This window comes from Nuphar pumila, chromosome 5 (genome assembly GCF_984573655.1).
Source record: "Nuphar pumila chromosome 5, dmNupPumi1.hap1.1, whole genome shotgun sequence".
Classification (NCBI taxonomy): Eukaryota; Viridiplantae; Streptophyta; class Magnoliopsida; order Nymphaeales; family Nymphaeaceae; genus Nuphar; species Nuphar pumila.
The window spans coordinates 104,806,418-104,878,506 of NC_143253.1; the positions used below are offsets into that span (position 1 = coordinate 104,806,418).

At 36.7% G+C, this 72,089-nt stretch overlaps 2 protein-coding genes across 3 annotated transcripts; one reads left to right on the forward strand and one right to left on the reverse strand.

The window, feature by feature from the left end:
- Positions 1–13,757: 13,757 nt before the first annotated feature.
- Positions 13,758–28,994, reverse strand: LOC149837992 (uncharacterized). The gene is made up of 8 exons (XM_090007553.1): positions 28,748–28,994; positions 20,039–20,116; positions 19,791–19,879; positions 19,614–19,688; positions 17,271–17,332; positions 17,119–17,178; positions 15,950–16,147; positions 13,758–14,103 (listed from the first exon to the last, which is right to left on the reverse strand). The coding sequence occupies exons 1-8, from the start codon at positions 28,868–28,870 to the stop codon at positions 14,030–14,032; spliced, it is 759 nt and encodes a 252-aa protein (XP_089863679.1). The 5' UTR covers positions 28,871–28,994; the 3' UTR covers positions 13,758–14,029.
- Positions 28,995–31,296: 2,302 nt separating this feature from the next.
- COG0212 (NagB/RpiA/CoA transferase-like superfamily protein) lies at positions 31,297–41,046 on the forward strand. 2 transcript variants are annotated; one of them, XM_090006306.1, is made up of 6 exons: positions 31,299–31,738; positions 31,985–32,075; positions 39,583–39,809; positions 39,975–40,050; positions 40,336–40,461; positions 40,683–41,046. In XM_090006306.1, exons 1-6 carry the CDS (start codon positions 31,337–31,339, stop codon positions 40,853–40,855), a joined length of 1,095 nt encoding a protein of 364 aa, XP_089862432.1. In that variant the 5' UTR covers positions 31,299–31,336; the 3' UTR covers positions 40,856–41,046. The 2 variants fall into 2 exon arrangements, with proteins under 2 accessions (XP_089862433.1, XP_089862432.1); XM_090006307.1 differs by lacking the exon at positions 40,336–40,461 and having other exon boundaries at positions 31,297–31,738.
- The last annotated feature ends 31,043 nt before the right edge of the window (positions 41,047–72,089 follow it).

Genomic DNA, 72,089 nt, shown 5'->3' on the forward strand with positions numbered 1-72,089 from the left:
TCTCTCTCTCTCTCCTGCGCTGCTCGCCCAGGCCACCTACCTCTCTCCGATGACCACCCCGACCGCCTCCTCCTCCCTGTGTCTGGCAAACACCCCGACGACCCCGAGAAACCCCCCTCTTTGTGTCTCCTCTCGCTTCCTCTGCGACAACCGACGACCCGCATCGGAGCTCTGGTGAGCCACCCCCTCCCTGACACCATCTCTCTTCGACCTCGTTCATCGGCATCCTCTCCGTTGTCGCTCTCCTCTCTATGTCCATCGGCATCTGCCTGACTCACCTCCCTTCTCCTTCTCCCCCGTGTTCTCTCTGTTAGCCGACGACGACATCACTAGCCATTGGTCGGCGTTCGCATGTATTGACCCTCCTCCCCTTCTTCTTTTTTCTTCCTATCACCCATCGGTCGACATTCGCAGGTGTGCTTTTTTCGCCAGGGAGGGGCCGAGCCCCGTCGCAGGTATGATTTTTTTGCCAAGTGTACGGGTTGCACTGGAGGGGCTCAACCCCTCCCCTTTTTTTTGCCAGGGAGGGGCCGAGCCCCCTCCCTATCTCCCTGTCTTACGAGATGTGCTGGAGGGGCTCGACCCCCTCCCCTATTTATTTTTTTTTCTCCAGGAAGGGGCTGAGCCTCCTCCCTGTTATTTTTTTTTTGCCAGGGAGGGGTTATGCCCCCTCCCTGTCTCTCTGTCTTACGGGATGAGAGGGAGTGGCCGAGCCCCCTCCCTTTTTTTTCGCCAGGGAGGGGCCGAGCCCCCTCCCTGTCTTACAAGATGCGATGGAGGGACTCCGACCCTTCCCTGTTTCCTTTTTTGCCAGGGAGGGGTTGAGCCTCCTCCCTGTATTGTTTTATATATTTGTGCTTTGCAGGTACGTTGCTGAGCTAATTGCACGATGCTTAGCGCTAAGCATTACATCGGCTAAAAATATAATGCAAAAAAAAATAAAAAAAAATGAAAAGGCAAAAGCAATTCAAATCGGGTAAATACCCGTGGTGAGTAAGTGATGCAAGCGCATCACATGTTATTTAATTTCTTAGATGCAACACTTTTTTGTTCACACACTCACTTAGTTGTGGATATCTTAGACTGCTTTGATGGAGTTTGGAGATTATGCTGAGCATGATTTTAATGTATGAAAATAGAAGTGTTCTTAGTTTTGGAGTACGGATTCCATGCTAGGCATGATAGTAGTTAGCAGGATATTGGAGTATGTTTATTGCAGGTACATGTTTGATATTGTTTTGATATAAATGATTTGAATGTATTGCAATGTTTGATGTGTCTGTATTCATACTTGCATGAAGTTATTTTCTATTTGATTATGCCTTCCATGTGAAATTGTATCATGAAAATATGCTTCAAATGAATGTATCATTTTATGGAATGTGATTTCATATTTCTAAATATCCTTGTGATGTGTATAAATATGATGTGATGGTGTTACACACGAAAATATTGAGTTCATAAATGCATGAATAATAGTTCATATAATTGCATTTTATGTTAAGCATGTTTGTGGTATAGAGGGAAAAAAAATTTATGCATTAATTGAAACAAAAAATTGCTCACAAACAATTACCAAATAAGAATTAATAGATAAATTAGATATTTTTTCATCATAGCATTATTAAGATTCTCTTTTAGCTGGTGATGATAATATTCGTAACATTATAGGACAAAATGAGTGCAAATCGTGAATGGATGTACCGTAGGATAATTGATAATGAGGTGTCGCATGAATATATGGATGGTATTGACAGTTTTATTGAATTTACAATGGTAAGCGTTAGTATAGTGGATCCCACCGGTCGGATCAGATGCTCATGCACGATGTATAAGAACAATCGATTTGTAGGACCTCATGGCGTTAGACATCACCTATACAAGAAGGGTATTGTTAGTGGTTATCAGAATTGGACGCTTCATGGTGAAGAGTTTTGGAATAATTTTGACGCACGAGTGGATGTGGTGCATGATAATCCATATATGGATTTGATATTTGATGCCGCAGGACCAGAAATGGGTTCTGCTATGGGACATAGTGATGCACCAACTGGGGTAGAGGAAGAAGCAACAAACGATGCAGCTAGCAGATTTTATGACTTACTTAGAGATGCTGATGAGCCGCTATTGAATGGTTGCGAGAGTCACAATATCTTGTCTGCAGTTCTTTAACTACTGAATTTGAAGTCAGAGTATAATTTGAGTCAATCATGTTTTGACCGTCTGTGCTCTATTGTGAAAAGTATGTTGCCCAAAGATGAAAAATTGCTAGAAAATCTCTATCATGTAAAGGTTATGGTCAACGCTCTAGGTATAGGGTATCAAAAGATATATGCTTGTCCAAATCACTGTATGTTATATTTTAAAGATCAAGAAAATAGAAGATCATGTCCATCATGTGGACATCCTCGGTTCAAGCCAAAGACAAGGGAAAATGGTAGCACGAGGTCAAAAGAAGTGTCATACAAGTCACTCCGCTACTTCTCTCTCACCCCTAGATTACAATGACCGTATATATCTTCGAGGACAGTTAAACAAATAATATGCCATGCAATTAAAGTTTGACATGATAAAGACAAGATCACACATCTTGTTGACGCAGAAGCTTGGAGGCACTTTGATCGTACTCATCAGAACTTCACAATGGAAGTGAGAAATGTTAGGCTAGATTTATGTACAGATGAATTTAATCCATCTGGGGGTAGATCAACCCCATACTCGTGTTGGTTGGTATTTGTCACCCCATACAACCTTCCTTCAAGCTTGTGTATGAAGCATCAAAATCTTTTTTTATCTCTATTGATCCCTGGTCTGACTTCTCCGGGCCAACATCTTGATGTATATTTAAGGTCATTGATTGATGAAGTGAAAATATTGTGTGATGACGGTGTTCAAGCGTACGATGCCCACAAAAAACAAAACTTCAATATGAAGGATGTTGTTCTATGGACAATCAGTGACTTCTCTGCATATGGTATGTTATCTGGTTGGAGCACACATGGGAGGTTGGCATGTCCATACTGCATGGATGATACAAAATCTTTTAGATTGATGCATGAAATGAAGTCGTGTTGGTTTGATTATCACCATCGATTTATACCCAGCGACCATCCGTTCTGTCGACAAAGGAATGTGTTTTGAGTAGGCACAACTGAAATGGAAGGTCCACCCAGAAGGTTGTCTGGCATAGAGATTTTAAGAAGATTGTGATACTTTCCATGTGGACTGACAAATGTCCATAGCCCTTCCTTAGATTTGGGAAGGATCACAATTAGACAAAAAAATCTATATTTTGGGAACTACCATATTGGCCGACCTTATTCATACGACATAATTTGGATGTGATGCATGTGGAGAAAAATGTGTTTGATAATGTGTTCAATATGGTAATAAATGTGAAAGGAAAAACGAAGGATAATCCGAAGGCCGATATGGATTTAAAAGTAATATGTAAAAGACCAGAATTAGAACTCAAAGAGTACAATGGCAAAGTACTGAAACCAAAGGCAAGGTACGTGCTTGGACCAAATCTAGTATGTCAATGGTTGAGACAGTTGAGATTTTCAGAGGGATACTTCTCTAACATTGCTCGGGCTGTGAAGATAGACAAGGGACAGTTATATGGGTTGAAGAGCCATGATTATCATGACATTATGCAATGGTTGATACCTCTAGCGCTCCATGATATGTTAGACAAACCTATATAGGGAGTATTGTCCGAGTTGAGTAGATTTTTTAGAACAGTATCTGAGGTAAAGAATCTCGAGGATTCTGTCATCACTACTATTTGTCAGCTAGAGAAGCTTTTTTCGTTAGCATTTTTTTATGTTATGGAACATGTGATCATACATTTGCCATATAAACTAAGGGTTGATGGTCCTGTGTAATATCGATGGATGTACTCATTTGAAAGGTATATGTTTTTTAATATTTTTCTCTTCAATGCTATTGAGAAATTTATTGTAATCCGAGATGTATATTGTTGACAGATGCATGTTTGACCTCAAAAAAAAGGTTCGGAATAAAGCAAGAGTAGAGGACTCTATTTGTGAAGCGTACACTTTAGAAAAGACTTCAAATTTCTCATCTATGTACTTTGAACCTCACATTTCAACACATTACATATGCCCACCTCGTAATGATGATGAAAAACAATTTACTGTAGCTGACAAATTATCGATATTTCAACCACTTGGGTATGCATTTGGCAGTTGCCGGTCAAGACTCTTGAAAGATCAAGAGCATGCCACATCATAAATCTATATCCTTTTTAATTGCTCAGCAATCGACCCATACATCGAGTAAGTATACTTAATATGTAACACTAAGTTCTATATGTGCGTACATTATTCGATAATATAAGTATTTGTTAAGTGCAGACGATTTGATCTGGAGTTACGAAGAAAACTTCTACATCTCACTAATGCAGAAGTACAGAAAGAGCGTGAAAATAAGTTTGTGGCATGGTTGAAAGAGTTGATAAGGATAATGACATACATTCTTTCCGTATAAACAACAATAAGTTACTTAATTGGTCATGATCACAGTCATTGTTTATGCTTGTAGGTCTACCATGGTGATGTTAAAGATCAAGGAATATGTGATTTACAAAGTGGTCCGACCAAAGTTGTACAATGTTATAATGGATACATCGTAAATGGTTATTGATTCCATACAAAAGACTATGGTGTCAACAAGTCAACGATGAATAGTGGTGTGTGCGTCAAGGGTAGCAGTTACGGTGAAAATAAACATGACTACTATGGTGTTCTAGAAAAAATAATGGAGTTGACTTACTTAGGCACAAATAAAAGTGTAACTTTATTCAAGTGTCATTGGTTTGATCCCACAGCAACAAGAGTCAACAAAGCCTCAGGCATTATGGAGGTGAATCATAAATCAAGGTTTAGAATATATGAGTCATTCATAATAGCCTCGCAAGCTCAACAAGTTTACTATACTTCATATCCGAGTACAAGGAAGTCGGATAGAAGTGAATAGTGGGCAGTTCGTAAGGTGAAATCTAAACTATACCCCGAGTATGATCAGTTACAGGAAGACAAGTTAACTGAAGAGAGTGATTACTATCAATCAGATGATATGCATGACTTCTCTTATGGTCACGATGTCACACATGGTCTGCATGTCACATCTTCATTATCTGATGGCACATGTATAGAAGAATGTGATCCAAATGATATACCAAGTGGATGGGCATCCAATGTAAAAGAAGACGAAGAGGACGAAGAGGAGGAGGAAGAAGAAGAAGAATATGAAAGTGAAACAAGTGATGAGGAAGCATACTCGATCTAGTGAAATGCATGTTTGAATGCTATGAAGGATTTGAATGTATTGTCATGTTTGATGAGGTAGTAGTTAGCAGAATATTGGAGTGTGTTTGTTGCAAGTACATGTTTGACATTGATATGCTATGAATGATTTGAATGTATTGCCACGTTTGATGTGATTGTATCCATGCTTCCATGAAGTTATTTTTTATTTGAATATGTATCCATGAAATTGCATATCATGTAACTGATCTAAATAATATTTTTATTTGTTAGAATATGGTTCGTGGAGGTCACAGTTGTCGAGGACCAAGTGAAGGTCGTGGGACATCATTAGGTAAATGTCTTTGTGTTATATTTAAATATAGGCATTCGTTATATTTTTGCTTATATGTTGATATAAACATTGTTACTTGTTAATCGTCTTTATAGGATCCCAGCTCAGTGATAGGCAGACTCAGCCTTCATCTTCACGCAATGCTTCGATAGGTATATCATTTGAATAATTGTATACTTGATTAGTTTAAATATGCATTGTGTGAATTTCTAACTCATTATTCTGTAGGTGATGTTTCTCCTACACATGACCCACCTACATCAGCTACTCATACACATCACGAGACAACGCCGGATGCAGGGTCTTCTCAGTGTGACACACAATGATTCATTCAAATGGTGTATATCGATAGTCGACCGTAAGTATTTTATTGTCACTTGTCTAATATTTATCTTATAAATAGTGTATATCGACAGTCCATTGTTAATGTGTATCAATTCATGTGCAATGCGAGGTTCGAGCAGCAAGAAGTAATACGAGAAATTAGGAAGTCACTATTGCAGCATCTTCCAGGACCGATCGCACAATGGAAAGAGTACCCGACGGAGGTGTTGGACAGATTAATGTCCTCATTCATGGTATGCAATCGTTTATCATAACTAATGTGTTTCATTTTTAATTTTTTGTTATACTCATGTGTGCTAACTTTCTGAAAGTATTTGTAGGTTTCACATTGCTTCATGACTGCGAACGAGGAGAAAGACGCGAGGGTAGTGTGGCAGAAGGTGGTTGCCAATCGATTTGCCGACATGCTACACAATAAGAAGACTGCAGCAAAAAAAGCAGCTGGTGGGATAAATGATCCACTGTAGTGGAAGGGTCATGGGCCTTCTACTATCAGGAGAGATTATTGAGAGGGCATGTGCGACAAGTGGGCGAGCAAAGAATTTTGAAACTGCTTAGCAAAGGCTGCACAAAATCGAGCGAAGATGCTCGATGCCCATCTACACACAGGTGGATCTAAGACTTTTGGGAGCCACCAGAAGAAAATCGTAACTCATCAATATATATATATAGTCAAATTTGTAAGTATTTTTGCATACTTATTAATCAATTTTTTTATCATTTAACATTGTAAGAAGCAGAAAAAGGAGACATTGTGCCTTACAAGGATGTGTTTGTTGAAACATATAAACGTAAGAGCACGGGAGATTTTGTATTAGAGAAGGCGATAGCGACATTGGTATGTACTTATTGTATTAATAAACATCATAATATATAAGTTACTATGAATTATGTTATCATAAACATTATAATTATTAATTATTAATTTATATTCTAATCATTACTTTATAGGAGTCATACAAGCAGCAAATGGTACAACGATATGGTGATGACTCCACTCAGCATTCGCCTTTTGATCCTGCAGCATGGGTGACTGCAACCAGTGAACCCAAAAGAGGTCGTGTGTTTGGGTTTGGGAGTAACTTGAACACCACAACAGTCGTTGCCTCCTGCAACCATGACTCTCAGAGTTCTCCCGCCAGCATCAACTCTCAACGTCTGATTCACCCTACTATGTCTTGGGATGGTGTTTGTCAATGTCTTGAGGACAAAATGCAGTACTTTTTAAATGAAGTCATTCCCAACATTGTCCGTAATGAGTTGTGCAACTTTTTTCAGGACAGGGGAACTTCGTCTGCATTAAACATGAGCTCTGGTGCCTGTCAGGTATAAAGATTCATGTCATTTGTTTCATGTCGTTAGATTTCAAGCTAGTATATGCATGATTGAATACATATATACATGATTGCCTCACTATGATTTTTTTTGACACCTTATAACACATATATGCATGATTGATTCACTATATAATTTTTATGACACCCTTATAACACATATACGCATGATTAAATCACTATGAAAGTTTTTTTACAACCTTACAACACATATATGCATGATTTCATCACTATAAAATTTTCTTAGTACCTTATAACACACATATGCATGATTGAATTACTATGAAAGTTTTTTGACAACCTTAGAACACATACAAGCATGCTTTCATCACTATGACAACCTTAGAACACATATGAGCCTGATATTATTATATATGAAAGTTTTTAATGTCTTATAACACATATATGCATGATTGAATCACTATAAATTTTTTTGACTGCCTTAGAACATGATACGTATGATTGAATCACATATAAAGTTTTTTGACTGCCTTAGAACACATATGAGCATGATTGAATCACTATGAAAGTTTTTTGACTGCCTTATAACATATATGAGCATGATATTAGCATATATGAAAGTTTTTTTACTACCTTATAACACATATATGCATGATTGAATCAATATGAAAGTTGTTTGACAACCTTAGAACACATATATGCATGATTGAATCACTATGAAAGTTTTTTGACAACCTTAGAACACATATATGCATGATTGAATCACTATGAAAGTTTTTTGACAACCTTAGAACACATATAAGCATGCTTTCATCACTATGAAATTGTTTTACTGCCTTATAACACACATATGCATGATTGAATTACTATAAAAATTTTCTTAGAACACATTTATGCATGATTGAATCAATATGAAAGTTTTTTTACTGCTTTAGAACACATGAGCATGATTGAATCACTATGAAAGTTTTTTTACAACATTAGAACACATATAAGCATGATTTCATCACTATGAAAGTTTTTTGACTGCCTTGTAACACATATATGCATGATTGTGATACATAACACATTTATTTGACAGCCTTATAAACCATATATGCATGCGTGAATCACTGTGACATTGTTTGACAACCTTAGAACACATATCTGCATGATTGAATCACTATATTTTTTTTTCAGTCTTAGAACACATATCTGAATTCTATTAATGTCTTTTAGTTTATTGCTAGTTTATGTGTCATTCAGCCATTTACTTTGTTGCATTAGATTAGGTGTTTTGCATATAATTTATTACATTATATTTTGTTTATAAATACTAACATTTTGGTTCTCTTGTAGGATGCTGGAGATGATCAACATAGAGCAGTTGATGGAGGCATGGAGGGAGGGGCAGATCGAGAAAATGAAGCGGATGATGCCCAGAATCTTGGCGAAGATTAGATTCATTTGTTTAATTTGTTTGACGTACTTGTAACTAATTATAACTTGGCAATGACTATATTTGGTTGTTAAAGTTTGTTTAACTTAGAACTTGTGTTAAATTTGTTTCACTTGTATATGTATTTTTTATGTGTACTTTGCTTTTTATAAGCAGGTTATATAAATTGTATAATGAGAAATTTTTCTCGAGTTTCAGAATATTTAAAAAAAAAAATAATTTTTTTAAATTAGCGACGGATATTATCCGTCACTAGTCTGCCGCCAATTTAAAGCAGTCGTTGGTTTGCGACAGAATTTAAGTTGTCGCTAATGGTCATCGCCAAATTAGTGATGGATATGTATCCCTCGTTAAAGAGTAGTGACGAATTAGCGATGGATTAAATTTCATCGCATAACCAAATCAGTCTCTATTTAGCAATGGATTAGCGACGGACATGATCCGCCGCTAATCCGTCGCTACTTAGCGACAGATAAATTCTGCCGCAATTTAGCGACTAGGGTTATGCGACGGACTCTATCTGCCGCTACGCCATCCCTAATCCGTCGTTAAACACGTTAGCGACGGATTAGCGGCGGATAGCGTTCGTCGCTAATATGCATTTTTCTTGTAGTGTGTCCTCTCTACCAAGGACAACAAATTTGAGGAGATGTGATCGATGGTTGAGCATATAAGAAATGCCAATCAATGACTAGGTTAGCCAATAAGTGGAAAAATCCTAAAAATTAGGGTTTTTTTTTTTACGAAATCATGAATCCCCAGATTTGGGGACAATGAAGTGGGTAAGAAGGAAGCACAAAGAAATCGAAGCAAAATAAAAAATTTTATACAAAAACAATAAGGGGAAAAGAGGGCAACCTCAAGGCTTGAACATGAAATGAAACTGTGAAAAAAACCCTAATTTTGTAAGCTGATGGAACTATGGATTTAGAATAGATGAGAGATCACACAAAATCAGGATGCACCTTCAAGAGGTGTACAGAAAATATCATGTGAATCTCCTCAGTTGAATTTTAATCTTTTAGATGAGGTTTGCAAAAAAATTATGAATTTATGTGAATGCCAGGAGGGAGGTCTGTATAAAATATTATTTAAATATCTTTAGTTGGATTTTAATATTTTCGAAGTGGTTCACAAGAATTTTACAAATTTGTGTGAATGCTCGGAGGTGTGTAGAAAATATCTCTTTAGTTGGATTTTAATATTTTGAAAGAGGTTCACAAAAAAATTATGTGAATTTGTGCTAATGTCAAGAGGTTTGCACAAAATATCATATCATGTAAATCTCCTTAGTTGGATTTTAATCTTTCTGAGGAGCTTCACAAGAATTTTGTGAATTTGTATAAATGCCAAGAGATGCACAAAAAATATCATGTGAATCTCTTTAGTTGAATTTCTTCTTTTGGAGGGGGTTCACAAAAAAAGTATGCAAATTTGTGCTAATGCTAGGAGGTCTACACAAAATATCATGTGAATCTCCTTAGTTGGATTTTAATCTTTTCAAAGAAGTTCACAAGAAATTTATGAATGCCAGTAGGTGCATAGAAAATATCATGCAAATCTTTTCAGTTGAATTTTAATCTTTTGAAGGTGATTTGCAAAAAAATTGTGAATTTGTGTGAATATAAGGAGGTTCGCATAAAATATCATGTGAATATCTTCAAAGGAAGTTCGCAAGACATTTGCAAATTTGTGTGAATGTTAGAAGGACAACACAAAATACCATGTGAATCTCCTTACTTGGATTTAACAAAAAATTATCATATTATATGGTAAAAATGATGCATTTTCCAAAATACCTCCATAATTTATCAAAATTTGCTCGATGACCAAAACCACAAATATTCTTACGACCATTTTAACCTTCTCATGCAGGAATTTTCTCTCGATATGCAAATTTTTTCCCAAATATATGCCTAAGTATTGCATCCAAAATTTATGACAGAAGTTGCCATTGATTTTCAACCTAAAAATAAAGTATTCCAGAAAAAACACAAAAAAGAACAAAGAAATTAGACAGAACTATATTTTAAACGACACCTGATTTGTTAAAAAATAATGAATGGGCGCTAAGATACAACCCCGATAGTATTCCTAAAATAAGAGATGAACAGGCGTGATTACACATATCTTGATTATTCTATACTATTTCCTGGCCACTTGCATCAGAAATCTAGGAAAATGATAAAAAAGACAGACAAATCAGGGCATTAACTTTCCAATGACACCATGATCACTTTGTTCTGATGAGTGGTTGAGAAAAAACGTTCTCTTGAAAATAGATTGTTTGGTTGTTCCTGTCAGAAGAGCATATTTTTGTTCTGGTCTTAGAACTAAAAAATAAAAATCCTAGAGGAGTTTTTGGTTCTAACTCAAAACAGTAAAATTATAGGCTTGTATCTCAGCTTTTCAACGATTATAAAAATGAAGGTTTTTGATGTCAGATCAAAAAGATACAGATTTGAGAACAAAGACTATTTTGTAAAAAATATACGAATATGCAAATTTCCTCATATATATACGGATTTCTTCATACATATGCGAAGTTCCTCTTATATACGTGGATTTTCTTATAAATATGTGAATTTTCTCATATATATGCGGATTTCTTCTTGAACATGCAAATTTCCTACTAAACATGTGAATTTCCTCCTAAACATGAGAATCTTCTCTTATTTATGCAAATTTTCTCTTAAACATGTAAAATTTGTATATATATATATAAAGAATTTCGCATGTTTAGAAGAAAATTTGCATATTCGCATATTTTAAGAGAAAATTTGCATGTTTAGGAGAAAATCCGTATATATAGGAAGAACTTCGCACATAATTAGAAAAAAATCTGCATATATATGAGAAAATTTGCATGTTTAGGAGGAAATATGAATATATATAAGGAATTTCGCATATATTTATGAGAAAATATGAATATATATGAAGAAATTCGCATGTTTATGAAGAAATCTATATATATGAGAAAATTCGCATATTTGCATATTTTAGGAGAAAATTAGTATGTTTAAAAGAAAATCCACATATATAGGAAAAACTTCACTTATATTTAAGAAAAAATCCTCATATATAAGATAAACTTCACTTATATTTAAGAGAAAATCCTCATATATAGGAGAAACTTCACATATATTTAGGAAAAAATCTACATGTATATGAGAAAATTTGTATATATATAAGGAAATTCACATGTTTATGAGGAAATCCGCATATATAAGAGAAACTTCGTATATATATGAGGAAATTTGCATATATATACATATATATATATATGAGAAAATTCACATATTTTCTACAAAATAGTCTTTGTTCTCATATATGCATCTCTTTAATATGACGTTAAAAACCTGTATTTTTATAATCATTGAAAAACAGAGTCACATGCCTATAATTTTACGGTTTTGAGTTAGAACTAAAAGCTCTTCTAGGGTTTTTGTATTTTGAGTTCAAAAATAAAAAAAAGATATGCTCTACAAACAGGAGCAACCAAACAGTTTATTTTTCACATAATGTTTTTTCTCAACTACTAATCAGATCAAAGTGTTCTTGATGGAATTAAAAAGCTAATGCCCCTGTCTATCTTTGTCTTTTTCATTTTTTTTTAGATTTTTGATGAAGGTAACTAAAAATAATATAGAATAATCAGGATAGGTGCAACCGTGTTTGTTTATCTCTTATTTTAGAAACGTTGTTAGGATTATATCTCAGTATCCGTTCATTGCTTTCCAATGAATCAGGTGTCGTTGAAAATGCATTTTTGTCTAGTTTCTTTGTTCTTTTATATATTTTTCTAGAATCCTTCAATTTTTGGGTCGAAATTTGGTGACAAAGTTTGTCATTGATCTTGGATGCAATACTTGAGCACATATTTGGAAGGAAGAAATTCACACATGCGAAGGATAAAATGATCATGTTAAATTCAAATATTTAGGATTTTGAATATTAAAAGGATTTAAAAAAATTATAGGGCATTTTAGGAAATGCTTCATTTTTGTCATACAATACGATCATTTTCATAAATTTTAATCTTTTGGAGGTTCACAAAAAATTTACAAATTTGTCTGAATGTCAAAGAGGTTCACAGAAAATATCATGCATATCTCCTTAGTTGAATTTTAATCTTTTAAAAGAGGTTCACAAGAAATTTGCAAATTTGTGTGAATGTTAAGAGCTCCGCACAAAATATTATGTGATTCTCCTTGGATTTTAATCTTTTGGAGGTTCACAAGAAATTTGCAAATTTGTGCGAATGTCAAGTGGTCTGCAGAAAATATCATGCGAAGGGTAATTGGTCTTAAATAAGTCGGGAACCAATGATTTTAGATATGCAGGGAATTTTAACTTATTTCTTGGAATTTGCAAAAAGGCGCTAAGTTTCAAGAATAGTACAATCATTTTCTGTTTTAAAATATCATAAGTTTTCATGTTAGTATCAACTTTTGAAAATATCGCACAATATTTACAAAATATCACCTACATTTGTCACAACAATGCTCGACAAATCATTAAAATCTCCCCCTGCCTAGACAATCCAAACCTATTGTTCCAAGGTTCAAGGATGGATAAATTTGATGTTTAAAAAACACAAATAAGGGTATAATTGGATATTGCTGTCTTTTTCAGATGACCACATTCAAATGGAGAGAATATGACCCAACCCTGTCCATTTTCCAGTACATTGTCAAGCATCTGCCAACAAGCAGAAAGTGGAAGCAAGTAGCACACCCTCCCTACCATAAAAATGTTTACCAAAACCAAATGCACAAGCTAAAATTCAAGTTTATGGGCAGAGGAGCCAACCCCCCGGTATTATGCTCGCACAAGCATGCTAGTCTTTGGAGTTCTGAAGGGATCAGGTGCATTAGTGCTGCTATAACTGCACTGGCAGAGCAGCCAGCTAATGTCAACCATAATCATATACCTAAGAAGTCAAATTAGAACCAAAAATACCAAGCCAGGTTACATCTTTGGTTGCCAATTGCACCACAGAAAGTATTTATCAAGTAATAACTAATGACTGAACTTGAGTTACTATCCTGTGAAGAAAGAACTGAAATTCACGAATAAAAGAATGTGCTGCTCAATTATTCGGTGGAAAAAACAAAGCAGAATTGTACAATTTCCTTGTTAAAGTGACAATTTATCTGCAACCAGTGAGAAAATCCTACCTACAAAAACAAGGCTGCTGTTGGCAAGAAACAGCAACACAAATTACTAGGACAAGAAAAATTTCAAGAAAGCAGAGCAGGCATCCAAATCCCCCGGTCCTAAAACTTTGCAAAAAACTCACAAAATTCATCTCATTACTCATAACTCAGGCAGCTTCTTGGACTGGCCCATCAATCCTGCGTCCCCACTCACGACCCCTTCCCCGTCCACGACCATTTCCTGTAATCAGTTGCATATATTTTCTTATCTTGCTCACACTAGAAAGAACGCAACCAAGTAAACAATTAAAAAAAACATAAAAATATCATCTGAAGTAGAAATGTTAAGCAGAACATGCCATTAGAACAATAAACTAGTCACAGATTGCTACATAAATTTCAATCAAGGTCCCTGAACAACTAATCCAATTGAAATTGGCCACCAAAAAGAAACATGAAACACAAATATATCATTATAGCAAACTGGTTCATAAACTATACAAAGAGATTGCTATCAAGCAGGTCTACCAGGGAGAGTAATGATACTAATATTATGACTTGGATTCAAGGACCTAAAAGGTGCTGAATCTGTTACTTGAAGCGTTCTTGGTATGGTTCAACTGAAAGTGTCATGTTTCCATGCAACTGGTTCACAATAGTGACAGCCACTACCTGCCAATATATAACCATGGACTGTCCTGGCTGAAAGGTATTGTGGAAGGCAGGAGCCGAGGGACTAATAGCCACTCATTGATTCGGCAAATTGCTCACTGTATCTCTGTTTTGAACTGCAAACCATGTTTGGCCGTTTGTAGGCTGTTACTCAGTGTTAATGTGGTTGGGGATCGCGTCTTGTGGTGACGCAGGCCGCCAGACTGGTCCTGCTGATATCCTAACAATGTAAAGGAGGGGGCTTTCTCCCCCAGCTCTGTTATGAAAAAAAAAACATATAACCATGGAACGCCATAGTATCGATATGGTAGTTATTGCACTACTGTCTTGAACAACATATTTTTCTCTAATATTTTATATGGTTATAGCTTCCATAGTACTAATGTATATATACTTAATCTGATAACGCTAAGTGAGATTTTACCATTTTAATGTGACAGATGATGGAAGATGACACATAAAGTGAATAGAAATCATAATACTTCCTAAAAGGAACTAAATTACATGACAATTCAGCCTACTTTGCATAATTTTCCTTGTACAAAGAGAGTTGGAGCCACCAATCAAGTATGCTTTAACATGAGTGATACTACTAGACCTGAAAACTACCTTAAAATGTAGATCAGCAAAATTGGCGCCGACTGGAAAATATTTGACTCATTTGATTTAATAATATAATAAATATGAAAGGTATGTTGCTTTAAAAAAAGGAAAGAAAATACTTGATTACCAAGAATTTGTTCAAAATAAATTAACATGACAACATAATAATGAGTTTGGAATGAGTACAGGAGAGACTGGAGAAAGGGGAGGAACTTGACTATATTCTCTATTACAGACACTGTGACCTTTTGGAACCATGAAAATAAAGGAAACTCCAAATTATATTTGAGAAGGTAACTTGAATTTCTTTTTCACAATCAATCTGACTGATATTTTCTCCCAGATACTTGGCAACCCTTTGCTTCCAACATAAAATTTGAGGGGCTTCCAATTTTAAAATTGTAGGAGAGAAGGTATAGCAAAATGCATTTAAACCAGCCTTTCAAAAAAAATGCATTTAAACCAGTATAAACTCCAACAAATCCTTTCGTCAAATGCATAATAAAGGGTAGAAAGATTAATAAACCAGAGGTACACACAAATTGATGGAAAGAGAGAAAACATTTATGCTTGAAGATTTCTTGAGAAGTTCTTACATGTGCACAATGAAGGCTTACCACTGAAGCAAGCATAATGAAGATACCACAAGAGAACAGTTGACCAACTATTTCACAAAGCCTGATGACTTGGAAAAATAGACAACTAAATGCAGTAAATGTCCTAAGAAGTCACTTAACCAAACAACAAATAAGGATTTGTATCCAAAAGAATCCTAGACATGACATAGTTGATGGTAGAAAAGATGCCCTCACCACGCCCTTGTGATGGCTGTGCTTCTGTTCCATCACTGCCATTGTATCCTGATTCTGGCTGCACATCTCCAGCATCATAGCCTCTTCCATGGACACGGAAATTGTGTCCTCTTCCACGACCACGACCTCTGGTGTACACATGACCACCCATGTCCCAATTTCCACCTTGATTGTATTCACCAGTCCCATTGCCACTACCTGTGAGTTGCATGTCAGTAATGCTTATCTATCAAACTAAGATCTGTATGATGTTGAAATCAACTTAATTCAACCATACAAAGAAAAATTGATTGTAAACTGATATTTTCATTTTCTCAACATTTTTCAGTCATGCCAAGGGAAGAAGAGTGCCCTCAAAACACTGGGAACATATAAAGACCTCTTTGATGAGCAAATGTTTTAGTTCACAAAAATGCACGAATCAAAACCTACTCACTTAGATATGGTTTAGCAATTCTGAGAAATCATAATTAACTAATTAACTGCTTCCTCAAAACATAAATACCCAAATCAACAAAATAAGATAAAAATCCTTATAAACCATTTTCCTAGACAAAGTCACAAAACAATACTCCTTTTAGCCTCAATAACTGGAACATTGAAAAACCTCACATCAAACAATGAAATTAGTACTAAAAAAAACTAGTGATTTAATAGCAGATAAAACTCATTAGTTATCTAAAATCAACCTCAAAAAACTGAACATTGAAACAACTAATCTTCAAAACCCTTGCATCACCATTGAAAGTTTTCTGTCAGTGTTTAAACAAAATAGTGGAAACAATAGCCTTCCAGTGTCAATGATTGGAATATTGATAAAATTTCATATGGAGGAGCGAGGAAAAAGAATAAAACCAAGACTACATTGTTTAGTGGCTGATGCATCATTGGCTACGTGAAAACAATAGTGGGACATGACCTCAGTCGTGAAAAGAAGCAAAAAGAAAAGGGGGCTAGGTAAAACTGCAAACCAAAACATTGAATAAATAAAAGCTGTAGTCTCTGCCCCATTAGTGAATAATTTCTGCAAGTTTTGATATTTCAAAAGGGTTATCATCATCCTCAAAATAGAAAAATACTCTCGAGAAAGCTGGCATGCTACTTCTTTTAGCGTAGCAAACTAACAATGTTTCTCAGGTGTTATTTCTGTGTCAAAATAACCACAATACCTCTTGCTCTACCCCTTCCACGACTGCCATGCCCCCTGCCGCTTGCTCGTGGGGAGACCTCTGAAACCATGGAAATAATCAAGCACATGGATGAGATGTGCATAAATGTGCCTCACATTAATAAGTCATATGAAGCTGGAAGCACATGTTACCTCCTTCGTTATCATATGCCATCAACTGTTTCACCTGGTCAGCCGCTAAGGGTGGTTGGTAGCTGTAGCAATGAATATGTAAGCCAAACAAACAAATGTAGGTATGGAGATGTATGATGAGACTAAAAATCAGATTCACAATACACACACATATGAGAAAGTATTTGGTACCCTCGTGGGTAAGGAACCCCTTAGTTGGAACTCATAGTGGGAAGTTGTTTTGACCAAATCCAACTCCATGGATGTGTCCAATGTGGTCAAAATAGTATGAATCAAATCTTGAATCCTACATTTTCAAGGTAAAAATATGATTTTATGAGGGTTACAATTTTGGTACAATGTAGGCTGTTGATTTTTCAACCCTTGCAAAATCTCACATTGGAGTAACATGATTCAAGCACTAATTTCTACTAACTCAAATATGTAGATCACATTTGGAGGGTCAGATATGTAAAAACCATTAAAAATATTACAGTTTTTCACTAGGGGGCTCCTTGCCCATTAACCCTATATATATATATATATATATATATATATATATATATATATATATATATATATATATATATATATATATATATATATATATATATATATATATAGAGAGAGAGAGAGAGAGAGAGAGAGAGAGAGAGAAGGTGGTAGCTGCTAACTGCCATGCTAACCAGGCTTTCGAAGTTTTTTTCGTGTTTTCCTTAAATCTGACCGTACATATGCGTTCTACATGCTTGATTTTATAGGAATTGACTCTTGGATCATCTGATTCCGATGGCTCGACCCCTCCCCTGAAATCAAAGGGAGCAGGGTGGGGGGCTCGGCCCCCTCCCCTGCCGAAAACAGAGGGAGCAGGGGGGCTCAGCCCCTCCCCTACCGACCCAACAAGAGAGCAAGAGGGGGGGCTCGGCCCCCCTCCCCTGAAATCAAAGGGAGCAGGGTGGGGGGCTCGGCCCCTCCCCTGCCGACCCAACAAGAGGGCGAGAGGGGGGGCTCGGCCCCTCTCCTGCCGAAATCAGAGGGAGTAGGGTGGGCTCGACCCCTCCCCTGCCGACCCAACAAGAGAGCGAGAGGGAGTAGGGGGGGCTCAGCCCCTCCCCTGCCGACCCAACATGAGAGCGAGAGGGAGCAGGGGGGCTTGACCCCTCCATTGCCGACACAAGAAGAGAGAGAGAGAGGAAGCTAGAGGGTACCTGCGACGAGGGAGAGGAGGAGGTGGCGTCGAGAGGACTCAAGCTGAGCTGCGCGGGAGAGGAGAGGAGAGGAGATTAGGGCAAAAAAAAAAATTTGCCCTAATCCTCCTTTTTCATCGATTTTTTTTAACGTTCGAAAAATTGGACCAAAATGACCCTGGGTGCATTGACCGCACCTAGGGTCGTGTTGACCGCACCCACGTCGCGTCGCGTCGACGCGGGTGCGGCACCTGCTTTGCAGAGTCCCTGTGACTTAGATGTCGATCATGTAATCAGCCCATAGAAATCTGTCAATCCCACCAAAAGAAGAGGAACCCCCGAAAAATATTTTTCTCATGGGTGTGCACTACTGGATATCTTTCATCCCACTGTTATAAATGTCAAAACAGAATTTTCTTTTTCAGCCCATGAACTTCTTTGAAATTTCGCATTCTTTATTTGATTGAGATTTTAGCAGAAAAAACTTGCTAAATTTGACAAAATAATTAAGTTAAAAACATAAGAAAATCAAAGTCAATAAAATAGGTAACTCAAATGGATTGTCAATGAATTGAACATATGGAGAAAAAAATCATGATATGTTTGCTTTAAATGGAGAGCTATGACATTGTCAATTTATTGCTATATTGGTTTTTAACGGAGAGCTATGATATTGTCAATTTATTGCTATTTTATAACTGTTTAAAAGTAATAATATATCATTTTCTCATAATAATTTGCAACCATGCTTCATCCTAATTGATATACATGCACATTTGGTGCTTTTTACTTAGCCTATTTGCAGCACATAATCGTTATTATTACGGCTATTATAATTATAATAACACAAACAGAAACAGAAATGACAGTCAAAATATTAAAGAAGAAACTGTGGGGAGGAATCCAAGAAGCAACTTGGATTCCGGCCCACTAAAAAATGTGAAACCCGCTCTCACCCATAGGTCCATTAACAGCCCATATTTTTCCAAGCATATCAAAATCCAAGTCTAGAAAAAACCAAAAAGTCATGTTCTTTAATCTTGTCGCTATTAGAATACAGGCAGGAACCTACAAACCATGGGAGCTACATCATGTCTGGCATGAAAGACCATTTCTTTTCTTCTCTTTTCTCCAGATTAAACCAAAACCACAACCAGAAGATACATTCTTAACTTACCCAGTGGATGATGTATCCAGCTCCTTCTTAGACAAAGTTATTGTGATCATTGACACATGCCGTGTAGTTTGAAGCCTGCATGTTGAAATAGAGACACCCTTGTCACTGCACCCTTCATTATTGATGAATCAGAGATAAAATGATCAGCAATTGATCCAGAATATAGAGTGATCTTACGGAATCAATCCTTCTTCCAATGGTTCCCACATGTCGGTTATGTCATTCGACCCAATTGAGGTGTTTTGGTGAAGGCCAGCTACCCTTCTCTGGATCAAGTAGAAATATACCCAAAGAAAAACAAAAACCTTCAGAATCCAAAAAGCAATGATACAACGCAATAGGAATACATGAACTATTGCAATGAAAGATATGCAGCAAATGAGAAAAACTAAATAGTTCACATGTGCATGCACACACACACACACCTTTATTAACTCTGCAATCATCACGGTCTTGTTGATTGCTCTCCCCATGGCTTTAAGGATAATCTCATTGGACCCTTTCTGTTAAAGGACATGGCCAGATAAACAATTAGAATTAGATCCAACCAGAACACGTCTTCCACAATATTGACTAGTCCCTTCAAAAAATCCATCCCAAGTTAAGGGAGAGAACAATAATCGGTAGGATCCATGCTAAAGGCCAACCAAATGAATGAGAAAAAAAGGAAAAAGAATCCGAAAGAAGAAAAACAAATACTGAACTGATAAAACCAAATGAAAAATAAGAATTATAATTTTGAATATGAACTATAAATAGGATATAATGCATATGAAACCATCTACACATGATCAGATTAACCAATTGTTAAAAATTAAAAAGAAACAATTTCCCTTCTTTTCAGATTAGGAAATGAAGACGATATGCAATTCTTTCAAAGCAGCTTAATCAATCAAAAGAAAAAGATACACATACTACGATAAACGAACTACTAACGGGTACTGGATTACATATTTAGGCAGAGGTTGGAAGTAGTTGGTGTAAAATTGTCTATGAAAAGACAATACGCATACGAGCACAAAAAATATGAAAAAGATGTGCACGAAGGCACTCTCACAACACTTGAACAAATACGCAAAAGCGTAAAAACAATAAACATGCACAATGGCATGTATTTTATAGAAGGAACCGAATGCTTGAGACTCTCAAGCTTAGGAAAAACTAGAGGGGATCACCCCTATTTATACAAGAAGAAGAGGGTGCAAAGGGGCTCCCAAAGGAGTCGTTGGGGAGCCCCCAACGGTCACTTTTGTGACCGTTGGGGACCCCCCAACGACTCTATTGGGGGATCCCCAATGCACCTTTTGTGAAAAGGTGAAAAGAAATAAAAAATAAAAATAAAAAAGGATAAAAAATAAAAAGAAAAGATACAACATATTCCTATTGAAATATGCGCAAAAAGGAAATTTACAATAATACCCTTATCGGGTGAACAAAAAGAAAATAATATATAAATATATATACTTATATATATAGAGATACATATACATATAAATATTATATGTATATGTATCTCTAAGTATATAAGTATATATATTTATATTTACATCAACGATTTTAGGAGGAGATACATTTTAACACCCCCCCTCAAACTTACGGTGTGATAACCGTAAGTTTGCCAAGGAGGAAATGAAATCTGGGCGAACATAGAGCTTTGGTGAAGAAGTCAACAAGCTGATACTCAGACGTTACGTATGGAAGATCAATGACCTTCTTCAAGTATTCTTCTCTGACATAATGACAGTCCATCTCTATATGCTTTGTTCGCTCGTGAAAGGTGTGATTCCTGGCAATATAAATTGCACTTTTATTGTCACAGCACAACTTTGTTGGTTCTCTGATAAACACTCCCATATCTTCCAAAAGACTTTGAATCCATACAATTTCCATGGTGGTAGATGCCATGGCTCTATATTCGGCTTCAGTGGATGACAGGGAGACCTTTTGTTGCTTTTTGCATCGCCATGAGATCAAGGACTCACCTAAGAAAACACAGAAACCAGTGGTGGAGTGACGGTTACTAGGGTTACCTCCCCAATCTGAGTCAGTATAAGCAAGCAATTTCAATTCAGAGGAAGAGGATAGAAATACTCCCTTATTTACCGTTCCCTTCAAATATCTGATGATGCGGAGCACAACACTCATATGAATGGTTGTAGGAGCATGCTGAAACTGACTGGCGATGTGTATAGCATGTGACAAGTCAGGTCGAGTAATGCTAAGATACATTAAAGACCCTACCAACTGCCTGTAAGGAGTAGGATCGGTTAGAGGAACACCGTCGTCAATCTTCATTTTTGCTCCCACAACTTCAGGAGTTTCGCAAACTTTGTCATCAAAAATACCTGACCTGTCAATAATCTCGCAGACAAGTTTAGATTGAGATAGAAAATAACCACGTTGCGAATAGGCAACCTCAATTCCAAGAAAATATGTCAGAAAACCTAAGTCTGACATCTCAAATTTTGAAGTCAAGACGGACTTAATACCCTTGACTCCTTGAACATCATCACCTGTTATTAACATGTCATCAACGTAAAGTAATAAAATTACAATCCCTGCATTAGATTTTCTAGTAAACAAAGCAGTGTCAGTATAACATGATGAAAAACCATTTTCCAACATAACACTGGTAAATCTATCATACCAGGCTTTGGGGGCCTGCTTTAAGCCATAGAGAGCCTTTCGAAGACAAAGAACTTTATCCTTAGGAATTATCATGCCTGGTGGGGCATCCATATATACTTCTTCGTTAAGATCACCATTTAAAAAGGCATTTTTAACATCCATTTGAAAAATGTTCTAATTTTTAATAGATGCAATAGTAATAAGACACCTAACGGTAACCATCCGAGCTACAGGGGCAAAGGTTTCTTCGTAATCAATTTCATACTCTTGCCCATACCCTTTAGCAACTAAGCGAGCTTTATACCTTTCTAAAGAACCATCACTCTTAATTTTAACTTTAAAGACCTATCGACAGCCTATAGTTTTCTTTCCTATAGGTAGAGTTTGAAAATCCCAAGTTCCTGCCCTTTTAAGAGCATTAAGTTCACTTTGCATGGCTTCTTGCCATTCTATACATTTTTTAGCTTCTGCAAAATTTCTTGGTTCGAAATAAGAGTGAATAGCACTAAGACAAGCCCTATATCGGGGTGAAAAAGAATCAAACGATACAAAGCGAGTTGGAGGTCTTCTATTTCTTTCAGATCTTCTATGGTCAAGAGGAGTGGAAAGCTCACTATATTGATCAATAGCACTTCTAAAGGTGTCTTGGTTTCTACGAGAGTAGGTAATAGGCTCACTTGGAACTCTACTTTCTGGATCATTATGTTCACCAATATCTTCATCATTTTCCTCATCATGGTTTAATGATACATCATCATCACTGGATATGTCATCATTACTAGATAACAAGTCAAATAAGGAGTAATCAAAATTTTCTTGTTGAGAAACATTTTTTTCAAAACCACTCTCATTTTCTAAAAAGGTTACATTTCTAGAGACATGTAGCTTATCCTCTCGAAGATCGTAACAATGAAACCCTTTTTGAGTTTCGGAATAACCAAGAAAAGCACAAGGGATAGCCTTGGGTGAAAGCTTGTCATTCTTATCCGTAAGTATGAAACACTTACATCCGAAGACCCTTAACCTATTATAATCAGGTTCAAGCTTATGTAATATCTCAAAAGGAGATATTTTACCTAATAACCTAGATGGTAGACGATTTATTAAATAAACAAAAGCAAGGGCTGCTTCGGCCGAAAAGTTTTTAGGAATATTTTGAGATATAAGAAGAGTCCTAGTGGTCTCAATAATGTGCCTATGTTTTCTTTCAGCCAACCCATTCTGTTGAGGTGTTTTAGGACAAGACCTTTGGTGAATAATACCGTGATCCTCAAGATATACCTTAAATTGATTGGAGAGATATTCTCCCCCAGAGTCACTTCTAAAAATCTTTATGTTGCTATTGAATTGATTCTTAATCATTGAGTGAAAATTTTTAAAACATGAAAACACTTCATGTTTAAACTTAAGAAAATATATCCACGAGTAACGGGAAAAGTCATCCACAAATATTACATAATAAGAAAAACCTCCTTTTGAAACAACAGGTGCGGGTCCCCAAACATCTGAGTGAACAATTTCGAAAGTTTTGGAAGAGAACATAGTTCTTTGCTCAAAAGGTAAGCTGCGCATTTTTCCGAGAATGCAGTCATTACAAGAAAAAGAGCTTTTACATAGGTCTTTTGCAAAATGTAAATATGATAACTTGGTGATATTAGGATGACCAAGTCTTTTGTGCCATACATTTATATCCTTATGTCGGGCAACATTACACAAAACTTTTGGAACTTGAAGAGATTCCATATAGTATAGATCTCCTCTTCTAAAGCCTTCTCCAATCAATTTCCCGGACTGGCGATCCTGTATTAAGCATTTGTCACAAGAGAATTTAATATCACAGCCATGGTCCGTGAGTTGAGAAACAGAGAGGAGGTTTAAGTTAAGTTTAGGTATAAATCTGATTTTTGGAATAGAAAACTCTTGAGTTTCAAAATTACCTATTCCTTTAATTTCAAGAGAGGTTCCATCAGCAGTGGAGACATAAGATGGGGAACGATTTTTCAAATAATCGGAAAGTGACAAAAAGTTTGGGGACATATGAAAAGATGCACCAGAGTCCAAAAGCCAAGAGATTTTACCTGGAGGAGAAGAAGTGGATACGGCCGCACCGGAGGTAGATCCCTTGAGGAGAGGTTGAAGGGCTTCCACTATTTGATTTATAGAAAGGGTCCCACTTGAAGATGCCTCATCCTTCTGTGGTACACCAGTGGTAGCCATAGCTAGAAGTCTCTTCCATTTAGGACATACGGGTTTGATGTGTCCCGGTTCTTTACAAAAATGACAAATAGTTTTGCTATAGTCCCTTCTTCCTCTTTGACCACCATTTTCACCTTGATTTTGGAATTTAAAATGAGGGGGACGATAGGTTTTTACATTGTTTCCGGGTCTTGATACGGCATTGACCTCACTATGTTCTTCAATATTACAAGGGACCGCAAGGACATTTGGTCCTTGTTTACATAAATTCATACGAGTCTCTTCACCACTTAACTTGGTGAGAACATCTTCAAGAGAAGGGGAGTGAAAGAGGAGAGAAGAGATGATCTTATTTGCTCAAATTCGGGCCTTAGCCCATTTAAGAAATTGAAGAACCGATCTTCTTCAAGTTGCTTATGACGGAGCTCAATTGTCTCTCCACTCCATTTTGGTTCAAGCATTGCAAGCTCATCCCAAATAGAGGAAAGATCGGCAAAGTATTCCCTAATCGTCATTTCACCTTGGGAGAGAGAGATAGCCTTCTTTTGAAGGTAATACTTATGAGAGAGATCCCTTGAGGTGTACATTAATCTTGGCATTTAATAATGTTGGCTAATGCCAAGCTTCCGATGCCTTTTTGAATTTAATAATGTTGGCATTAATCTTGGTTTCTACGGATGAGAAAAACCATGAGAGAATCTTGAAATTCTTCATTTCCCATTCATCGTGTTTCTTGGAGTATTCTTCAAGAGCTTTGGTTCTTTCTTCTCCCTCAAGAATCTTGATTTCGCCTTCTTTTACTATTGTAATCTTGGGTTCCGGTTCCGGAATTGTGCCAAAAACATATCCCCATAGGCCTTTCCCTTTTATATGAGCCTCCATATTCCCGGCCCAAACATGATAGTTGGACCCATTTAATTTAAAACCAAGAGCAAAATGGGACTCTTTTTCGCCCATTAGAGAGAAGAGAGATAGAGAAAAAAGCGTACCAACACAATATTTCCAACACCAATTTTGCACAAGATTCTTCTAAAATATTTGAGAAGAAAGATCCACCACTTCAATCTTCAAGGATCGGAAGGCACGTTTTTCGAGGCACTCGAAAAAAAGAGAATCCCACGATCTTCAATAATCAACCTTGCTTTGATACCATGTAAAATTGTCTATGAAAATACAATACGCATACGAGCACAAAAAATATGAAAAAGATGTGCACGAAGGCACTCTCACAACACTTGAACAAATACGCAAAAGCGTAAAAACAATAAACATGCACAATGGCATGTATTTTATAGAAGGAACCGAATGCTTGAGACTCTCAAGCTTAGGAAAAACTAGAGGGGATCACCCCTATTTATACAAGAAGAAGAGGGTGCAAAGGGGCTCCCAAAGGAGTCGTTGGGGAGCCCCCAACGGTCACTTTTGTGACCGTTGGGGACCCCCCAACGACTCTATTGGGGGATCCCCAATGCACCTTTTGTGAAAAGGTGAAAAGAAATAAAAAATAAAAATAAAAAAGGATAAAAAATAAAAAGAAAAGATACAACATATTCCTATTGGAATATGCGCAAAAAGGAAATTTACAATAATACCCTTATCGGGTGAACAAAAAGAAAATAATATATAAATATATATACTTATGTATATAGAGATACATATACATATAAATATTATATGTATATGTATCTCTAAGTATATAAGTATATATATTTATATTTACATCAACGATTTTAGGAGGAGATACATTTTAACAGTTGGCCATAACAAATTTCTGCTGGGACAACTGAAGCATTAAAAGCTGGGGGTACTGGATTACATAACTGTATTCATTCCCAACGATCGTTACAGGAACATAGTTCAACTTTAACACCTGCAAAGGACCCCTCTGGGATGTCTTATGAGAATAACAGGATGGAATTATGATATATGAGTTATCTATGGAGACAAATTAATGCGAGATTTCCATTGTTGAAGAAAGGTGCACTGTTAAATAGGGAGTCAGGCAAAAAGACATAGCAATATAGCATAAATTATGACAGAAGAGTCCTTGTTTTATAGCTCATAAGCAGTTGATACCACAAGGAGGGAAACCAAGTACGAAACTGATGCCATAAATGTCCCCCTCAACTCCAGCATGGATTTGTCTTCATGATCTTGATCCAGACTTATGCAAGATGGAAACATCGCAAGGAATTACACCCTCGTCGAAGGATTCTCTTATTGATGTGGGATGATACCACGAACAGGTTTTAGAAATTATCAAAAACACAAATAAAAGTGTGACAAATTTGAAAATATCAAAATATAAATAAAAAAGAAATCTCAGTTTAAATATAGAAACAAATAACTAAAAATCTAAAAACATTGTTGAGTGCCTGTGAGATCTCTTTGTATGTGGCATAATTATGGATTGTAGATATTCACTACTGTTGGAAATCCCATGCTGTGAGCTTGAACGTATTTTTTATAAATCAATGTCACAGATATCGCTAATATTTTGAGAATGCCATGTGATTATTGCCATGTGATAAAAAAGAAAAGGATTAAATAGGTAAAATCCAGAGAGAGAGAGAGTTAGGGAATTGCTTAGGTAGGGTCAGCTGACAAGAGATTGAACCATGAACACTAACATTCATAGGTAAGCACTTCTTGCTTCAATATTTCTCTTATACACAACATTCCTGCAATGGAAAAATTGCCTGCTATTCCTTACAAATCCATCCAGTATCAAACAAAAATAATGAAACAATGCTAACATAAAAATCAGCGAGGGTTTGCTGAATTTATCAACAAGAGTAGATCAACAATTCAGTAAGTAACTAAACTAATGCAAGAACATTCAGTTGCACAGCTTTTTAGGAGATTAAATCCTAGTTAAAACACTGTGAATTGAAATGCAGACAGAAGCATAGACGAGAACATAAAAATTATTGAGATGGACATGGGCGAAAGCACAAGCATCTCATAGTCTAAGACAAGTAATTCAGGTGCACATTCTAAAAAAACCAACAGAGAGCAGGAAAGAGCCCCTATTCCAGCTAAACAGAAAGAAGGTCGTCAGAAAAGGGGCTGGCCCCTATTTTGGCCGGGCAAAGAGAAAAAGATGACCAGAACTTCAGCTAGCCCGTACTCTGCCATTAAAAACATGATATATATATATATATATATATATATATATATATATATATATATATATATATATATATATATAGAGAGAGAGAGAGAGAGAGAGAGAGAGAGAGAGAGAGAGGTGGGTATTTCCGCGATCAGTTGCAAACCACAGTATGTTGAATTTTTATTTTGAGGCAGTTGTGAGCCAGAGAAAACGTTTCCAGTTCAAATTTTATTCATGGTGGTTGTCTGAGCCCGACTATGTTAAAATTATTTCGCAGTGCTGAAACTCTCTGCAGCTAGGTTGCCCTACGATCCTAGTTTTGAATAAGCTTGATGAGGTGAAAGCTAAGCTGACGTTTTGGAGTAAATCCAAAATGGGCAAGTTTGAGGACAGAATGAATTCTTTGAAGGGTGAGCTTTTTATGGTTCAACAGAGGATGAATTGTCCTAGACCAGCGTGTGAGGACGTTGACTTGGGGGCTTCTCTTAAGCATGACCTAGAGAAGGCTTCAGTCAAGAGGAATCTCACTGGAGGCAGAAATCCCGGGTTCAGTGGCTGCAAGAGGGTGAATTAATTCAAAATATCAGTTTTCATTAACATCTAATTTGAATTTTAGTTTTGGTTAACATCAAATTCAAATTTCAATATTAAGTTTGAGTTCAAAATTGAATTTGAATCCTGAATTTGGGATAGTATTTGAATCAAAATTTTGAATTTAATTTCAAAATTGAATTTACTTTGAGCTTGAATTAAAATTGGATAAAGTTTGAATTTGAATTTCAACTGGAATTCAAAAGCGAAATCCAACTTTGAATTCAAAATTCATTATCGACTCACTTTAAATTTCACTTTGAAACACCCATTATCGCTCGCATGCACACATTATCTAAAATAATGACGAGTTAAATCTTATAAATGGTCGCACCAACAAACACAATCTATAGAAAAATGGGAAATTTCAATTTACATAAATCGACGTTACCCAACCCAATAAAGCATCACAAATTCAGGACCAGAATTTGAATACCAATGGATATTCTACATCAAGGCCTTCCACCAACATGACTTGGACATGATTCAGAAGCACGTTGCATAATGGAAAAAATGAACGGAAACAATTAACGATCAAGGAATACCTATCGGAAGAATCAATACTTGCGATTCTCTAAATAGGAAGAAGGAGAAAAGGGGGTACCTGAAACAGGGTGGTGGCATAAGTGATGTAGTTCCTCACCCTCCCTTGGGTGGTGATCCTTATCTCGTTCTCGTTTATGGGCTTGTCCTCCCTCGGCTGCTCCACCCTTTGGTACCGATCCATCTGCTCCCAACAATTCTCAAACTCGATATAAACAACTAAACAGGCAAATCTAAGTACAACAACAACAAAAATAATGCTCTCTCAATTTCTTCGATTCTCCAGAGCACTAAACCAGCAACACACAGAGAGAGAGAGAGAGAGAGAAGAAGAAGTAGTAGTAGTCAAGATGGATGAAGGAGATCAAGTGTCAAACTTTCTGATAGCGCTAGATCAACGGACGCTCTCTCGCTCTCTCTCGAACGCGCGCGCTGGGAGCCCTCCTTTTCTCTCTAGACCACTAGCGGTTATTCCGCTAAGAGAGAGGTCATCACCAGTCATGAAGACACTGCTAACGGTTGTGGACTGTCCAGGTTAGGAGACTGTGGACTGTCCAGGTCAGGAGACTGTGGCCTGGAGTTCTCCGGTGTAACGGCTTGCCCGGCCTGATTAGCAGGGTTGTCAATGGGTCAGGTTCGACCCAGGCTCAACCCGTAGGGGGTCTTGGTGATAAAAAAAGAGTTCCAATTAGAAACCAGGTCAGAATCAAAAGGATTCGATTATAAAGTGGACCCAGGTATGGTTTGTGAAATTTCAAATCAGACCCAGGTTTGACGCGGGTTCTGATTAAGACCTGTATTTTTTCAATATAAAAAGATTAAAAGTTGTATTTTACCAGGTATAAAGTGGGTCTGGTTCATGTAATCCTTATAGGACCCGAGTATGATCTTTCTTATAGCAGACCCGGTACCCGCACCTCAGAGTCAGATCTTGATTCAGACTACCTGAGTTCAAACCAGATCCAACCCGTTGACACACTTACTGATTAGAGATTGGTTATTTAATCGGGCCGAACCCGGTTAAAGTTGAATTGGGCCTGGGGTACGTGTGAAGCATGAAGCGAGAAGCAAGTGCTTAAGAACAAGTTTTAGATGTGTGAAAGCAACAAATACAAGAAGTACAAAAAGAAGCAAGGGAGGTGGTATCCCACGTGGTAAGCGGGGTCCTGTGTCAAGTAGAAGGCCGACGATGGAATCCCTCTGCCACATGGGGTGGCTATTGTTCTGGTAAGGGTCTGCCTAACCCCAGCTTGCCTTAAAAAAAAAAGTAAGAGAGAACAATAGAAGCAAGTAGAAAACTCATGAAAATGGGTTTTAAATACTTCTGTCAACGATATTCTGTGGATTATCACTCTTCGTTCATACCAATGTTGTCAGTATCGGTATCGGCCCTGTATCGTTAGGCCAACGATTCAGGAAAATCGGTCCAGTACCGGTAAGTGAATTGTTCTGAATCGGCCAAAAAATATTGCATGTCAATCCGAACGTGACACGTGTTAGCCATTAAAAATATTTTAAAAAATAATTTTAAATAATTTTATATTTATTAAAAAACAACCGTATTCAAGGGTGAAGCATATCGATTTTCTGCCAATACCATACGTATCGGCCCATAAGTTCCGATATTGACAATATTGGTTCATACTTCATAAGTGATTTTACCGAGCTGCAGCTATTATACACTCTATGATAGAAGGGATGATAGGATCCTAACTCAATCTAGGTACATTGAGACCTGAATCCAACTCTACAGTGCTTGTACTAGCTCTAACTGCCTTTGCCTACCAGACCTAGTACATGCAAAACCATACTCAAGCCTGGACACGGACAACATAAACCAGACTTGAAAAAATATATATACTTTGTGTACTTGTATATTAAAAAGTGCGAACCTTAATCAAAACTCGCGTCAGAGCCAAGTTTCGCATGAAATTTTGCAAATTCTTTTTTTTTTTTTTCGGCAGAGCTAGGTAAAAAACAAAATATAAATGAAATACATTCAAAATAAAAATTGGATAAAAATAGGATGCTTATTGAGATTTTAGCATATAAAATCTAATATATCAATTATTAAAATAAATGGTCCCAAAACACTAATTTTCTATAAATCGTAAGGTATCGGTCACAAAAATTCTACCCACAATAGTTGACGAGATAAGTCCCTTCTCAGGTGAACCTCCTAGAGAGATTAGCGAGAGCAGATCAGGTGATCTGCCAAATCACTTTTGGAAAAGTGATTTGACATCTTCACTGTTTACAATATGTAAAAAGACCATGAGGTCCTTTGAGATGAATCAGTGGACGGAGAAGATGGCGAATCACTTACTTAAAGTGATTTGACAGATCACCTGATCTGCTCTCTTTGGCCAAGCCAGTAGACTGAAAACTGATCAGGTTATTGGCTCAAGCATATCGAATACATGTTCCAACCAATGGTACATGAACACGTGTCGATTGGCAGCATGTTCAGTCGGATGCCCCCCCCCCCGCAATAACATCTTCCGAGCATGCTTGAGCCGATCACCCGATCTTTCTACGGAGAATGGACCGGGCGGTCCGCTTAAGCCAACGGACCGAACCCAGAAAAGAACCGCAGCAAACAAAAAGGCCCGAGAAAAAAGGCGGGAGCAAATCCCGAAATCCAAGCGGGATGGACGCGTGTCGAGCAAGACTCGCGTGCGTTATCCCAACGGGAGCGAGGAGAACCCCCGCGGCGCGCAAGCATCAGCCGGCCGGAGGGCGTCATTTTCCGGCGAGGCTCCGCCCGGCGGGGCTGATCCATCTCTGCGGGGCGACGGGAGACGGAGTCGAACAGTTCGACGCGACCTCCTTCGAGGCGGAGCGCCTGCGCCTCGACGCCGAGGCGCGGCGGTCGATGGCGGAGGTTTCTTCCCGGGAGGCAGCGGTGGACGGCCAGGATCTAAAGGCATGGAAGTGGAGGATAAGGAAGAGGGTTTGGGACCTAATGGAGAGAGAGAACGTCGCTCGGGACCCTCGGCCCGTCCACCATCGAATCCCGAACTTTGACGGAGCGCCGATGGCTGCGAAAATGGTAAGTTAGGGTCTCTCTCTCTCTCTCTCTCTTTTTTCCTAATTTCTTTCATAAATTTTGTTGCGAGTAATGATCTGGTGACAATGTGATCACCGAAAGGTCAAGTGGTTCGCATAATGCTGCCACTTAGATTTGTCAGTGGGCGTTTGCGGGGTTTTTAGTAGAAGAAATGAGATGATTTCTACGTGGAAGCAGATCTCATAGGGAGATTAATTTGTTAAGGTTTTTAGCGGGTTTGGGTTTCAGATGTCGGAACTGGAGGAATTCAAAGGTGCAGGTTGCGTGAAAGTGAACCCGGATTCGCCTCAGAAACAAGTACGCTTTCTTACGCTTTCAGGTGAGAGTTGAAGGGATGACTCGATGTTGTGTTTTTTCTGAAGAATTACTTGATTACTCGTGGTCATCAGAGATGATGGATGTGTTTGGATTCAAGGAATTTGGTGGAACTGGAGCCCAATTCCACTGAATCCTTTTCGCCATTTTCCAGCTGTGTAGTGGAACTTGGTGGATTTGGATTCTTAATTCCACTGAATTTTCTGAATCCAAACACGCCACCCACGTCATTTGGAAATCTTTTTATGGGCGTAAAGAAACGGTGATCCTGCTAACGGCAACAAAAAGCTGTTAGTATTAGCACATCATCACTAGGTCTGAAGTGCAATGCTTATCACAAGTTTAGGAAAAATGAGCCGAATTTTGCATACATATGCATTTTTCTAGTAGAGCACACTGTGTAGATCCATTTTGTCATAGTTTATTTTGTAACAGTGGTGTGATGCATAAAGTGGTTTGGATTTAAAGTCCATTTGTTGCAACATTTTGATTCTCCGATTTTGTTTTTCTCTGAAAGATCTACTAGTATATTTTCAAGTATGTTAGGCCTAAGTATTGAATATAGCCAATATTTTGAAAATATCACATATCACTATATTTACAGACACTGACAATATCGTGATATTATCCCGATAAAAACACTTTTTTTAAGTTTTGTATTTTTATAATTTTACTTCATATTATTTATATTTTTTTACATTTTGTATTGACCAGAACTTTTCCGACATATAAAGTGAGAGAGAGAGGGTAAGTGTGCACGGAGTGCACTCAAATTTTTATATTTTTATAGATTATGACCATGGTCAAAGAAATCCTAGAGATATGATATACGTGGTTTGTTTAATTAATAACAATCAGATTTTGAATCACGTGATCGGGATGTGCATAAAGGATTTTCAAGGTCTTCAAAAATCAACAAAAAATGTGATTTTCTTTTGAGAAAACACAACCCAAGGTGTGATCCCTAGCGAACAAACCATGTTGAATACATTTGTGGGCTCAGATTGAGTGAATGAGTGAAGGAGAGGTCATATATATACACACACACACACTGTGTGTGTGTGTATATATATAGAGAGAGATAACTGAGACCGTCCAACCAAAGAAGGTCCAAAATCTACAGCTAATTATGATCAAACTGCTCTCCTTCAATGTTTGAGTGTTTCATTTATCAAATCTTAAATATTTGTTCTTTATAATTTATTTAGTAAGAAGTGTACTTTACATGAAGATTTTACAACATTTAGACACATTTTTCACAATGTGAAAAATCAATGTCTCACAATGCATTTAATTTTAAAATGTTATAGTACAAAGTATTGTGGGTCATTAATTTTTAGCACTTAAAAAACATATCTAAATATCAAAAAATCATAACATAAAGCATGTGGCTTACTAACTAAATGATATATATATATATATATATATATATATATATAGAGAGAGAGAGAGAGAGAGAGAGAGGGAGGGAGAATAACACACTCTTGTGTTTTCCTTATTATCTTACATTGGTTTTGCCCAAAGCCAGTAGGGCAGCACTGTCCAAGACAGGTGGTGTCACGGGTTTGGTTTCTAGCCAAGTTGGTTCCAGAGCGATATAAGTCAAAGGATAGATCTTGATTAGTAAAAATCTTAGTTTGGAACTGACCGATCATCTATATTAGGAGTTATCTATCTAGAGAGGCATGTTGTTACATGCGCATCAATGTGTTGAGCAAAAATTAAGTGCTTTATGGCTGTTACAGCACTTGCTAACTTTGTCGGCAAGCTTCAAGAACGAGATTGCATACTTTCCTTTGACTTTCTTAAAAGACAAATCATGGTCGAATTTTTTCCAGCATTATCAGTTAAACTGAGAGAATTATGAACTTTTAGAGATTACAAGAAAATTGATGTGACATTTTCTATCTTGCCAAATAAAACAGGGAATCAATATTATTAAAAATTTTCATTTCATCTCAATATACATATATATATATATATAGAGAGAGAGAGAGTCACTAGAACTACCGTTTGAACTGCAATTGTTGTGGATTTTTTTGTTCTTTTCTCTTAAATCTAACCATATGGATGTGATCTACATACTTGGTTTTATAAGGACCAGCTCTTAAATCATCCGATTATGATGCATAAATAAGATTTTTTAAGGCTTTAAAATCAATGACTCATAATCTTTATAAATATTCAAGCATCCAAAAATTGTATTTTTCATAAAAAATACACAATCCAACAGTTGATTTTTAGCAAATTCACCATGCCAAACACATCTATATGGTTGGATTTACAAAAAAAGTGTTGGAAATGCCCCAGTTCACACGGTAGTTCTCATACTCATATTCTATATATAGAGGAATGGGTAGGTGCCTGATGTTTTTTGTGCCTACCGCATGCCTACCACCAGTGGATAGGGCCTTTCAGGTTGTTATTCAAAAATCTGACCCTGCAGATGTGTTCTGCGTGATCGATTTGCTAGGAAATCACACTTGGATCATGTTTTTTTGAGAAAAAAAATGAATTTTAAGCATTGAATATTTTTTAAAGTTGTAGACTGTTGATTTTTGAATCTTATAAAAACCTAATTTGGTGTTGGAATCGGATGATCTAAAAGTCGATTCCCATAAAATCAAGCATGTAGATCACATCTGTATGGTCAGATTTTAGAAAAAATAGAAACAATCTTTTCAAAGCTTGGTAGGCACGCTATAGGCACAAAAGGCACCTACCTATTACTCTCTCTCTCTCTCTCTATCTATATATATATATATATATATATATATATGGTTGTACATGTATGTCATCTTATTGAATATCACTTGGCTGAATTAAAGCCTCATATTTGAAATTTATAGTAGAAGGTAGTCTACATGAGATATATTTTGATCTTTTGATATGCAATCTAGTGGGTCTCCCCCCAATAGGATTGAATCTTGCACTTCTTGGCTGAGGAAGTGTAACTATTAGCAATCAAGCTATCATCTTTAACCACTTTAGGCAATATACTTAAAATTGGTCTTACATTGCCTTTCAAAATAATGTAAGGCCTTTTAGGCATTTTCTCATTGTTGATAAAGTTTAAAGAAATCTTGAAGGATAATAAAAGTATGGGAAACATGTTGAATCTTAAATCTGGGTAGCTAGTCTTTGTTTTGGCTAAAGTTGTCAGACTAGGGAGCAGAAGCAAAAAAAGATGCAGGACGCATAAGCCGGAAGTGTGGCATTTCAAATTTTAGGAAGCGGGAAGCATGAAACGACCTAGAAGTGAATCGGGAATTGAACCGGAAGCGACATGGGAACCGAACCGGAAGCAAAAAAGAATCAAATGGGAAATGAGATGAGAATCAATGTGGAAGCAAGATGGAATTGGATGGGAAGAGTCATGTTTCTTAACTAACAAAGTTACAAAAATATATAATTTATGTTATCATTGAGAAATTAAGCGTAAAAGTTTAAAAACATTATAACCTTAAAACTGAATCATGTAACTAGTTAACAAGAAACATTTTATTACAAGCATTTAATACATCAACTAATAATATATGTTAAATTTTCATGTAATGACCAACTTAGTACAAAAATTGACATTTCATACAATAAGAAATTAATATTACTAATTCTAACAAATAAAAACAATAAAAAACAATCTCATTAACTATGATTTCTATTAAAACTAAAAAATGGGTTTATTCTTGAAAACCAAGATTTTTTATGTAAAAATTAAGATCTTAAAACCTGAAAACCATGGTTACCAATTTAAGGAAGCATGGGTAAAGCACACAATAATCATGTGAGGAGGCCAAACACAAGAGGAAACAAGGGGGAAGCATGAGAGGAAGTAAGGGGTACACATGAGGGAATCGTCGGAGAAGCTCAAGGGATGTGTTTCAGAAGTTAGGTCTCTTGTGCTTCCAATAGAGATCTTCCTGGGAAGTGTTCTTTCCACTGTTACATAACGCTTTGGGTAACTTTGGGTTAAACTGCTTGCATAAAATCTTTTGTTTATATGGCTACAACATTTCTTCTTTCTAGGTTACTTGCAATCCATATCTCGCCATTTACCATCTTGATCTGGTACAATAAAACATGCTATACCATTCATGCATGCATCTTATTAACAAGCATACTGCTTCCTGCAATATTGGCAATGCTAATGCATATTATACTGTCAAACTGATTCACCAAAAAATTAATTTTTCCAATTATGTTTATTATTTCTTGAGTCCTGATAATTCCCCTGCTGACCCTGCATATCATCATCACCTATGCATTTCACAAGATAACATTGATATTGGTGGATCTCCTATAAGATCTACCTTTGAATAGGAAATAAATTCATAATAATCACATAAATGCCGAATAAGGAATAGAAAAAATGGAAAGGGAATATTACCCAATTTTTTGACGTGTTGTGCCTTAGAGGCCTCCATCTTCCATTCATGTGGGTCTTGTAAAATGCTTTATAGAACATGTACCTTTTAGCTCTTCCATTTCCCTATCAAAAATATTTCAAAAAGGGAAAAAGAAAAAGGGAATCAATGATGAAACTAACAGAGTTGAATATGTAAAAAAGTTCTTTGCAGACTCCTAATCATAATTTATGTTTAGTAAATATGGATGGATCTGTACCTTGGACGAAGCTTTCTTCATCTTCATTTGTGTTTCCTTGTTAGAAGTTAAGCCAACCTTGGTGTTGTTCACAGGCTTAGACTCTTATGCTTTAGCAAGGAGCTTTGTTAGTATTGTGCTAGAGAGAGAGAGAGACCTGTTTGATAGTGCTTGGTCACCATTTCATCTATATATTCAAAACATGTAATATTAACCCTTCAGTAATTACCTTTTCACAATTATGCCATGCTAGTCTCTTTTAGCAAGTCATGTCTCTACAAATTTCAAAATTCAGCATCTGTACAGGTATGACTAGAATGTCATTTTGAGAAAGATTGCAAAGGGCCAATGATTTCCATATATATGCCTTTGTCTTTTTCTGCAAGCAAACTCACATATGCATTCAGGCACACGTTTAATCAGTTCAGAGAAGGTTTCAGTTTTCCAAACCACTTGTCATTTTGGAGGAGAAGGTGAGGCACATTTGGATATTGAGATTATTGAAAAGATGTACATTAAAGAAAAATCAAGTATAAGAACTATATATCGAAAAATTTCCAATTGGAGTTAAGTTTATGAAGAGTGTTCTAAGCCCATTGGCATTGGTTATAAAATATAAGGTTGCACTAGATGACATCCTGTGGTATGAATATTTATTTGTATATATTCCTGATAAATCAAGCAAAAAGTAAAGCAAATGAGAAGTTTGATACTTCTTTTACCCTGCTACAGCAAGTTTCAGCCTTTTAGCTCTATTAAACACAATATCATGTGTGAGAACATAATTACTGGCGGACATAGTGCAAAATAATGGAAATATGCCATTCACATTTTGCACTATGTCACAGGGACTCGGCCAACTGGATGCCGCACCCCCATCGACGCGTGCGGGTGCGGCACCCGGTGCGGTCAACCTGACCCTGGGTGCAGTCATTGTACCCAGGGTCATTTATGTCCAACTTTTGGACTATATATATATATATATATATATATATATATATATATATATATATATATATATTTTTTTTTTTTTTTTTTGCCGCACCCCTGCTCCCGCTCCCGCTCCCATGTGACATAGATTTTGCATGATAAATGGATGCTTCTTTATCTGAAAGTGTGTTTCAAGGAAAAATGTTAATGACTTGGATGTTGTGCAAATTGTTGGGTGCAAAAGAAAAATAAGGCAATAAAATTCATGTCGATGAGATACATATGCTATGATGGTGTGCTCCAAAACAAGAAAAAACATAAAAATAATAAGCTTATTATAAATTTCTAATGTAAAACCTGTAAAACCCAAAACCGAAAAGCATCTGTTTGAGAGGGTATGGACAAGTCTTATAGAGACTTGGAAAAAGGCATGCATAAAAGAGTCATCTCTTCCAGGCTGAAGAATCTTGTAAAAGGTAATGGCAAATAAAGATTTGGTTTGGGAAAAGTTTTGCTATCCATGAATACCAAGTGATTCAGAACTTCTTAAGAAAAAATTAATGGAGAAATAGGTCTCACAAAATATTGATTCCATGTAGCAGGACAAGGCTTTATGATTATTTCACAAATGTTAGTGGTGTGTGCATGGCTATCGGTAGCTTCTATGTATGTTGGGAAGCTCGCTTCTTGGGAAGCCGCTTCGGAAACTAGGAACTAGACACTTCCAAAACTCGGTTCCCTTATCATGGGAGGCACACTTTCAAAGACATCAGATTTTCAACGTGAAAATTGACTTTGCACTAAAAACAATAAATTTACATAATTGATGAGTTGTGCTTCCTATAATAACACCATCATATTTTGATCTATTTTAATTAGAATGAAGAGTAAATCTTAAATGGTAATATATTGTTTATAATTTTTAAAAATGTTATCAAATTTTACAAAACTTCTTAATTCACTTCTTAAATGTTTCTTATTAACTCTCGGCTTCTCCCTTCATGTGTACTTATAAATCCCTCATTCTCACTTCTGCTTCCCATATCGCTTCTCCATTTCCCTCTTTGGCAACCTTGGGTATGTGAATTCACTTGTTGTGTGGATAAGTAGGCAAAAAACTAAGAGTGACACAACCAGGCCTGGATGAACATCCTATAGCTAGAAATAAATCTCTCTTGTATTGACTCACATCCATTAGATGTGGCTTTTCCCCATAGTCTCTGGTACTCTGCACTTTGTGCGCTAGCTTTTTGCTTTTCTTGCAATACAGTTTTCTTTTTTGTCTTAAGATGGGGCAAGAAAGAAGAAAACTACAAGATGCACGGCCACAAAAACTTAGCAAATCGTGATGCAAAAAAACCAAAAATTGCACTGAATTGGAATAAAGAGAGATCAGTTTGTGATTTGGTAGACAAGAAAGATAGTGATTCTTCTTTGTCATGCATTTAGCTCCTAGCAAATTACTTTTATTAATGCAATAAGTGATCATCCTTTTGTTTATTGCGCATCTAAAATCTTGTTTTATCAGTTTTTAGTATGTGGTTATGTAATGGCTCAATGTTTTCATCTCATAGTTGGCCACACTGACTGAATCACTTTTTTGTTCTGTTCTGGATGTATGAAATATAAGCAAAGAGATACTGCTACTAGGCTGTCAGAAACTCACATATTTTGAAGTTATAAATATTTTTGCTAATGAGAGAGCATAGTTCCTGCTTCAGATTTCAAAAGATTTTGCCTTCACCAGAGTTCATAAGCTCTCTACTTATTATTGTTGTTTGGGTTGCACTGTTTTGCAGCTGGTCCCACTGGAAAACCTGAATTTCTAACGAGTGGTTAAAAATCCCTGGATTTTGATCTTACCCAAATCTTAACTCTTTATTGTGCTGCCTTATGGAAACTAGTTTGACAGTGTTTCAATAGTATCTTGAGAATTCACATCCAAATTCTTATTGGTAAATTTTCATGGGAGATTATAGGTGGAAAGAAGTTGTTGACACCTCAGCCACGGTTGAGGACCGGTTTTTTCTCAGTTTTGGAAACTGGAATGCTTGCTCCTGGTGCCATCAATGAAGCTTGTACTTCTGTAGGAGTTGCTAAGTATGGCAGACCAATTGGTTTGGATGAAAAAATAAAGGTAGATTTGATTGTGATTGGATCTGTCGCGGTTGATCCAAAAACAGGAGCACGCCTTGGAAAGGGAGAGGTTTTAAATTTGCTTCATTCTTCTGTTCTACTTTATTATGTTTTACAATTTAGTTTTTCTATTTTTCTTGTTCTTCTGGTGACTGGCACAGTGGTTTTATTCCGTGAACATTTTGAAGCAATTCCACTTGTGCTTCATTTGTGATGAATGTGACATAGAATGCAGGGTTTTGCAGAACTTGAATATGGCATGCTACGTTATATGGGAGCAATAGATGATTCCACCATGGTTGTCACATCTGGTAATGTTAGCCTCTTATAATCATTTTGTAGGGATTTGTTCAGGACTTCAAATATGTTTGAATGGAAAGGATCAGACACCTTTGTTATGCTTTCTGTATGTGAATTGAAAACCTCTGTTCTTGGAATAGCATTAGATTCCAATGCATTTGGAGTTTTGGACTGCATTTTGCCACATGCACTCTTGTCAAATCCTTTCTTTAATTGCTATTTCTCAGTGCAGAATGCCGAGATTGATTATGATGTTCCTATTTCTGCATGGTAGTACTAATGTGTTACATCTACAGTACATGATAAGCAACTGGTCGATGATATTCCGGTCGAAAATCTTCTAGTCCACGATGTTCCAGTTGATATCATCTGCACTCCAACTCGGATCATTTACACCAACACGACCATCCCAAAACCACAAGGTTGGTAACATGGGTTGGAAATATCACCAGTTACCACAGGATTTATTTATGGCCTGGGCTGGGCTCATGCTCATTAGTATGACTCAGTTTGGCCCAAAATCAAGTCAGTTGATTGCCTGCCAGCTTACGTAGCAAGACATAAATTCCTCTGTTAATATTGAACTGTTACTAGTAACTTGTCTGATGGTATTGATCTTTAAGCTGATTGCAAATGTGGGCAGGCATTTATTGGGAAAAACTCTCTCCTGAGAAGCTTGGGCAAATTCGAATACTTCGCGAACTAAAGAGTCGAACTGAACGAGAAACGGGACAGGCACTTCCCTGTGGGCCGTCTGAGAAACTCCCTCCGACAGCTCAAAGGAGTAGAAGGTACCAACCGAGAAGACAAAAGTAGTTAATGTAGAAATTCAAATGGAAACTTTGCTTGGTGGTTGTAAAATGTAAACTCCTCCAATACCTGCGGTTTGTAACTAATGTAATTTTCTGGTTTAAAGTTTGTGTAGAGTTGTTAACTGCATATGTGATCCTCTTGTTTGTCATGATCTTCTGTGAAGCTTAATGAAGAATGATCATATTGGAGATTAATATTCTCTACTCTACCAAGAGGAACTGAACAAATTACAGTTTGTCTGCGCCTTGGAAATTGAGAATTTTAATGGACTGTAAATTTAGAAAATAACTGCCCACAAAGGGCCCCACACACCTTGCTTGGTGAGTTGGCTTATGGCTTTCAAGTTGAAGGAGATCTAGAATTCGATACCCGGGGTGTGCGTCCTTTGCCACAACACCAAAATCAAATGAAAAAATATCCCTGATGGGCAGGGGGGAGAGCACTGCGTAGAGTTTTATACAGAGGTCACAGACTCGGGCTCAGGATCAGCCTACCACCCTCTCGCCCGGTAATGCGGCGACCAAAACATGTCCGTGGTTTCTTCACGTTAAATTGGGAAGGATATGCAGAATTAGGGGTGTAACCTGATCGGGTCTCATCAGACTCAATTCTGAATCAAGTCTAAAGACCCAAACCCGACCAAATCTAATATTTCAGGTTTGGGTATGGCTAGAAACTGTGGAACCATATGGATTACTGGGTTTGGGTATAACTGGGTCGGATCTTTAGTAGACCAATTTTGATTCAGGTTAGAGTCTGGGTATGACTAGGGGTCTCAACACATTGGGTTTGGTCCGGATCCAGGTGGAACCAGACTTTGACCAGATTTTTGGGTATGTTTTTGGGTCTGGACCTGGGTCTAATCGGGTCTACTATAAGAGAAATCGTACCCAGACCTGATAAGAACTATATGAACCAAACCCGGACCATACCCGGTAAAATAAATTTTTTTATCATTTTTACATTGAAAATTATGGTTCTTAATCGGAACTCGGGTCGGGCCTGGGTCTGGTATAAAATTTCACAAACTATAACCAGGTTTATGTATTAATCAGACCTTCAGGTCCGGACCTGAGTCTTAATCGGGTCTTCTCATTTGTCACCATACCCCAACCGTATAGGGTTTGGCACCCCTAGGTATGACTAAAAAAAGTAGACCCATATAGGTTAACGCATTCGGGTTTCAGCATGGGCCTTGATATGGTCGGTATTCTAAACCTAATTACCTGCTAATAAAAAATATATAAATTAATAAAATCAATTGTTAAGAAGATTATATGCTAACAAAATAGAAGCTTAATAACTATTCTAAATAATGTCAAAATCTGTATACAAATAATATATCCATGCCAACCGAACATTTTAAGTTTAAACAAAAAAAAAAACTAATGATATATCATATTCAAAATGTATCAAATTCATTGAGTTTTCCGGTATTATTCTGGGATTCACTTCAATTTGACAATTGCCATGATAAAAGGACATTAGGAAGTATATGAAAAAATGAATTAAAGTTTAGATTACTAAAATACAATGCATATTAATTCTAAGTTTATTAACAACTTTAAATGTTTAATTGATTATATAATATTTACCAATTACAATTTTCAGATGGATCGGGTATGAAGCGGGTTTGGGTACAAATCAGTTCAAATATATAGTCGGGTTGGGTAGGGGTCAATTCAGGTTCCAGTGTATAATCAGTTTGGGTACAAAGCGGGTTCAGGTACATAATCAGCCCAGGTTCGGGTCAGTTTGGTTTTAAAATATGAAAAACCATTTGGGTCTGGTTACATAGCCGGGTCAAGTCCATTCGGGTTTGGGTCTTCATTTACAATACCCAAGACCGGACCTGTTTTCACTATGGGTCTATATTTTGGACCTGACCCAAACCCATGAGTCTGCCAATATGGGTTCAGGTATAATCGGTTTGGGTCATCAGATCGGATCGGGTATACCTGACCCAGTTACACCCCTATGGAGAATTTCTTCCAGAGTATGAATGGGTTGGATACAAAATTACCTTTGACCCAAGACCTATGCATATATTTGGATGATCGAATAATAGGATCTGCTTGCGTATTTAAGTGGTAAGGTCCAAACTCATACAAAGATTTGGTGAGTTTAATATGGTTCCAATTTTTCCAAACTTGATTTGATTTTTTTACTTAGAAACGTAGCCTTTGAGTCTAATTTGTTGGTTTTTAATACTACCATGTCACAATCTGGAATGGGTCATAGTCCTTGATCATGAATAATTTTTATGCATAAATTCATACATTTTTATGCATGATCACGTGTGATAATCATTTAAAAATGTTTGTTTGCGAAGGTTTTCAAAGATTTTTATCAAATTACAATTTGAGCAATTTGAACCTTTTTGTAAAAATAATTAAGTTTTTGGAAAACACTTTCAGAAAATGGAGTTGTTTGAAATATTTAAAAAATATATAGACTCTTTTTGAAAACTCTTCCCAAATCCTAATTAAGAAACTATAAATAGGAGGTTTTGAGGAAGAGGGGCGTCTCCCACCTTGAGATTCATGCCCCCTTCTCTCTCTCCTCTCGTTCTCTTTTTCTTCTCGCTTCTCTTTCTCTCCTCCGACTCTCCCAGCTGGCTTCTTCTTCTTTCTTCTACTTCTTTTCTTCTTCTCTTTCTCTTTCTCTCCTCTACCCTTTCACCTCCTTGGCGTCTTTTTCTTCTTTCATCAAGGGGTGCAGCATGAGAGCACATATGGTGGAGAGGCCGCTCTTTTCTTCTCAACTTGTCCATCGGAAGCAGATAGTCAAGGTACGCCTCTTCTCCCCCTTTCGTTACTTTTTCTGCACTTTAAGTATTTTCCGTTACCTTTTAGAAATTGCATGTAGGGTAGCATGATATATTTTCTGTTTTGTTTTTTAGAATAGATTAATATTACATTTGTTGCATCGTATGCATAGGTACCGGTAGCTCTATTATTCTTAGGAATATAGAAGCTTCGTGCACGCTGCTGCCATATTACGTGCGTGAAAGAAAAAGCAGATCTGTCATCGCTGACAGATCTGATCGTTCTTTTAGTGTTGACGGTGAACTAGCCGCATCAGGTCCAGATCATACCAGTTTCAGGGCCGATCAATTTAGTATTGAGATGATTTAGGCTGAGCAGTGTAAAGAATATATTTTTAGACGCAGGCTGATTTATCTTCAAAGCAATCTGATCATAACGATACTGCGGATCAGTCTGATCCTGGAATCATGCATATCAGCGTGAAAATTCTTTTTGTTTTTTAATCGTGTATCTTTTGATCTCTCAGATCAACGCGTGCAGTAAAACACGCCGTGACTGGCAGAATACGTGTTTTAGTTGTTCACGCAGACTTATTTTTTTCAAGTTATGAAAAGTTTTTTATTTGATCCAAATTGATTTGCAAGAGACGGATCGGTAGTACTTGACCCACACATCGCGACTGTGCAGATTTGGTCTGCATTATTCTTTTGATTAGTGGGCACGTGTTCATCAACCCAGATTAGGACATATATAGATTTGTTGCTGGGTATTGCACAGGAGCATCAGATCACGTACGTGAACCTGATTGCCTTGTAAATCACGCTGACTTGCTATTCTCTCTTGTTGATTCATTGAAGCATTCTGCCATGACCCGCAGATCAGCGTGATCTACAGTTGTGTTTGCTGGACTATTGTACTGCAATCAAGCCTGCTACAAAAATAAATAAATGTTTACCTGATCAGTACACCGATTGATGCTATGATTAGAACTAGTATTACTAGATTCATGTGATTGGCGGCAACACGCATTAGGATGATATGATGTCAATTTCCTAAGTTAAATTTCTTAGCTAGTTTGGTATTGCCTTTTTAATTAGTTAGTTTGATTTTTACCTTTCTCATAGTTAGTTAGAGCAAATTTATTTATTCATATGATAGGTAATGAGTTAGCTAGTTGCTTTTGATTCGGTTAAGGTTAAGTTATGAATTTAATATTGCATAATCAATTAGTTAGGGGCTTTAATGCTTTTTGGAATTAGTGGCAAATAGTTAGTTGGGTTGTTTTGAGTTCTTCCTGTAGTTAGTTGATTAAATATTTTTTTAGTTTGGTTCATAATTAGTTAATTAGTTAGATACATTTTTTTGTGCTTGTAGTGGTTAACTCATTTCAGTTTATTGATAACTAACCCTCGTGTTTTAGAAAATTGTTTTCTTTATTTTTCTTGTTTTGTGTTTTGTTTTGTGTTTCATCTTTTGTGTTGTAAGGAAACAGTTAGACGTGCAATAAGCCCTCCAAAGTACTTCGGAAGAGCCCTCTAAGGTCTCTAAAAGGTTCCTTCAAAAGGCCCCTTAGAACCTCGCAGGGAGCCCTCAATAAAAAGAAAAAATGAACATAAGTTAATATTCAAGCAAAAAGGAAGGGATAAGAATCTCGAGCATTGAAGACCTTTTATTTTCTTTTAGATTAGGATTTATTTTATCAATTTAATTTGGGTTTATAATAAAGCACTTTATTTTTATTTGTTTAAGCCCTTTGTAGGGGCACCACTGTCATTTATTTAATTAATTAATTTTTATTTTCAAAGCAATAAAGAGTAGTTTAGCTTTTCGGTGGAATACAAAGTATTTTTTTCGTTCTCTGAGTTTGACACGGACTTCACCACTAGTGTGAACCATTTTTTATTATTTGATGCACGATTTTCACAAACGTTTTTATTGAAAATATATTTTTAAAATGCTTTATTGAAAAAGGTTGCATCAAATATTTGGCGTCGTTGCTGGGGAGCAGTGATTAAAATATGAGTATTCACTTTATTAACAATGTGCGTTTTCGTTTACTTAGGTTGCTAGTTTCCTTTATGTTCTTTGTTTAGGATTGCTAGTTTCTTTTCTTGCATGTTATTTAGGATTGTTAGTTTCTTTCAGTACTTAGGAGTTAGAACTACATTGCTTGTGAGCCCTAGAGACTAGCTTACTGTTCATGCACGGCCCACCAATTAGGCTACCCTTAAGAGGTGACTGTGTATCATTGGTACCATGCTCATAGTTTACTTTTCACAAAATATATGTGGGTGCAAGTGTGTGGTGGTTGTTATTGCTTTCTTGCTTTATTTTATTTTACCTGCTTTGTTGTTTGTTGTGGTTTAGCCGCTTTGCATGTTAGGTAGATAGAAAATCAACCCTTAGGATGGTTGTTGCATCGGTCTACCCTCAAGTGCATGCAAGAGCGACGCTCGCTTGACCCCAAGCTTGTTGAGACTTTAGAGGACCCCGAGTCCCTTATTAGGAGAGTCTGCAGTCCCGACCCCATGACTGTGGATCAGTAATTGACCCATCCTCTCAGGGAGTACTTCATTCTTAATGTTTACACTCCCGCCTCCTGCATCATGAGACCTAATATAGAAGTAAATCATTTTGAGATCAAGGTCAGTGTCATTCAAATGCTACAATCCTTTTATGGCCTAAACAACGAATACCCCTACCACCATCTCGATGAGTTTCTCGAGATCTACTCTACAATACAGATCAATAATTTAGAGAATGACGCATTAAGGTTGACATTGTTTTCTTTTTTCCTCAAAGACAAATCCAAGCATTGGTTGAAGGCCTTAGATACGGTTCAGATTAGCACTTGAGAACATATGCAAAGAGAGTTCCTCAAGAAATACTTTTCGATTGGTAAGACGAATCAATATCGAAAAGTCATCACCAACTTTTCACAAATTAAGGGAGAACAGTTTCATGAGACGTGTGAAAGAATGAAAGATCTTATCTAAAAGTGTCCCCACCACCAGGTGCCTCGTTGGCAACTGATACAATATTTTTATGACGGGTTGACTGAGAAGAACCGTCAAATGGTTGATGTTTCCTGTGGGAGCACTTTCATGCTGAAGAGTGAGGATGAGGCGTGGGCCCTATTTGAGACCTTGAGTGAGAATTTGATGCACCACGTTTCTGCCTCACAATCTGAGAGGGCTACACCTGCCCCTGTTGAAGCCAAGAAGGTTGGTATCTTTGAGTTAAGGACGAACCTTGAGTTGCATAACAAGGTCGACCTGCTGACCCAAAAATTGAATCAACTATTATTGAATCCCTCCTCAGCCATACAGGTGTGTGCGTTGTGTGCTAGCCCAGCACACCATGTCTTTTACTGTCCCGTGGTGCCACAGTACCTTGAGTTTGTCCAGGAGAAAGCTTAGATGGTGCAAGGTTTCGCCAAGCCCGCACCAAACCCATTTTCCAATACCTATAATTTGGGTTGGCATAACCATCCCAATTTCTCGTGAAGAAATCTACAAGTCCAACCTCCCATCCCTTCCTAGAACCAACCCAGGAAAGGCGGTTATACACCTAGTTTTCAGAAATCTAGCTACCCCCTAGCCCAGCCTTCCTATAATCAGCCTCCGGCCGAGGAGCCTGCTTCAAGCCAGTCCTTCAAGGACAAGATGTTGCGGGTTTTCTCAGACCTCAAGGTGAACTTGAGTTCCCACATGCATTCCATTGCAAAACTTAAGACGCAGATGGGATAACTCATCGAGGCACTTAACAGGCGAAGCGAGGGGGTTTTACCTAGTCAGTCGTTGGTTAACCCTAGGGGTAAGGAGCTGATGCATGACCTGCACATGACATATGCCCATTAAGATCATGCTCAAGCGATTATAACCCTTAGGAGCGGGAAGCAATATAGAGCGAGGGAGGCTGTAGAAGAAAGCGAGAGACCTAGTAAAAAGTAGTCAGTCCCTACTGACATACCTCAAGAAAGAGAAAGGGTTCCCCTATCTGATCCTTCCAAGTCATATATCCCCAAAGCCCCCTTTCTTGAGGAGTTAGAGAGACCGAAGTCGTTCGGCGAATAGGGAGTGAACATGCAAGAGATGCTTGAGATATTCAAGCACGTTCAGATAAACCTCCTCTTGCTAGATGTCATCCAGCAAGTCCCTGCATACGCAAAGTTTCTGAAGGAGTTTTGTACGCAGAAAATGAAGTTGAGGCCCCATGTGCTGAAGAAGATCTATCTTACTGAGCAGGTGAGTGCAGTGCTACAACACCAAACCTCAAGGACCTAGAGACTCATATTATTTCGCATGTCATAGGAGGCATCACTGTTGCGTGCTTTGCTTGACCTTTGGGTAAGTGTGGATATCTTTCTAGGTTTCTTTTATGATAAATTCAGACTAAAGGAGATGAAGCTGACCCCTATGACTCTGTAGCTGGTAGACAGATTGATCAAGGTCCCACGAGGGATTCTTGAGGATGTTCTGGTCAAGGTGAAAGACTTTTATTTCCCTATTGACTTTATCATCTTGGATATGGAGGGAGTGGATGATATGAGGCAGACCCCCATCATTCTAGGTTGCCCCTTGCTGGCCACTGCCAATGCGTGCATTAATTGCCGCACAGGCATAATGGATGTTTCATTCGACAATAGGAGCATGAGGTTGAATATTTTTAATGCCACGATGAGGCTTCTTTCAAGGTTGATCTCATTCAGGACCTCATAGAAGATGAGCATGTTTGGACGTTGAGTGATCCACCTCAGGAGAAGGTTGATGGATCACTCAAGGGAGATTGCCTTGGATTGACTGATAGACGGTCAGGTGAGTTGAATTGGACCTGGCACTTTGAATCACTCCTTGAGTTGGCAGAGACGCCTGTCCGACTTTCCATTGAGAGTCTGCCTGAACTTGAATTGAAGCCCTTACCGGCTTCGCTTAAGTATGCCTTTTTAGGCAAGGATCAGACTCTCCCTGTCATTATTTCTGTAGACCTGACTGACACTCAGAAGTGTCAGCTTCTGCAAGTCCTGCATGAGCATAAGAAGGCGATTGGATGGTCAGTTGCAGATCTGAAGGGGAAAGATTCCTCCTTTTGCATGCATCAGATTATCATGGATGAGGATGTCAAGCCCTCAAGAGAGATGTAGAGGAGGTTGAATCCCCACATGGAGGTGGTGAAGAAGGAAATAGTCAAGTGGTTGAACGCATGGATCCTTTATCCCATCTTCGATAGTCAATGGGTGAGCCTCACTCAGGTTGTTCCCAAGAAGTTCGGGCTTACCGTTATGGTCAATGAGAAAGGAGAAAGTGTCATCGTGAGGACTACTACGGGGTGACGAGTGTGCATTGATTACAGGAAATTGAACAGTGCAACTAGGAAAGATCACTTTCCATTGTTGTTCATCGATCAGATTTTAGAGAGACTCGCAGACCAACATTATTTTTGCTTCCTAGATGGTTATTTAGGATACAATCAGGTGGTCGTTCACTCTGAGGACCAGGAGAAAACGATGTTCACCTGTCTATATGGTACCTTTGCATTTAGGAGAATGTCGTTTGGGTTGTGCAATGCCCCAACAATATTTCAGCGGTGCATGATGACAATCTTTTCTCACATGGTGGATGTCGTCCTTGAGATTTTCATGGACAACTTTCCGGTCTATGGCTCTTCATTTGATGATTGTCTCCAAAAGTTATCGAGAGTGCTGAAGCGTTGTATGGAGACAAATCTTGTGCTTAGCTAGGAGTAGAGTCATTTTATGGTTTAGTAGGGGATTGTTCTTAGACATATTGTGTCTAAGAAAGGGATTGAGGTCGATAAGGACAAAGTGGAGTAGATTGCTAGATTATCTCCACCAGCCTCTGTACGACATGTGTGATCATTCCTAGGGCATGTAGGTTTCTATCGGCGATTCATCAAGAATTTTAGCAAAATCTCAAGGGTGTTATATAACCTACTGTTGAAAGACCAGCCGTTTGTTTTTTATGATGTCTGTCTGAAGGCATTTGTGTCTCTGAAGGAGGCCCTGACTGCAACAGCTATTCTTCGATTTCCCGATTGGTCAGTGCCTTTAGAGATCATGTGCAACGCTTCTGCTTACGCGGTTGGAGCCATTCTTGGCTAAAAGATCGAATGATGATCTCATGTCATTTATTACGCCAGCAGGACCTTCTTCAATGCGTAGATGAATTATATGACCACAAAGAAGGAACTGTTAGCTGTGATTTTTATGCTTGAGAAGTTCCATTTATATTTGTTGGGCTCCAAAGTCATCATTTACTTCGATCATGTTGGCTTGTGGTATTTAATGAGTAAAAAGGATGCTAAACCGTGCCTCATATGTTAGATTCTTCTGCTACAAGAATTTGATCTCGGGATTCGAGATAAGAGTGGACGCGAGAATCTTATAGCAGTTCATCTATCCAGACTGACCGTGGAGACATCCATTGATCAGGGACAAATTGATGATTCCTTCTCGGATGAGCAACTTCTTCATGTTAAGCATCTGCCCTGTTCGCGCATATCATCAACTTCTTGGTGACTGAAGAGTTCCCTACGCATTGAAATAGGAATGAGAGAGATCGCTTCTTGTCACAGGTGAAACATTATTTCTGGGAGGATCCTGAGTTGTTTCGATTATGCTCGGATCAGATGATTTGGAGGTGCATCCTTGAGGAGGAGTACGGTTTTATCCTTTCTTTTTGTCATTCTATGGCCCGTGGAGGCCACTTTTCCAGTCGAAAGACTGCGGTGAAGGTCCTCCGATCTGAATTTTGGTGACTGACGTTACATAGAGATGCTCATAATTTTTGTAGGAAATGCTTACGTTGTCAGCAAACATGGTGCATTTCCCAGCATGATATGATGCCCTTCTTCCCATTCTTATTGTGGAGATCTTTGATGTTTGGGGCATTGATTTCATGGGTCCCTTCTTGCCATCGTTCAGTTTTATTTACATTTTAGTGACAGTCGATTATGTGTCCAAGTGGGTTGAGGCCGTGGCCACCCGGACTAATGATCATAAAGAGGTGCTTCAATTTATCAAGCATAATATCTTTAGTAGGTTCGGTGTTTCGAGAATGATGATTAGCAATGGAGGTACGCACTTTTAGAATGTGCAGGTTGCTTCCTTACTCAGAAAATACTATGTACATCATCGGATTGCCACACCATACCGTCCACAGATGAGTGGCTAGGTCGTGGTCTCCAACAGGAAGATCAAGAGGATTTTTAAAAAGATAGTTCTGCCAGACCGCAAGGACTGGTCCCAGCACCTTGATGATGCTTTATGGGCATATAGGATTACTTTCAAGACTCTGATTGGCATATCCCCTTACCGATCTATTTTTGAAAAGACATGTCATCTTCCTATTGAATTGGAGCATAGGGCGTATTGGGCTATCAAAAAGTTTAATTTTGATATGGCCCAAGTTGGCGTAGAGAGAAAATTGCAGATGAGTGAGCTTGAGGAATTGCAAAATGAGGCTTACGAGAGTGCCAAGATCTACAAGGCTCGAACGAAGCATTTTCATGATCAGCATATTTTGAGAAAACAGTTTGAGCCTGGTCAGAGGATTTGGCCTTATAATTCACGACTTTAACTTTTTTCAGGGAAGCTGAAGTCCAGATGGGATGGCCCGTTCATAGTCCACAAAGTTTTTCCACATGGAGCTATTGATATTTTGGACCCTTGAACGGGCAACATTTTTTAAGGTCAATGGGCAACGACTGAAGCCCTATATTTCTGATGTCGTGGTTAGGCAGGACATCAAGGTCATTGACCTCATTGATGAGTGAGGCAGTACACAAGGTTTATATGTTGTATTTTTAGGAATTAGAGTTTTTGTTCCTTTATAGTTGTCTTAGGATACGTTTGTTTATTTCTTTGTTCATGAGCGTGGTTGTGAGATCATATATGCATTATATTTTATGCATATCTTTTATGAGTTTTATACATTGAGACAGGTGGAATCTCTGCAGAGCCAATTTAGGGCAACATCAAGTATGATTCCACAGAGTGGAGCAAGTGACTTCAACTACTTTCCTCCTATATTTTATGTTTCTATGCATTCACTCAGTTTTATGTAAGCATGGGGGAGTGCCACTAAGGACAATGTCATTCAAGCATGGGAGAGGGTGTAGTTTGTACACCCAATTTTTTTTTGTCTTTGTACTAACACTTTTGATGACAACTCATAAAAATTAGGCTTTTAAGGAATGAGCCTGTTCTTATATAAATGCTTTACATAACCTAATATTTTTAGAGAATTTTTAAGCTCCACGATTTTTTTTTCTAACACTGATATAGAAAAATATTGTTATTTATGTGGATTTCAAAGAAATGATTATAGATGCATGTTAGAGTTTATTTTGAATCATAAGTATGATTATGCATAGTTTTATTTTTTAAAACTAAACAAATGAAAAACATTGAAAGAAGATCTTAAAAAGTAAAAAATAGAGCATACGTTTAGTTGTTTGATGTATTTGTATTCTCCAGTAGTTGGGCTCAGACACAAGTTGAAGTGTTTGATTCTCATATCAAAAAGAAAAATAAAGAAAGACATTTCTTTATCTAAGTTAATATCTGTGGCCTATTTTGTTTGAGCAAGTAGAGCCTGAGGGGTGTTTATACCTGGTGCTCTAAAGTCATCTGTCTCGAGAGTCACCAGCCCGAAAGCCCATTACATGAACTTTATAGAGAGCCTAATAGATGTCAATATTGCACATAAAAGATAAGCAGAATATACGTAAAACTATGAAAATTGAAGGTCTAGTGACTTGAGCAATTAAGTCTGAGGGGTACTTAGTATCTAGTACCCTAAGGTCGTCTGGCCTGGGAGTCACTGACCCAAAGCTCATTACACGGGTCACAAAAACTGGAAATTTGAAATAGTGCTCACCAAAAAAAATTAAAAAAATATAGAAATTTTAAAAAATTAAAAAGAAAAGAAAAGAAAGAGCATAAAAGAAAAACTTCACTGCTTAGGAATAAGTATTGAGAAAACCTGTGAAAAAAATGTATAAGGATAAATAAATAATGACATGTACATATTTAATTTTTTGAGAATAAAGCATAAACAACTATGATATTTAGAAAAGTAGAAGAAAAGGTTTTACTCTGTGGTGGCATGTAAAAGTCTCAAATTATATTGTGAAAGTGTAAAGACATGAAATATTTGTGAAAACAAACTCTTTAACTACCTAATGTTTTTTGAAATTATAATATTTATGCATACATGACATAGATGTTTGTGGGTAGCATCACTGCAAACCCTCACGAGACCTTACTCGTCCACTAGGGTAACCTAGGGGTTTAAAGGGCTTGTTGCATATGCTAAATGTAACCGTGATTCCTACGAAAGTGAGTTAGGTTTTTGTTTTCTTTAGTGTGCATTTGTTTTGTTAGGCCAGTTTGCTCGAGGATTAGCATATAATAAGCATAAAGAAATTTGATCATGCATAATTTTTATGCATAAATTCATATATTTTCATGTATAATCATGTGCGATAATTGTTTAAAAATGCTTGTTTGCGAATGTTTTCAAAGATGTTTATCAAATTACAATTTGAGCAATTTGAGCTCTTTTAAGTTTTTTTATGAAATTAACTAAGTTTTTGAAAAACACTTTTAGAAAATAGAGTTGTCTGAAATATTTGAAAAATATATGGACTCTTTTAAAACTCTTCCAAAAACCTAATTAAGAAACTATAAATAGGAGGTTTTGAGGAAGAGAGGCATCTCCCACCATGAGATTCACGCCCCCTCTGTCTCTCTCTCTTTCCTCTCGTTCTCCTTTTTTTCTCTCTTCTCTTTCTCTCCTCCCTCTCTCCCAGTTGGCTTCTTCTTCTTTTTCTTTCTTCTACTTTTTTTATTCTTCTTTTTCTCTCCTCTACCCTTTCACCTTGCCGGCGTCTTTTTCTTCTTTCATCAAGGGGTGCAGCGACGAGCACATATCGTGGAGAGGCTGCTCTTTTCTTCTCAACTTGTCCATCGGAAGCAGATGGTCAAGGTACGCCTCTTCTGTTGAGAAACTCGTTTTTGATGTCACATAATATGATACACTGTCTTATTTGATTTTGTATGATATGATAATATGTTCTCTTGAAATAATGTTATATTATGACTGAATATGTTTTGCCTTAAATCTAACGAGTATTTGATGCAAGGATATCTCACCCAATAAGGATGGAGACTTTCTGTTCAAGTACAACTTTGTGCAATCATACTCCTTGAAGAAAAAGCTTGATGAGCCATGCTTTCCTAAAGTTCAAATGAAGATATCGGCTACCTCAAGATGAAGATTTTTTTCTTCTTTAGAGTCATATGTAACAGAACCTTCAGGAACTTGCATTTTGCATATTACATACTCATTCATACATACTATATCATAAAAGTATACGATAGTTTCAAAAAGCTTCTTTTTTGAAAACCAATAAGTGTACCTTCTTACAACCTTTTATGAAAAAGACATTTTGTCATATAATAATTGTACCTTCTTACAACCTTTTATGAAAAAGACATTTTATCATTTTACCTTACACTATATACAAGACAACATGAAAAAAAGGAATGTAGGAAAAAGACAAAAACATAAAATCGGCTACATAAGAAAAACAAATAAAATATGTTTTTGAAAAGACTTTAGTTATCTTCTCTAATGAAATGTTTCTTAAATACAAGAAGAAGACAAAAACATAAATCGGCTACACATAAGAAAAACAAATAAAATATGGTTTTAAAAGGACTCTAGTTACCTTTTTTCATAACCATAGAATGTCGACTTACTTGAAGTCATCATTCTCTCTACAAAGCATTAAATGCCTTCTGTAACAAATCCTTTCTAAATATCCTTCCCAAAGAATGTCGACCTTCTTTTTTTCTCATTCTCTCTGGAGACTTTGAAATACACTACATAAAGAATACACTTGACATGACTATGTACAAATAAATATCTCAAAGCACTCATAGTACTTACACTCATTTAAAGTAAAGAAGTACTAATGTACCTCAAATCATTAATTAGAATAAAGACAAAACTACAACCCAACGTTCAAATGTACTATTGTAAGAAATAGACCTTTTACATAAAATATGTATTACCTGAAAATATTACAACGACTAGTGTACCCTCTATTTCACCTTTATGGAAAAAGGCATTCTCGAACTTCTCTAAAAGATGTGTTTGAAATGACCTAACATTTCACATTTCAAAAAGTTACAATTCCAAAATGTAACGACTACTTTTTATAAGCTATATAAACACACACACATAAACTATTCAGACAAGAGGAATGGAATAGACGTGTGAGCTTACAAAGAGAAAAAGTTCTATTCGTGATTTGAAAAGAGAGCCTTGAAAAAGAAAGAGAAAAAGAAAAAGGAAGAAAAGAGAAAAAGTCAAGTCCAGCTCTTTGACAAAGAGTATCCTCCGAGTGACAAACAGAACATTCTTAGAATCCTTCATTCATGCATTCATATCATTCTGAAGGTTCTATAGGAAGTATTGTAACTCTGTTTACTCTCTGTATTCCTTCTTTGTTTAAAGAAGTAGACCTCTGTGAAAGAGGGTGTTAACCTTCTCGGTTGAGAGAAGAAGACCTCTTGGGAAGAGGGTGTGCCCCTTCTCTGTTGAGAGAAGAAGACCTCTTGGGAAGAGGGTGTTGTACTATTTATCCGGTAACTCGGATGTTATAGTGGAATCTCAAGTGGTTTGCTTGGGGACTGGATGTAGGTCTGGATATTGACCGAACCAGTATAACTTCTGTGTTTTATGTGTTGTGCCTTATTGCTTAATTATTTTATTTTATCGATCATTATCATATTTCACTATTCACCCCCCCCTCTAGTGGAATTTCATTTGGTATCAGAGCAGGTTTGCTGGTTTCGACGTAACAAGTCTTCCAGCATAAATGGCATCTACCTCTTATGCTCGTGATATTGAAGGTCAACACGCATCTCGTCCTCCCTTCTTCAATGGCTCCAACTATGGATATTGGAAGTGCAGAATGGCTATCTTTCTCAAATCCATAGACTTTGCTGTATGGAAAATTGTTGAGCATCCATACACATCTCCATCCGCAGACTATAACTTATGGTCTGATGAAGAAAAGAAAAAGGCAAACCTAAATGCAAAGGCTATGAATGCCTTATATTGTGCCATTGATCAGAATGAATTCAACAGAATATCTATATGTGAATCTGCATATGACATTTGGCATTCTTTGGAGGTTATTCATGAAGGAACCAACAAAGTAAAAGAAGCCAAAATATCATCTCTTGTTAGAAAATATGAGTTGTTCAAAATGAACAAAGATGAACCCATCACAGAGATGTTTACCAGATTCACCAACATCACCAATGATCTGAAATATCTGGGTGTAACATACTCCCAGACTGAAAAGGTGAAGAAAATCTTGAGATCTCTCACAACTGATTGGGAGAAAAAGACTACTGTTATTGAAGAAGCTCAAGATTTATCTAAACTTACATTGGACGACTTAATAGGCAATCTTATGGCCTATGAAGTCCACATGAAAGAAAGAAGGGAAGAAGAGCAACCAGTAAAGAAAACTCTATCTTTCCCAGCTCTATCTGAGAATGAAGACTCAGATAAAGAATCATAAATTGCGTTACTTACCAGAAAATTCCAGCGCTTCATGAGAAGGAACCGGCTTCCAAACAGGCACAAGGAAAGAAAAGATCTTAAAGAAGATCCCATGTGCTTTCAGTGTAATAAGCCAGGCCACTTAAAACGTGACTGTCCACTTCTCAAAAGAAAGTCCAAGACTGAGGAACCAAAGAAGAGGTTCTTCAAGAAAAAGGCTCTGCATGCTCAATGGGATGATTCAGAACCATCCACTAGTGAAGAGTCAAGTGATGATGAAGCCGAAACTGCAAATATGTGCTTCATGGCAAACGAAAGTTCGGTAAGTGAAATCTCTGATTTTTTCTTTGAAGAACTTCTAGATGCTTTTCAAGATCTATTTGAAGAATCTAGAAAATTGAGTTTCAAAAATAAAGTTTTAAAATCTGAAAATTTAAAGCTTTCTCAAGAGAATGAAAAACTCAGCAGTGAAAATTCTGAGTTAAAAAAGAAAAATCTTTTACTTATATCTGAAATTTCTTCTACTAGCTCCAAAACTAAAAATATGCAAGTAGAAATTTCAGAGCTAAAAAGTAAAACTGAGAACCTCATGAAAACGGTTTTCAAGTTTACTAAAGGTAAAGAGAACTTGGATAAACTCTTATCCTCTCAGAAGGTCTCCTTTTACAAGAATGGGATTGGCTATTCTCATTTCAAAAAACCTTCTTGTATAAATCAAAAGACCACGTTTGTGAAAAGTTCATCTGAACCAAATAAGAAGTATTATATTGATAATCTTTTTAACTCCTCTAAAGAGATAGACAAACCCAAATCCAAATGGATATGGGTTTCAAAGTCTAACAAAAAAGGACCCGATTGGGTACCAAAAAGAAGATTTACTTAATGTTTTGCAGGCTCCAAAGAAGAAGAACAGATGGATACTAGATAGTGGATGTTCAAAGCACATGACAGGACATCCAGACCTTTTTGCTGTTCTTCATCATAAAGAAGGAGGAACCGTCACCTTTGGAGATAACAACAAAGGTTTGATAATTGGTATTGGAAATATTGGTAACATAGACAAACCTCTTATCAAAGACGTTCTCCTTGTTAAAGGCTTAAAACATAACCTACTAAGTATCAGTCAAATGTGTGACACAGGTTATAATGTTAGCTTTAATCATGATGCATGCCTCATAGCTGATACAAATGAAAACATCATCCTAAAAGGTATAAGAAAGAATAATATATATGAACTATACCTAGAAAACATCACAGAACATTGCCTCATAGCTAATAATGACACTCAACATCTATGGCACATGAGAATGGGCCATGTCAACTCTAAATACATGTCCAAACTAGCTAAAAATAAATTAGTACGTGGGTTACCCAACATATCTTTTAAAAAAGATTATTTTTGTGATGCATGTCAAGTAGGAAAATTGTCAAAATCTTCTTTCAAATCAAAAAATGTCATTTCAAGTAAAAGACCTTTAGAGCTTCTCCACCTGGACCTTTTTGGTCCTTCTAGGGTAGCTAGCCTTAATCATAATAGATATGCTTTTGTCATTGTAGATGATTACTCAAGATTTACTTGGGTAATATTTTTGAAAAACAAAAGTGACACGTTTTGTCAGTTTGAAATCTTGTGTAAAAAATTACAAAACGAAAAATCATGTTCTATTGTTAAAATCCGTAGTGACCATGGAGGAGAATTTGAAAATGAACTCTTTGAAAATTTTTGTAACTTGCATGGTATTTCTCATAACTTTGCCTTTCCTAGAGCTGCACCTCAAAATGGTGTAGTAGAAAGAAAGAATAGAACCCTTCAGGAATCTGCCAGGACTATGCTCCAACACAATAATCTTGCAAAATCTTTTTGGGCAGAAGCTGTTAATACTGCATGCTACATAACAAATAGAGTTCTCATTAGACCCTTATTAAATAAAACTCCTTATGAACTATTCTATGACAGAACTCCAAGAATAGACTACTTCAAAGTCTTTGGATGTAAATGCTTTATCCTAAACACAAAAGATAGCCTGGATAAGTTTGATGCTAAATCTGTTGAAGGCATATTCTTAGGATATTCAAGTCATAGTAAAGCATACAGAGTTTTCAATAAGTGTCATAATACTATTGAAGAATCTATGCATGTTAGTTTTTGTGAATCTATTGATCAATCTGTTCATATACAAACTAATGATGATGATGTTGAAAGTACAGATTTATTTTTAGATAACACAGCTAAGTCTAATGAAGATGATCACCAAAGAACCTTTGTCGATATCAAAGATCATCCTCAAAAGCAGATTTTAGGAGAACTAACAAAGGGGGTTCAAACTAGAGCTCAGCTAGAACGGATTGCAAACATGGCATTCATTTCTCAACTTGAACCAAAGAAGATTGATGAAGCCATCATTGATGAGTTCTGGATGCTAGCCATGACTGAAGAACTGAATCAATTCCAAAGAAGTGACGTTTGGGATCTTGTACCGAGACCAAAGGATTATCCAATCATTGGGACAAGATGGATCTTCAGAAACAAGCTAGACGAAACAGGTAATGTTATAAGAAACAAGGCCAGACTAGTAGCTCAAGGATACAACCAGGAGGAAGGTATTGACTTTGATGAAACATTTGCTCCTGTTGCTAGACTTGAATCTATTAGAATGCTCTTAGCATATGCAAGCTATATGAATTTCAAATTATTTCAAATGGATGTTAAAAGTGCTTTCTTAAATGGTTTTATAAATGAAGAAGTCTATGTAAAACAACCTCCAAGATTTGAAAATGAACAATACCCAGATCATGTTTTTAAACTCAAACGTGCTTTATATGGTTTAAAACAAGCACCTCGTGCTTGGTACGAAAGACTCAAAACCTTTTTATTAAAAACCGGTTTTTCTGTTGGCAAAGCAGATTCTACACTATTTGTCAAAGTAGTGAATAATCATACCCTAATTGTTCAAATCTATGTCGACGACATCATCTTTGGATCTTCTAACAGCACTCTCTGTGAAGATTTTTCTAAGTCCATGCAGAAGGAATTCGAAATGAGTATGATGGGAGAACTCACCTACTTTCTTGGACTGCATATTAAGCAAACCAAGAATGGAGTTTTCATCAATCAATCTAAGTATGCTCGTGAACTTCTGAAGAGGTTCAACATGAACTCAACTGCTTCAAAAACTACTCCTATGAGCACTACTACTGTGTTGGACAAAGATGAAGATGGTAAGACTGTTGATACAAAGGTATACCGAGGTATGATAGGATCACTTCTTTATTTAACTGCTAGCCGTCCAGATATAATGTTTAGTGTTTGCTTGTGTGCTAGATTTCAGTCAAATCCAAAAGAATCACATCTTAAAGCTGTAAAAAGAATAATGAGATATTTAAAAGACACAGTTGATTTTGGATTATTCTATTCAAAATCCTCTACATTTGATCTAATCTCATACAATGATGCTGACTTTGCTGGAAGTAAATCTGACAGAAAAAGCACAAGTGGAACATGTCACATGCTAGGGCACTCACTAGTATCATGGTTCAGTAAGAAACAAAATTGTGTATCATTATCAACTACTGAAGCCGAATACATTGCTGCTAGCCTAGCTTGTACTCAAGTCATCTGGATGAAACAAACTTTAAAAAAATTTTGGTTTAAATTTTGAAAATACAACTATTTTATGTGATAATACGAGTGCTATAAACTTATCTAAGAATCCTATTTTACACTCACGAACTAAGCACATTCAAATAAGACACCACTTCTTAAGAGAACAAGTCTTAAACAACATAATTAAACTAGATTTCATACCCACTAATCAACAGTTAGCAGACATATTCACTAAACCATTAAAACATGAAGACTTCACACGAATTAGAAGAGAACTAGGAATATGCAAACTAAGTGACTTATAAATTAATTACACTTAATATAATACTTCTTATAAGTCTTGTGTAAATCGTATTTTAAATTGCTTTCCTTATTATCATTTTTAGTTAAGTCAAACTAAGTTTCCATATTCACGTATTCTTATAAGACACATTCTTTATGTCATTCAAACTTGTCATCTTTCAAGTACACATCCATTATTACTCCTTGTCCTATCTCCTTTCTCTCATATCCATAAAAATAATTGTATTAAAAGCCATCATAACAATGTTCACATCACTCAACTCCTTTAATTTTTTTTCCTTTATGAAAACTTGTCTTACGATAAAATTGTTTCACCTCTCTACTTAGTTTATGAGAACTCATACTCTTCATGAGTTAAAATCGAATGACTAGTTGATCTCTTTAAAAGATCTAGTTGCTATATTCACACGTAAATTTTTTTACTATATCATCTATTATATCATAGCCCAACAAACTATCTATTATCATCTCTTTTGTATACAAATTAAGCCTCCATTTTTGTCTACTCTTGTTTAAAACTTAACCTTGTCGAGTTTCTTTAAATAAATCATATCAATCATAACTTTATGTCTTTCATCAATTTTTTTTTTTTTTACAAAAAATTCATATATGTCATCTCACTTCTCTCACTCTTCATTCATAAATATTTTTGTCCCCTCATTTCATCTCTCGAATACATTTTTTTATATATACATTTTTGAATCCGACTCCTCCATGTCTATTCTTATTTCAATTCTTATATATTTTTTAACTCTTTCTCCTTTTTTTGTCTCATCATCCCTCTCACCACTAGTCTAAGTCAAAATATGTCCTTCTCATATCCACGTATACTCTTAAAAAAATTACAAATATTAATCATGAAACATTTTTTTTTGGCACTCTTTTCTTTAAAATGTCATATCTTTCAAAGTACACATCACATGATCACCCTAGGACCTTTCTTTCCATCCGTGACCTTGTCTCTCTCTTATTGTATATCTCTCTAAAATCGAGAACCTTTAAAGTCTTGCCTCCAAGCAAACCTTTATTCTATCTCTACTTTATGTCATATCTAAATCAAGTAAATGTTGTCCTTCATCATCTTTCTCTCATCTCTAGATATCCACATCATCTTTTTATCTCCATTCACGAATTTAGAATCCCTCAACATAGAGTAACAAGTTGTTTGTTTTATTAGGCCATTATTTTTAAGATCAATCCTTTTTTTTTATTCAACATGACACCCCATACTCTATTAATGTTTTCTCTCACTAGTCGATAAACTCACCCATAGTAAAATCTATATATTTCAATACTATGTCCTCCTCAATCTAATATAATACACTATCCTCAAACATTGATTTGATTTGTCATTCACAAGTCTCTTAACTTACTCCTCACGGATTTCCTTATTTGACTAAAATCTAAAAATTACTCACTTCCAATGTCATTCATTTCATATCAACAATTATTTTCTTCCTTCTATTTAATCAATTGGTTCATCTCTTACCATTCCATTCGAACTTTTCTATCCTTATACAAACTTTCTCTCGGTTCTAGCTCCTTTCTCTCCTAGTGATTTATTTTCAAGGTATTCGATAATGGCTTCCTCCTCCACCAATGTGATCACCTCCGCCGATCTAAGGTATCCTGATTTGTTTCACAACTACAACAAACTCTGCTCTCGCCCCATTCATGAAGGAAAATTGATCAACTTTGCCGACTTCATGTTCTTCGACTTAGACACCTATCTCCCTGAACTCAAACCTCTCATAGGATCTTCATCTTCAGCTGCCTACTATCCCGAACTAGTCCGACTGTTTTACACCAACTTCTCTTCTGATCATGAACACACCTCAATCACCAGCAAAGTCCGAGGACAACTGATGATTTTCGATGCTTCCGACCTAGGTAGAATTCTAAACTTACCTTCCACCGGTACCGACCTTAACACCATAGTGCCAATCGACCGATCGGTACTTCGAAAAATACTTCTCTGCTCCAACTGCTACCAACTTCCGTGGCACATGAGGAATCTCCAACCTCATGCTCAGCTACTTGCCCAGATTCTTCTCCACAACATCTATCCCAAGCATCCCCGCCAGGGATTAGTTCCTCGAAAAATCTCTCTTCTTATCTACGCAATCCTTTCTTCTCTTCCGATAAATTGGTCATCCATTATTTTTGACCTCTTTATTCGTTATCAGAAATTTGAGCCTCTTCTTTTTGGGTGTTTTATAACTCCCATTCTCAAATACTTCCAAGTACCACTTTACAACGAAGTCATCCTCCGTCCCTCTCAAGTCCTCGATGGTACCACCTTCAATCTTAGGTCCCTGCACATGCCCGGCTCTGATGAAGCAGATCCAATGTCCTCCTTCAATTATTTTTCTGCTATGATGGATATCGAGCAAACTCAGGATCGAATCCTTCGTAATCAAGCCCTGTTGCAGCAGACTCGCAAGCGGAATCGTGCCAACCGGCCACCTTCACCTTCTTCACCTTCGAGATAGACTCATTTTTTTATATTTGGTCTGTAATAACTTTTAAATACTTTCGATCTGTAATATTTTTTTTACTCTTATCCCTCCTTTTTGTCCATGACAAAGGGGGAGAAAAACCTGTCTCCATTATTGGAGAAATTCTCTCTTTAAACATTATTTCACCTTTTTTATCATATTATTATTTCTATGCATAATGTCTTTTTGACAAGGGGAGCATATTTTGTCATCATCAAAAAGGGGGAGAATGTTGAGAAACTCATTTTTGATGTCACATAATATGATACACTGTCTTATTTGATTTTGTATGATATGATAATATGTTCTCTTGAAATAATGTTATATTATGACTGAATATGTTTTGCCTTAAATCTAACGAGTATTTGATGCAAGGATATCTCACCCAATAAGGATGGAGACTTCCTGTTCAAGTACAACTTTGTGCAATCATACTCCTTGAAGAAAAAGCTTGATGAGCCATGCTTTCCTAAAGTTCAAATGAAGATATCGGCTACCTCAAGATGAAGATTTTTTTCTTTTTTAGAGTCATATGTAACAGAACCTTCAGGAACTTGCATTTTGCATATTACATACTCATTCATACATACTATATCATAAAAGTATACGATAGTTTCAAAAAGCTTCTTTTTTGAAAACCAATAAGTGTACCTTCTTACAACCTTTTATGAAAAAGACATTTTGTCATATAATAATTGTACCTTCTTACAACCTTTTATGAAAAAGACATTTTATCATTTTACCTTACACTATATACAAGACAACATGAAAAAAAGGAATGTAGGAAAAAGACAAAAACATAAAATCGGCTACATAAGAAAAACAAATAAAATATGTTTTTGAAAAGACTTTAGTTATCTTCTCTAATGAAATGTTTCTTAAATACAAGAAGAAGACAAAAACATAAATCGGCTACACATAAGAAAAACAAATAAAATATGGTTTTAAAAGGACTCTAGTTACCTTTTTTCATAACCATAGAATGTCGACTTACTTGAAGTCATCATTCTCTCTACAAAGCATTAAATGCCTTCTGTAACAAATCCTTTCTAAATATCCTTCCCAAAGAATGTCGACCTTCTTTTTTTCTCATTCTCTCTGGAGACTTTGAAATACACTACATAAAGAATACACTTGACATGACTATGTATAAATAAATATCTCAAAGCACTCATAGTACTTACACTCATTTAAAGTAAAGAAGTACTAATGTACCTCAAATCATTAATTAGAATAAAGACAAAACTACAACCCAACGTTCAAATGTACTATTGTAAGAAATAGACCTTTTACATAAAATATGTATTACCTGAAAATATTACAACGACTAGTGTACCCTCTATTTCACCTTTATGGAAAAAGGCATTCTCGAACTTCTCTAAAAGATGTGTTTGAAATGACCTAACATTTCACATTTCAAAAAGTTACAATTCCAAAATGTAACGACTACTTTTTATAAGCTATATAAACACACACACATAAACTATTCAGACAAGAGGAATGGAATAGACGTGTGAGCTTACAAAGAGAAAAAGTTCTATTCGTGATTTGAAAAGAGAGCCTTGAAAAAGAAAGAGAAAAAGAAAAAGGAAGAAAAGAGAAAAAGTCAAGTCCAGCTCTTTGACAAAGAGTATCCTCTGAGTGACAAACAGAACATTCTTAGAATCCTTCATTCATGCATTCATATCATTCTGAAGGTTCTATAGGAAGTATTGTAACTCTGTTTACTCTCTGTATTCCTTCTTTGTTTAAAGAAGTAGACCTCTGTGAAAGAGGGTGTTAACCTTCTCGGTTGAGAGAAGAAGACCTCTTGGGAAGAGGGTGTGTCCCTTCTCTGTTGAGAGAAGAAGACCTCTTGGGAAGAGGGTGTTGTACTATTTATCCGGTAACTCGGATGTTATAGTGGAATCTCAAGTGGTTTGCTTGGGGACTGGATGTAGGTCTGGATATTGACCGAACCAATATAACTTCTGTGTTTTATGTGTTGTGCCTTATTGCTTAATTATTTTATTTTATCGATCATTATCATATTTCACTATTCACCCCCCCTCTAGTGGAAATTCATCTTCTCCCCCCTTTCGTTACTTTTTCTGCACTTTAAGTATTTTTCGTTACCTTTTAGAAATTGCATGTAGGGTAGCATGATATATTTTCTGTTTTGTTTTTTAGAATAGATTAATATTACATTTGTTGCATCGTATGCATAGGTACCGGTAGTTCTATTATTCTTAGGAATATAGAAGCTTCGTGCACGCTGCTGCCATATTACGTGCGTGAAAGAAAGAGCAGATCTGTCATCACTGACAGATCTGATCGTTCTTTAGTGTTGACGGTGAACCAGCCGAATCAGGTTCAGATCATACCAGTTTCAGGCCCGATCAATTTTCTGATTAGTATTAAGATGATTTAGGCTGAGCAGTGTAAAGAATATATTTTTAGACGCAGGCTGATTCATCTTCAAAGTAATCTGATCATAACGATACCGGGGATCTGTCTGATGCCGGAATCAGGAATATCAGCGTGAAAATTCTTTTTTTTTAGATCGTGTATCTTCTGATCTCTCAGATCAACGCGTGCAGTAAAACACACATATCTGCGTGACTGGCAGAATACATGTTTTAGTTGTTCACGCAGACTTATTTTTTTCAAGTTATGAAAAGTTTTTTATTTGATCCGAATTGATTTGCAAGAGACGGATCGGTAGTATTTGACCCACACATCGCGACTGTGCAGATTTGGTCTGCATTATTCTTTTGATTAGTGGGCACGTGTTCATCAACCCAGATTAGGACATATATAGATTTGTTGCTGGGTATTGCACAGGAGCATCAGATCACGTACGTGAACCTGATTGCCTTGTAAATCACGCTGATTTGCTATCCTCTCTTGTGGATTCATTGAAGCATTCTGCCATGACCCGCAGATCAGCGTGATCTACAGTTGTGTTTGCTGGATTATTGTACTGCAATCAAGCCTGCTACAAAAATAAATAAATGTTTACCTGATCAGTACACCGATTGATGCTATGATTAGCACTGGTAGTGGTATTACTAGATTCATGTGATTGGCGGCAACATGCATTAGGATGATATGATGTCAATTTCCTAAGTTAAATTTCTTAGCTAGTTTGGTATTGCCTTTTTAATTAGTTAGTTTGATTTTTACCTTTCTCATAGTTAGTTAGAGCAAATTTATTTATTCATATGATAGGTAATGAGTTAGCTAGTTGCTTTTGATTCGGTTAAGGTTAAGTTATGAATTTAATATTGCATAATCAATTAGTTAGAAGCTTTAACGCTTTTTGGAATTAGTTACAATTAGTTAGTTGGGTTGTTTTGAGTTCTTCCTGTAGTTAGTTGATTAGATATTTTTTTAGTTTGGTTCATAATTAGTTAATTAGTTAAATACATTTTTTTTGTGCCCGTAGTGGTTAACTGATTTTGGTTTATTGATAACTAACCCTCGTGTTTTAGAAAATTATTCCCTTTATTTTTCTTGTTTTGTGTTTCGTCTTTTGTGTTGCAGAGAAACAATCAGATGTGCGATGAGCCCTTGAAAGTACCCCCGAAGAGCCCTCTGAGGTCCCTAAAAGGTCTCCTCAAAAGGCCCTTCATGCCCCTCAGACCTCCTCAGGGAGCCCTCAATAAGAAGAAAAAAGGAACATAAGTTAATATTCAAGCAATAAGTTAGGGACAAGAAGTTCGAGCCCTGAAGACCTTTTCTTTTCTTTTAGATTAGGATTTATTTTATCAATTCAATTTGGGTTTGTAATAAGGCATTTTATTTTTATTTGTTTAAGCCCTCTACAGGGGCAACACTCTTATTTATTTATTTAATTAATTTTTATTTTTAAAACAATAAAGAGTAGTTTAGCTTTTTTGTAGAATACAAAGTATTTTTTCCGTTCCCTGAGTTCGACCTGAATTTCACCACTAGTGTGAACCAGTTTTTATTATTTGATGCACGGTTTGCACAAACATTTTTATTGAAAATATATTTTTAAAATGCTTTATTGAAAAAGGTTGCATCAGTCCACGTTTTCAGATCGAACTTAAGCTTTTTTGAGTCGGATCTGGGCTTATATTATCCATGGTTCTGCCCTGGGCCAATGCTCTAATGAAAGTCCCTCTTCTTCTTTAGATCTGCATGCAGAGGGTGGTGCACCCCTGTCTTTTGCCCATTCCCTCTTTTTTTGGCGGTAGCGGCATCACCCTGATGCTGCTACTCTGCCTAGGTGGATGCACCACTTGGGTGCCGCCCTCCCTCTTGGCCCCTGGTTTACTGGCTCACTCGTTCGACAATTGTGCTGACTAGTGGGTAGAGCTTCATGCATGTTGTACATACTTTGGCGCTTGAGGGTTGTTGGTTTCGATGCCCGACATCGTCGTGGCTGTGAGCTATGTTATTTTGCCATGAGGTGCTTGGGTGCTCGGGTTCTCAACATGTCCACCATGCACATGTTGCGTGCATGACTGATTCTTTTTGGGTCTCTATGTTTGCTTTCCCTTTTGCCGCAGCAGAATCATGTCCCTACTTAGTGTTAGCAACTTAACTACAAGGTTCCTTATGCATCTTGCTAGAGGGCTTGAAACAGATCACATCTGACCCAACCCAAACCCAATACCAACTCAGACGGTATTAGGGCCTTCACCTACTAAGGTAAGTGTGATCAGCTAATCAGGGCAGACTCACATGGTCTGAGTTGCAAATAGAGTAGGTCTAGTTTGGAAGTGCATAAACCAAACAAATGTCCAACAAAAGACCAGATTAAGATCCATAACTTTTGCATACAACATATTAAGAAAATAGAGATTTTATCAGGTCAGTTATAGATGAGCAAGGTCTGATTAGACCTAGACCGATACCAAGGGCCTAGATCCAGACACCCCAATCCAATGAACATGAGAATCGGGTCCGGAATTTAGAAAATGAGTTAAGGGACATGAGTCGTCAGCTTCAGAGTGTCAAAGGAGAAAGGAGAACATATACCATTCGAGATTTTATCCTGAATGGGGCAGATTCCAAATCCCAAATTTTGAATTTTATTTCAAATTCCAATATCAATTTCAAAATTTTCCATTTTCAAATTCCAATTCTTAATTTTGGATTTCATTTTAATCCTCAATTTTAAATTCCAAGTTAAAATTCGAATATCATTTGAATTCCTAATTCTAAATTCCAATTTCATTTTTTTCGATTTTAGTTTTCAATTTAACTTTCAAACTTCAATTACATTTTCGATTTCAAATTCTTCAATTTCAAATCCAAGTTCAATTTCAATTTCCAAACTTCAAATCTAATTCTGATTTTCAATTTCAATTCTAAAAATTCTAAATACAATTTCAAAATTCCAAGTTTGATTCTGAATTCAATTCTAAATTCAAAAATCAACTCCAATTTCAATTTTCAATTTCAATCAATTCAAATTTCAAAACTTAACTTTGAAATTCAATTTTAAAACCTTCGATTTCATTTTGACATTTTCAATTCAAAATTCAACTTCGAATTCCATTTCAAAATCGAATTCAATTTTCAAAACTCAAATTCAATTTCAACTTCAAAATTTCAATTCAAATCAAATCCAACTTCAAGTTTTCAATTCAAACTAGATTTCAAATTTTTAATTCAAGTCCAAATTCTTCCATTTCCTAAAGGATATTTTCAAATCTATTTCCAAATCACTTGGACAGATCTCTAAAATCTTTTCAAAAGCATACATATTTTTCAAGTTCAAAATCATAGCATAAGCATGATTCTCTGTGCATTTAGGACTTAGAATAATGTCTTAGACAAATTTAGACAATGTAAAGGCATAAATTTGATCCTTGGTTCAATTATCTCTGGTAAAGGCGTCAGGAACGGTTGAACATCGTACTGACGAGCGAACCCCATCTCTCCATTTTCCCACATTTTTTAAAAATGGAAGCGAGTAAATTTTCAAAATCTTTTTAAAAGGTCAAGTGGACCTTGCGAGAGTTTTCTCTTTCCCTAAGAAAAGAAAAAGAAATTTTTTTGCAACGATCACAAAGACCTTGAACCCGGAGCAAAACGAGACATGGGTTCAATTGTAGCAGGAATTTCTTAAGAAGCATTTTCTCATTGGTCGCACAAACCAATTTAGGTGAGCCATCACCATCTTTTTGGAGATGGATGGTGAGCAACTTCATGAGACACAGGAACATTTGAAGGACCTATTTAGGAAATGTCAACATCATCAGGTCCCTAGGTGGCAGGTTGTGCAGAGTTTTTATGATGGTCTATCTGAGAGGAACAAACAAATGATAGATTCGTCCTATGGTGGTACTTTTATGTTGAAGAGCGAAGATGAAGTGTGGGGGTTATTTGAGACATTAGCTGAGAACTCTGTGCACCACACGACTTCGTCTTCATCATCTTGTTCTGAAAGGATTGCACCGAGTGGTCCCAAGAAGGGTGGGCTACTAGAAGTAGGTTCTACTGATGTGATTCAGAGTAAGGTTGATATGCTCGCACATAAGTTGGACCAACTTCTAGCCGAACAATCCCATCAGCAAATGGTGTGTACTCCATGTGCCAGTATGGCATATCATGTCACTGAGTGCCCTTCGACAGCTTAGTACCCTGAATTAGTTCACGAACAAGATCAAGCTGCTTAGGGGTTAGTCAAATCCATGAATGAGCCATTTTCATCTACATATAATTCGGGTTGCCGAAACCATTCTAATTTTTCTTGGAGGAACCAACAAGCCTCCGCCCCAGCCCCTCTGTCTCATCAGGTTAGGCCCAATGCATTCACTCAGTCATATCAGAGGCTGAATTACCCTCAGCCCTCTCCTACCTTTCCTATGGTTACCTTTCAGGAGATAGCTTCACAGTTGTCCTTTGAGGAGAAGATTCTTCAATCATTGTAGAAGGTGAAAACCTCCAGTTATAATGCTATGGAGAAATGTAACCAAATGCTCTACTCCCATACCCATTCCATTACCAAGCTTGAAACACAGATGGGTCAGTTAGCAGATGCATTAACTAGGAGAACCGAGGGTAGTCTGCTGAACCAACCTGTGATAAATCCCAAGGGCAAGGAACCTATAGCTTTTGGTCTGAATAGTCCAGACCTCCACAGAGGATCAGAGTAGGATTTGGGCAGGTTTGTGTACCATATGTACATAGTAGGAGTAACACTTATTTTTTATTTTGTGTTTGTTTTTATTTTTATTTGGACCATTTTTGTCAGTCATGCATGATTTTATACTTGATGTTTGAGTGTATCAGTTACAGGTTACCAGACACAGGACACAGCTTCAGAAGCATACCATTGGTCAAATCAGCAGAAAACCATGCATTTGTATATGCATAGTGGTGGTGCGAAGTCAAGGCAATTATCAGCTCAAAAGGCCCTGCACATAAACATGTTGTATCTTTCTTTTCTCCTATTATTTATCTATTTTATGTTCTTTAGTGTGCATATGCATTTGCATGTTTTCATTTTTTGTATGCCACTAGGGAGAGTGTCATTTAAGCATGGGGGAAAGGTATTAGATGCACACTAAAAAAAAAAATTTGTCAGGTAGATGTTTGATAAAAACTCATAAAATTAGGCTGCTAAGAAACAAGTTGTAAGCATATATGAATGTTTTTACATAATCTGACATTTTAGAAATTTTTAAGCCTCATGTGAATTTTTTTTCTGAACTAATCTAAAAAGAGTGGTTATTTATGTAAAATTCAAAGAAAAGATAGTATTTGAATGTTAGAGTTGTTTTGAATCACAAGTATAAGTATGCACAGTCGGTTTTTAAGCTACTAAGAAAATGAAAAATATATAGAAATATGAGCTTAAAAGAAAAAGAGCATATGTTTAATTGTTGATGTCTTCGGAATCCTCAATAGCTCAACGTAGACACAAGTTAAAGTGTTTGAGTCTCATGACGAAAAGGATATCGAAGGAGATTGCTTCTATGTCTAGTCAATATCTGTGGCCTATTTGGTTCGAGCAAGTAGAGCCTGTAAGGTGTTTAATTACACCTGGTGCCCTAACGCCACCTGGTGCCCTAACGCCACCTGGTGCCCTAACGCCACTTGGTTTGGGAGCCACCAGCTTGAAAGCCTGTTACATGGACTTCATAGAAAGCCTAATACATATAAACATTGCACGTGACAAGAAGAAGACTATACGTAAACTAAGAAAATAAAAGGTCTAGTGACTCGAGCGATTAAGTCTAAGGGATACTTTGTATCTGGTGCCCTAAGGTCATCTGGCCTGGGAGTCACTGACCCAAAGCTCGTTACATGGGTCACGAAAACTAGAATTTTGAAATAGTGCTCAGGTGAAAATTGAAAAAGAAAAAAATATGAAAATTGAAAATCAAAAGAAAAGAATGAGCTTAATGAAAAATCCATTGCTTAGGAGTAATTTTGAAAAGTTGTGCAGAAGATAAATGAGAAATAACATGATAATACTTGATTTTTTAAGGAAAAAGCATAGATAATTACAATTTTTAGAAAAGTGAAAGAAAACAAGAATTTTACAGTGGAGGCATGTAAGGTCTAATTATGTCATGAGAATGTGAATTGCATGAAATATTTGCTTAAACTAATTTCTTAATTGCCTAATACTTTTTGAAAAAGAATTTTTATTTATGCATGACATAGATGTTTGTGGGTAGCATTACTGCAAACCCTCACAAGACCTTACTCGTCCACTGGGGTAACCCAGGGGTTTAAAGGGCTTGTTGCATGAGCTAAATGCAACCGTGATTCTTACGAAAGTAAGTTAGGAAGTGTATATTATTTGTTTCATTACATGCATTATTTATTTTTAATTCTTAGCATATTAATTTTCTTTATTAGTTTGTTAAGGGACTAACAAACATTCAAGCATGGGGGTATTTGATGATGCATGAAATACACATTATTTTCATATAATATTCATAAAATTTCACGTGTTTTGAAGGATTAAAATCCATGTATTGGTGTATTTAGGTACAAAGAGGTCACTGTTCAAATTTTACTCGAATCGAAGTTAAGATGAGGAAAATAGAGCATTTTTAGGGTTTTGGAGCGGTTTTTGAGGCAAAGCGGGTCCAAATCTGACCCAAAGAGCTCAAATTTGGATCATGGACTGGATCCAAAACCTAAAGATCCATAAACCCACGTGCTCTAGTGTTGAACCTTTAAATATTTTTCGAAAACTCCCTCTTTCTAATGTATTTAGGTAGTTAGTTGCAAATAACATAGAGTTTTAGTATTAAGTTAGATTTAGTTTAATCTTTAGGTAGTTTTTAGAATTAGTAGACACTTAGGTAGTATAAATAGTTCAGAAAAAGAGGAGACCACATTTTTGGGTCTTGGAAAAATCACCCCCTCTCTCCTCTCTCTCTCTCATACGCCCTTCCCTGCGCGTTTCTCCTTTCTTCTTTTCTTCCTTTCTCTCTTTTTGTTTTCGTTTTTCTTTGTTGGCTGCTGGTTTTCCTGCAGGTG

Bases quoted from the DNA above. Each gene is read 5' to 3' on its own strand.
- LOC149837992 (XM_090007553.1), bottom strand. From the start codon at position 28,870: ATGGATCGGTACCAAAGGGTGGAGCAGCCGAGGGAGGACAAGCCCATA. The intron at 19,880-20,038 runs GTGTGTGTGTGT...TACTTGATCCAG, and splicing joins TGATTGCAGAGTTAATAAAG to AGAAGGGTAGCTGGCCTTCA. The intron at 17,333-19,613 runs GTAAGTTAAGAA...TCATTGCTACAG, and splicing joins CTGGATACATCATCCACTGG to CTACCAACCACCCTTAGCGG.
- COG0212 (XM_090006306.1), top strand. From the start codon at position 31,337: ATGGACGCGTGTCGAGCAAGACTCGCGTGCGTTATCCCAACGGGAGCG. The intron at 32,076-39,582 runs GTGAGAGTTGAA...GGGAGATTATAG, and splicing joins ACGCTTTCTTACGCTTTCAG to GTGGAAAGAAGTTGTTGACA. The intron at 40,051-40,335 runs GTAATGTTAGCC...TTACATCTACAG, and splicing joins CACCATGGTTGTCACATCTG to TACATGATAAGCAACTGGTC.